Source organism: Rutidosis leptorrhynchoides, chromosome 1 (assembly GCF_046630445.1).
Source record: "Rutidosis leptorrhynchoides isolate AG116_Rl617_1_P2 chromosome 1, CSIRO_AGI_Rlap_v1, whole genome shotgun sequence".
Taxonomy (NCBI): domain Eukaryota; kingdom Viridiplantae; phylum Streptophyta; class Magnoliopsida; order Asterales; family Asteraceae; genus Rutidosis; species Rutidosis leptorrhynchoides.
Genome location: NC_092333.1, coordinates 417044609 through 417116697, shown reverse-complemented (window position 1 = coordinate 417116697; position 72089 = coordinate 417044609). Strand labels below are relative to the sequence as shown.

Below are 72089 nucleotides of genomic sequence, written 5' to 3'. Positions count from 1 at the left end.
CATATAAAGCTATCTTATTCGAAGGTTTAAACTTGTAATCACTAGAACATAGTTTAGTTAATTCTAAACTTGTTCGCAAACAAAATTTAATCCTTCTAACTTGACTTTTAAAATCAACTAAACACATGTTTTATATCTATATGATATGTTAACTTAATGATTTAAAACCTGGAAACACTATGAACACCATAAAATCGGATATACGCCGTCGTAGTAAAACCGGGGGCTGTTTTGGTTTAGATAATTAAAAACTATGATAAACTTTGATTTAAAATTTGTTCTTCTGGGAAAATGATTTTTCATATGAACATGAAACTATATCCAAAAATCTTGGTTAAACTCAAAGTGAAAGTATGTTTTTCAAAATGGTCATCAAGATGTCGTTCTTTCGACGGAAATGACTACCTCTTTAGTAATTGATATGTAACTTAAATTTCTGACTATAAACCTATACTTTTTTTGTTTGGATTCTTAAATTAGAGTTCAATATGAAACTATAGCAATTTTATTCACTCAAAACGGATTTAAAATGAAGAAGTTATGGGTAAAACAAGATTGTATATTTTTGATCTTTTTAGCTACGGGAAATGTTTAACAAATCTATACAAATCATATCCTAGCTAAATTATATTGTATTATACATGTATTCTAATATATTATGTAATCTTGGGATACCATAGACACGTATGCAAATGTTTTGACATATCATATCGACCCATGTATATATATTATTTGGAACAACCATAGACACTCTATATGCAGTAATGTTGGAGTTAGCTATACAGGGTTGAGGTTGATTCCAAAAATATATATACTTTAAGTTGTGATCTAGCCTGAGACGTGTATACACTGGGTCGTGGATTGATTCAAGATAATATATATCGATTTATTTCTGTACATCTAACTGTAGACAACTAGTTGTAGGTTACTAACGAGGACAGCTGACTTAATACACTCAAATCTTTAAAACATAATAAAAATGGTTGTAATTATATTTTGATCATACTTTGATATATATGTACATATTTGTATAGGTTCGTGAATCGATCCGTGGCCAAGTCTTATTTCCGAGGAAGGAAATATCTGTGAAAGTGAGTTATAGTCCCACTTTTAAAATCTAATATTTTTGGGATGAGAATACATGCAGGTTTTATAAATGATTTACAAAATAGACACAAGTACGTGAAACTACATTCTATGGTTGAATTATCGAAATCGAATATACCCCTTTTTATTAAGTCTGGTAATCTAAGAATTAGGGAACAGACACCCTAATTGACGCGAATCCTAAAGATAGATCTATTGGGCCTAACCAACCCCATCCAAAGTACCGGATGCCTTAGTACTTCAAAATTTATATCATATCCGAAGGGTGTCCCGGAATGATAGGGATATTCTTATATATGCATCTTGTTAATGTCGGTTACGAGGTGTTCACCATATGAATGATTTTTATCTCTATGTATGGGATGTGTATTGAAATATGAAATCTTGCGGTCTATTGTTACGATTTGATATATATAGGTTAAACCTATAACTCACCAATATTTTTGTTGACGTTTAAAGCATGTTTATTCTCAGGTGAATATTAAGAGCTTCCGCTGTTGCATACTAAAATAAGGACAAGATTTGGAGTCCATGTTTGTATGATATTGTGTAAAAACTGCATTCAAGAAACATATGTCGATGTAATATATTTCTATTGTAAACCATTATGTAATGGTCGTGTGTAAACAGTATATTTTAGATTATCATTATTTGATAATCTACGTAATGTTTTTAAAACCTTTATTGATAAAATAAAGGTTATGGTTGTTTTAAAAATGAATGCAGTCTTTGAAAAACATCTCATATAGAGGTCAAAACCTCGCAACGAAATCAATTAATATGGAACGTTTATAATCAATATGAACGAGACATTTCAGTTGGTATCCGAGCGTTGGTCTTAGAGAACCAGAAAAGTTGCATTAGTGTGTCTTATCGAGTTTGTTAGGATGCATTAGTGAGTCTGGACTTCTACCTTGTTTTCTTTAAAAATGATTGCTTAACATTTTTGTTGGAAACTATATATTATTAATATGTAAATATTAATCTCTTAACATGTTTGATATTGTGTGATAGATGTCTACCTCTAGCACAAATTCCATTGACTCACCTAATAGTAACGAAGAGTCGAATATATATTGGCAAGATTCACAAGTTCCCGAAGAACCGGAAGAAGAGGAAACGGAACCGGAAGAAGAGGAACCAGAAGAAGAGGAACCGGAAGACGAAGAGGTTCCGGAGGGGGGAATTGTAGGAACCATAGAAAACCGGTCAAATAAAAGAAAATCCTCAACCAATGGACCAAAGTTAATAATGGTCAATGGTGTTTCCGCTAAGGAAGCAAAATATTGGGAAAATTACCAATTTTCCGATGAATCGGATCCTGATGAGGATTCCGATGATGTTATAGAAATTACCCCGACCTAATTTAATGAGGCAAAAGAAAATAATAAGGGAAAAGGCATCAAAATAGAGAAATCTGATTCCGACCCCGATGAACTTTATATGTACCGTCAACACCCGTATTTTCAATATCGTGACAATAACCCGGGAACCTCTAAACCATCAGGTTTTTCTAAACCAATGTGGAAAACGATGACTCGTATTAGAGGAACATCATATATCCCTAGAAGATTAGGAAAAAGAACCAAGTCCGAAGAAGAAGAAACCAGTGATTCAGATTAGAGGGGTGTGAGCATGTTGTGTAATAAATGTAGTGTAGTGTGCTTGTACTTTTATGTTCTATGTAAAAATTGCTTGTATTGTTTGTTATTACGAATCTAATCCTTGTCTATTTTACAGTATAAAAACAAAATGGACGTTAAGGGTAGACAACCGAATATTTTAGAAGACCTACCAGAGGATATGATTGAGGAAATCTTGTCTAGAGTCGGTCAGAATTCATCAGCACATTTAGTTATGGCGAAATTAACTTGTCAAACATTTGAAAGACTTTCCAGAAATGCCTTAGTTTATAAAAGGCTTTCCTTTGATAGGTGGGGTATATCACATTGGGGAGACTTTAAGTTACGCCGTTTTTTCTTTAAATCGTTAAATGCGGGGAACCCAAATGCAATTTTACGCTACGGGTTAAGAACCTATTTTGACTCAACATATCCCAACATAGGATTTCGTGAATTAGAAAGAGCTTCTAACTTGCAACATAAAGAAGCATGTTATGCTTACGGGTTAGTGATGTTCGCTTCTTACCAAAGTGAGAAAAAGAACATCGGATTGCAGCTTTTAAATAAAACATTCCCACAAGTGACAGATTCAGTAGTTGGGGTGAGAAACAAGGTTTTTAGATTATTACGGGGCTGTTGGACATTACGAAACCCTCATCCTTTTGACGACATTAAAACATGCTGCCTAGCTAATGGTCATAACGGTTATTTTCCACAAGACCAAGGATGGGAAGTCATCTTAGTAAAACCAGAATGCATGACTTGTTTCTGGACTTATGAATTACGTGTCTTTATTTCCTTTGCTGAACAACTTGCGTATTAACTAGATTTATCTTCAAAACCGTCCTGTATCATAGTGTACTATATTTCATGTTATATGTAATATAGCGAAGTTGTAAGTTTGAAGAATATTTGTATGTGATATATTATTATAATCAGTTTTTCATATGGAATTATAGTAGTTGAATTGTATATTAGCACTAAGTATGAACTTAACGGGTAGGTAGTACCCGAATTTAAATTTATAAAATGCTAATATGAAGAAAAAGCTTTTATAAATGAGTTCATATTATGCTACGAGATACTATTGACTACTCTTAATATTCTGTATGATTAAATTGTTTCATTTGACTATTTTGAAGGAAATGGCACCGACTACTCGACACACCTTGAATATGAGCGAAGAGGAATTTCGTGCCTTTCTTGCTTCAAACATAGCCGCAGTACAGGCCGTGCTACATACCAACAATAACTCTGAATCTAGCAATACAGCTAACGGCGCAAGAAATCGTGTAGGATGCTCCTACAAGGAATTCACTGCCTGCAAACCTTCAGAATTTGATGGGACCGAAGGACCAATCAGATTGAAACGGTGGACCGAGAAAGTTGAATCGATGATTCCCATAAGTAAGTGTGCTGAAGGAGACAAAGTGAAGTACACTACGCATACCTTCACAGGTATTGCGTTAACATGGTGGAATACCTATCTAGAGCAAGTGGGACAAGATGCTGCTTACGAGCTACCGTGGTCAGCATTCAAGCACTTGATGAACGAGAAGTACCGTCCCAGAACCGAGGTCAATAAGCTCAAGTCAGAACTTAGAGGGTTACGAACACAGGGATTTGATATTACTTCGTACAAAAGACGATTCACAGAATTGTGCCTATTGTGTCCGAGAGCGTTCGAAGATGAGGAAGAGAAGATCGACGCATTTGTGAAAGGGTTACCGGAGAGAATCCAAGAAGATATAAGTTCACACGAGCCTGCCTCCATACAAAAGGCATGTAGAATGGCTCACAAACTAGTGAACCAGATTGAGGGAAGAATTAAAGAACAGGTGGCCAAAGAGGCCAACGTGAAGCTAGTCAAAAGAAAGTGGGAGGAAAACGGTGATAAGAGTCACCAATACAACAACAACTATCCCAACAATGGCAACATCAATCGCAACTACAACAAACGGCACAACAACAACAACAACTACAACAATCATCCCAACAACAATAACAACCGCAACATCAACAACAATCAGAAGCAGCTATGCCAAAGGTGTGAAAAGTATCACTCGGGGTTCTGCACCAAATTTTGCAACAAGTGTAAAAGAAATGGTCATAGCGCGGCGAAGTGTGAGGTCTACGGACCAGGGGTTAACAGAACAAAAGGAACAAATGGTGTCGGAACGAGTAATGGCGGAGCAAGTAGTATCGGAGCAAGTTATGCCAATGTAGTTTGTTATAAATGTGGAAAACCGGGCCACATTATTAGAAATTGCCCAAACCAGGAGAACACGAATGGACAAGGCCGCGGAAGAGTTTTCAATATTAATGTGACAGAAGCACAGGAAGACCCGGAACTTGTTACGGGTACGTTTTTTATTGACAATAAATCTGCTTACGTTTTATTTGATTCGGGTGCGGATAGAAGCTATATGAGTAGAGATTTTTGTGCAAAATTAAGTTGTCCATTGACACCGTTGGATAGTAAATTTTTACTCGAATTGGCAAACGGTAAATTAATTTCAGCAGATTATATATCCCGGAATCGAGAAATTAAACTGGGTAGCGAAATATTTAAGATTGATTTGAAACCAGTAGAGTTAGGGAGTTTTGATGTAATTGTTAGCATGGACTGGCTGAAGGAGATGAAAGCAGAGATCATATGTTACAAAAATGCAATTCGCATTGTACGAGAAGAAGGAGAACCCTTAATGGTGTACGGAGAAAAGGACAACACGAAGCTACATCTTATTAGTAATTTGAAGGCACAAAAACTAATAAGAAAAGGTTACTATGCTGTTCTAGCACACGTCGAGAAAGTACAAACTGAAGAAAAGAGCATCAATGATGTTCCCGTCGCAAAAGAATTTCCCGATGTATTTCCGAAAAAATTACCGGGACTACCTCCACATCGATCTGTTGAATTTCAAATAGATCTTGTACCAGGAGCTGCACCAATAGCTCGTGCTCCTTACAGACTCGCACCCAGCGAGATGAAAGAAATGCAAAGCCAACTGCAAGAACTATTAGAACGTGGTTTCATTCGACCAAGCACATCACCATGGGGAGCTCCTATTTTGTTTGTCAAGAAGAAGGATGGTACATTTAGGTTGTGTATTGACTACAGAGAGTTGAATAAACTTACCATCAAAAACCGTTATCCACTGCCGAGAATTGATGACTTATTTGATCAACTACAAGGCTCGTCGGTTTATTCGAAAATAAATTTATGTTCTGGATATCATCAAATACGAGTAAAGGAGGATGATATTCCAAAAACTGCTTTTAGGATGCCTTATGGTCATTACGAGTTTATGGTTATGCCGTTTGGATTGACTAACGCACCCGCTATGTTCATGGACCTTATGAACCGAGTGTGTGGGCCATATCTTGACAAGTTTGTCATTGTATTCATCAATGACATACTTATTTACTCAAAGAATGATCAAGAGCACGAAGAACATTTGAGAAAAGTGCTAGAAGTATTGAGGAAAGAAAAAGTGTACGCTAAGTTTTCAAAGTGTGCATTTTGGTTGGAAGAAGTTCAATTCCTCGGTTACATAGTGAACAAAGAAGGTATCCAGGTGGACCCGACAAAGATTGAAATCGTTGAAAAGTGGGAAACCCCAAAAACTCCGAAGCATATACGTCAATTTTTAGGATTGGCTGGTTACTACAGAAGATTCATCATAGATTTCTCCAAAATAGCAAAACCCTTGACTGCATTAACGCATAAAGGGAAGAAATTTGAATGGAAGGATGAACAAGAGAAGGCGTTTCAGTTATTGAAGAAAAAGCTAACTACGGCACCTATATTGTCATTGCCTGAAGGAAATGATGATTTTGTGATTTATTGTGACGCATCAAAGAAAGGTCTCGGTTGTGTATTAATGCAACGAACGAAGGTGATTGCTTATGCGTCTAGACAATTGAAGATTCATGAGCAAAATTATACAACTCACGATTTGGAATTGGGTGCTGTTGTTTTTGCATTAAAGACTTGGAGGCATTATTTATATGGAGTCAAAAGTATTATATATACCGACCACAAAAGTCTCCAACATATATTTAATCAGAAGCAACTGAATATGAGACAACGCAGGTGGATTAAACTGTTGAATAATTATGATTTTGAGATTCGATACCACCCGGGGAAGGCGAATGTGGTAGCCGACGCTTTGAGTAGAAAGGACAGAGAACCTATACAGGTAAAAGCTATGAATATAATTATTCGTACTAACCTTACTACTCAAATAAAGGAGGCGCAACAGGGGGTTGTAAAAGAAGGAAAGTTGAAGAATGAGATACCCAAAGGATCAGAGAAACATCTTAATATTCGGGAAGACGGAACCCGATATAGGGCTGATAGAATTTGGGTACCAAGGTTTGGAGATGTGAGAGAAATGGTACTTAAAGAAGCACATAAAACCAGATATTCAATACATCCCGGAGCGGGGAAGATGTATAAAGATATCAAGAAACACTTTTGGTGGCCGGGTATGAAAGCCGATATTGCTAAATATGTAGGAGAATGTTTGACATGTTCTAAGGTCAAAGCTGAACATCAGAAACCATCAGGTCTACTACAACAACCTGAAATCCCAGAATGGAAATGGGAAAACATTACCATGGATTTTATTACTAAATTGCCAAGGACTGCAAGTGGTTATGATAATATTTGGGTAATAGTTGATCGTCTCACCAAGTCAGCACACTTTCTGCCAATGAGAGAAGATGACAAAATAGAGAAGTTGGTGCAATTGTATTTGAAGGAGGTTGTCTCCAGATATGGAATACCCGTCTCTATTATCTCTGATAGGGATGGTAGATTTGTTTCAAGGTTCTGGCAGAAGTTGCAACAAGCATTGGGGACTCGTCTAGATATGAGTACTACCTATCATCCACAAACTTATAGGCAGAGCGAAAGGACAATACAAACGCTTAAAGACATGCTACGAGCATGTGTTATTGATTTTGGAAACAGTTGGGATCGATACCTATCGTTAGCAAAGATTTCCTACAACAACAGTTATCATTCTAGTATTGAGATGGCGCCGTTTGAGGCACTTTATGGTAGAAAGTGCAGGTCTCCGATTTGTTGGAATGAAGTGGGGGATAGACAGATTACGGGTCCGGAGATAATACAAGAAACTACCGAGAAAATCATCCAAATTCAACAACTATTGAAAACCGCCCAGAGTCGACAAAAGAGCTACGCAGACAGTAAAAGAAAAGATATAGAGTTTGAAATTGGAGAAATGGTCATGCTTAAGGTTTCACCTTGGAAAGGCGTTGTTCGATTTGGTAAACGGGGGAAACTAAATCCAAGGTACATTAGACCATTCAAGATTATAGATAGTGTCAGACCAGTAGCTTACCAACTAGAGCTACCTCAACAACTCGCGGCTGTACATAACACTTTCCACGTCTCGAATTTAAAGAAATGTTTTGCTAAAGAAGATCTCACTATTCCGTTGGACGAAATCCAAATCAATGAAAAACTTCAATTCATTGAAGAACCCATCGAAATAATGGATCGTGAGGTTAAGAGACTTAAGTAAAACAAGATACCGATTGTTAAGGTTCGATGGAATACTCGTAGAGGACCCGAGTTCACTTAGGAGCATGAAGATCAGATGAAAAAGAAATACCCGCTTCTATGTCCAGAAGATTCGTCAACACCTTCAACAGCTTAAAATTTCGAGACGAAATTTATTTAACGGGTAGGTACTGTAGTGACCCGAACTTTTCCATGTTTATATATATTAATTGAGATTGATATTTACATGACTAAATTTTTCCAACGTGTTAAGCAATCAAACTTGTTAAGACTTGATTAAATGAAATAAGTTTCATATAGACAATTGATCACCCAAGTTGACCGGTGATTCACGAACATTACAAATTTGTAAAAATTATATGTTGTGGTATATATAGACATATATATATGGTTGACATGAGATTATGATGATTAAGTATCTCACTAAGTGTATTAACAATGTGTGATATACATAAGAAATGAGATTACTAAGTTAAGAAACTAGAAATGATATATATAACGATTATCGTTATGATAACGTCTACTAAATACATATGTATCATATTAAGATATTGATACACTATATTTAACATGATAAAATGATATTTAAATATATCATTAAGTGTGTTAACAATGAACTACATATGTAAAAACAAGACTACTAACTCAAGAATTACGAAACGAGACTTATATGTAACGATTATCGTTGTAACGATATTTTAATGTATATATCATATTAAGAGATATTCATACATCATAATATCATGATAATATAATAATTTAACATCTCATTTGATATAATAAACATTGGGTTAACAACATTAATTGAGATCGTTAACTTAAAGGTTTCAAAACAACACTTACATGTAACGACTAACGAAGACTTAACGACTCCATTAGAATGTATATACATGTTGTGTTTTGTTATGTATTCTTACACTTTTGAAAGACTTCAAGACACATATCAAAGTACTTCTACTCAACAAAAATGCTTACAATTACATCCTCGTTCAGTTTCATCAACAATTCTACTCGTATACACCCGTATTCGTACTCGTACAATACATAGCTTTTAGATGTATGTAGTATTAGTATATACACTCCAATGATCAGCTCTTAGCAGCTCATGTGAGTTACCTAACACATGTAGGAACCATCATTTGGCAACTAGCATGAAATATCTCATAAAATTACAAAAATATTAGTAATCATTCATGACTTATTTACATGAAAACAAAATTACATATCCTTTATATCTAATCCATATACCAACGACAAAAAACACCTACAAACACTTTAATTCTTTAATTTTATTCATATAATTGATCTCTCTCAAGTTCCATCTTCAAGTTCTAAGTGTTCTTCATAAATTCCATAAGTATAGTTTCATAAAAATCAAGAATACTTCCAAGTTTGCAAGTCTACTTCCAAGCTTTCTAATCCATTCCAAGTAATCATCTAAGATCAAGGAACCTTTGTTATTTACAGTAGGTTATCTTTCTAATTCAAGGTAATATTCATATTCAAACTTTGATTCAATTCTACAACTATAACAATCTTATTTCGAGTGAAAATCTTACTTGAACTGTTTTCGTGTCATGATTCTGCTTCAAGAACTTTCAAGCCATCCAAGGATCCTTTGAAGCTAGATCCATTTTTCTCATTTCCAGTAGTTTTATCCAGACAACTTAAGGTAGTAATGATGTTCATAACATCATTCGATTCATACATATAAAGCTATCTTATTCGAAGGTTTAAACTTGTAATCACTAGAACATAGTTTAGTCAATTCTAAACTTGTTCGCAAACAAAAGTTAATCCTTCTAACTTGAATTTTAAAATTAACTAAACACATGTTCTATATCTATATGATATGCTAACTTAATGATTTAAAACCTGGAAACACGATGAACACCATAAAATCGGATATACGTCGTCGTAGTGAAGCAGGGGGCTGTTTTGGTTTGGATAATTAAAAACTATGATAAACTTTGATTTAAAAGTTGTTCTTCTGAGAAAATGATTTTTCATATGAACATGAAACTATATCCAAAAATCTTGGTTAAACTCAAAGTGAAAGTATGTTTTTCAAAATGGTCATCAAGATGTCGTTCTTTCGACGGAAATGACTACCTCTTTAGTAATTGATATGTAACTTAAATTTATGACTATAAACCTATTCTTTTTTGTTTGGATTCTTAAATTAGAGTTCAATATGAAACCATAGCAATTTAATTCACTCAAAACGGATTTAAAATGAAGAAGTTATGGGTAAAACAAGATTGGATATTTTTGATCTTTTTAGCTAAGGGAAATGTTTAACAAATCTATACAAATCATATCCTAGCTAACTTATATTGTATTATACATGTATTCTAATATATTATGTAATCTTGGGATACTATAGACACGTATGCAAATGTTTTGACATATCATATCGACCCATGTATATATATTATTTGGAACAACCATAGACACTCTATATGCAGTAATGTTGGAGTTAGCTATACAGGGTTGAGGTTGATTCCAAAAATATATATACTTTGAGTTTTGATCTAGCCTGAGACATGTATACACTGGGTCGTGGATTGATTCAAGATAATATATATCGATTTATTTCTGTACATCTAACTGTAGACAACTAGTTGTAGGTTACTAACGAGGACAACTGACTTAATACACTCAAATCTTTAAAACATAATAAAAATGGTTGTAATTATATTTTGATCATACTTTGATATATATGTACATATTTGTATAGATTCGTGAATCGATCCGTGGCCAAGTCTTATTTCCGAGGAAGGAAATATCTGTGAAAGTGAGTTATAGTCCCACTTTTAAAATCTAATATTTTTGGGATGAGAATAAATGCAGATTTTATAAATGATTTACAAAATAGACACAAGTACGTGAAACTACATTCTATGGTTGAATTATCGAAATCGAATATGCCCCTTTTTATTAAGTCTGGTAATCTAAGAATTAGGGAACAGACACCCTAATTGACGCGAATCCTAAAGATAGATCTATTGGGCCTAACAAACCCCATCCAAAGTACCGGATGCTTTAGTACTTCGAAATTTATATCATATCCGAAGGGTGTCCCGGAATGATGGGGATATTCTTATATATGCATCTTGTTAATGTCGGTTATCAGGTGTTCACCATATGAATGATTTTTATCTCTATGTATGGGATGTGTATTGAAATATGAAATCTTGTGGTCTATTGTTACGATTTGATATATAGGTTAAACCTATAACTCACCAATATTTTTGTTGACGTTTAAAGCATGTTTATTCTCAGGTGAATATTTAGAGCTTCCGTTGTTGCATACTAAAGTAAGGACAAGATTTGAAGTCCATGTTTGTATGATATTGTGTAAAAACTGCATTCAAGAAACATATGTCGATGTAATATATTTCTATTGTAAACCATTATGTAATGGTCGTGTGTAAACAGTATATTTTAGATTATCATTATTTGATAATCTACGTAATATTTTTAAAACCTTTATTGATAAAATAAAGGTTATGGTTGTTTTAAAAATGAATGCAGTGTTTGAAAAATGTCTCATATAGAGGTCAAAACCTCGCAACGAAATCAATTAATATGGAACGTTTATAATCAATATGAATGGGACATTTCATGTATCAATGGAGGTTCAATTAAATCCACCACCTCTAGAGCTCACCAAAAAAAAAATTAGAGACAACTTCTTTAATAATGGAGTAGAGAAAATGTGATGGTATGAAATATTCTTACACATGGTGTATATTTTTTTATATTGTTTTATTTTCATATTAGGATATAGGATATTTAATAAGGTTTTCTTTTTCAGGAGATGAGCGTAAATATAAAGCCAATAGGGCTAACAAGAAGTTGCTGTAAGTGACGGGGAAAAAAAGTTTTGCAATAATTCATGAAGAACTAAAGGTAATATCATGGGGAAATTATTTATACAGTATAGCTTTTGAATATACATTGTTAAAAGTTACCCCGTTTTTACTCATTGCAGGCGAGTTTGAGAAGAAAACCAACTATGGCGGATATGATTAAGAAGGGTTTTTCAGATGGAAGTAGTGAAGGTGAAGCTGCTCGTGCAATTGTAAGTAATTTTACAAACACAATATGTTGTATATGAAATAATCAAAAGTGAATCAAATATATCCTACACATGATATCAGTAGATGTATATTTATATGTTAATTAATCACTATAAACCACTTGTGATGTTTTTATTGCTTTTAAAGTAGACTTTTAGTGACTTTTACCTTTGTGATATGTTCCTGCGCTTCAGTCGGGTTATTTTATCTTTAAGCTAATTAGTTGTAGTTGACACTTCTAAGGGTAAGATAAAAAAGTGACAGAGATTTTGATAATCTTCTAACCAATTTATTTAAGGTGAATATTAATAGAGTCTTCAATTGATATTGACCACTTGTTTAAATATGCTGCATGACATATATTCATATACTTGTTTAAATATTATGTTTTTTATGCAGGAACAAATGAAAGAACTTACTGAGAAACTGGGTGATGGTGCAACTGATGCACCTGGACCAGATGATGTTTATGCCAAGATAATGGGTCAACATAAATATAGTTCTGCCAAAACATATGGACTCGGTGTTCGCGCCAAAGATTTGTGGGGTGCACCTGGTCAATCAGCTATTCGCAAAGAGAATGCTCAGCTGAAGTCCGAAAAAGCAGAACTTGTTGATGAAAATGTTAGGTTAAAAGCCCAGTTGGCAGAAAAGCAGAATGGTTCTGGTGTGCAGAATGATGGTTCGGTTGTTCATAATTCGGGTGTTCAACGTTTAAAGGTATGTTTCAATTTAATAGCTTACTGTTTTTCTACCCTTTTAGCGCTCATGAATGGTTTTTTTAAAACTAAATTTTAGGTGGGAGCCGAGGTTTTTATAAAAGGCATTGCAAACAATGAGAAGGTGGCAAGATGATGGTTGAGGAGCCTGGATCCAAGAACGGTTGTTTTGGGGATAGAAATTGGACCTGATTGGTGTGAGGTCGAGGTTCAAGTGGCCATAAATAAAGATGAAGCTTTGTTTAGGCCACATGATCATTTGGTGTGCATTCATGACGTCATTGGTACGTCTATTGCTTGGCCTACTGTGTTAATTGAGGTATGTCCTTGTTAAATTTGTAATAATTAAGATTAAGATTAATTTTTATAATGTACACCTTTACGTTTATACATGGATGGTATAATTGTAGGTGGTACGTGATGATTGATCAAGATGGATGGTGGCGGGTTGAAGACTTTGTGTGTTTGTTAATGTTGTCCGGTTTGATTATGAATGTTTGGACATGAATATTGTTTTATGAGTTTGTGTGTTTGAGACAATATGTTGATGTATGTGGTTGATGTTAAAATGTTCCTTTGGTGATGTTATAATGATTGAAACAATATTATTGTAATTGTAATGTGGTGATCAATATTATGTTTTATATTTGATATTTGTTTTGTAATTTAAAATTTTATAATTATTGTAATTGTAATGAATAATACATTGATGCATCAAAAGAAAACTGGATCCGAACCGGACCCAAAAAGCCCAAATAGCTAAAGCAGTCCCGAAAGGCCCAAATGACTGAATCAGGCCCGTAAGGCTCAAATAGCATTGCCGGGCACAAAAGGCCCAGTAAGCTTACAAGTGGCGACAGGCCCAATTAGCAAAATCAGACCTAAAAGGCCCAAATGTCTGAACTGGGATCGAAAGGCCCAATTACCATAATCTGGCCCAAAACTCGAAATGGACCCGAATATCCGAACCGGATATTCGAATCTCCTATGACTTGTTGGGACGCTTTTTTATGGTATTAAACTAACATCTACTTATATTAGGACCCCTTTCTGTGGTACTTAGGACTCTTTTTTTTATACTAAATTAACATCTAGTTATATTAGGACCCTTTTATGTGGTACTAAATTAACTTATTAGTACTAATGTAAGTTATATTCATATTAGGACTCTTTTTTCTTGGTACTAACCTACTATATTTTTATAATAGGACCCTTTTTGGGTACTTAAATAGTTTATAATTATCTTAGGACGCTTTTATTGGTACTAACATAGTTTATCTTTATATTAGAACAGTTTTTCGGGGTCCTAATATGCTCTAACAATACAAATTTAGGCGTCATATAGTGTTTTAAGGACCTTTTGAGCATCTCAAAATATTATAAAGTGTCCTAATATGTCACGTGATAGGACCCTTTCGATGTAGTTTATAAGACTAAAAAAAAGGTCCGATAAGCCTATATGGCTTTTAGGACACTTTTTATCTAATACGACCGCTCTTGTTGTGGCGTGCTGTTTGAGGGTCCTATCAGGCCAAAGGTCCTAAGAATGGGCTTTTTAGGACACTTATGGGGGTCCTATAAAGCTAGTTTCTTGTAGTGTGTCTAGAATAAACCGGATGGACTTGGTTGTTGGATTTTCCGAACAATCGCCAGTTTATTGGGACCAAAAGGATCATGCCTCTCCACAAAATGTGTACCTGGTCACTTGTCTTGAATAATAAATTGTGTATGAAATCCCCATCTTAATCACTAAATCACTTGAATAAGCTCCGTTTCAAATTCAACCGCTCAAGGAATGACCCTAGGTCATATTTGCCCTTGCTAACCCATAGGAAGTAATAATAGATTTAGGCTCAGCACATATAAATTAAATAACTAGCACTCTCTTGAGACCTGTTCTGTCGACCTCGTTACACGACAAACGTAACCGAATTTTTGAACGATATCATGGACAAATCATCCAAAGAGCCACCAAGAATGCCAAAGCCTTATTCCTTCTCAGCCAACGTGCTTCTCAAACTGCATCATCACCAGCCCATAGGGAAGTACTCCTTTCTTTTCACTCGTTTTAGCTCTAAATTCTATTCGTAAATAAACCGCATCCTAGCTTATCACTAAGTGTGGGATTCCAGCCCAAAGATACCAGACAATATTCCCAAACATTTACAAAAAACCCTAAGTGTGGGATACCACTGTGCGAACATTGGGGACAATGTTGGTCTAAGTGTGGGATGGCGGTATAAATTGCTTTTATGTCATATCAAAATAAGTCTGTTACATAGATTCTTTGTGTTTAAACCCAATTTCAAAATTTTTAAACAAAGAAAGCCTTTGTGAATAAGTACTTAGATTCTTTGTGTTTAATCCCAATTTCAAAAATTTTAAACAAAGAAAGCCTTTGTGAATAAGTACTTTCGAAAACCTAAAACGTTTGTAATAAAAAAAAATTAAGACTTATTTAAGTCAAAAATCTTGTTGGGATGAAGCAATACCCCGAAAGAGTATTGCATGACTAGGCATATTCAATCCATTATAGTTGTTGTGAGGTACCCATATAAGGACCTAAAAAGCATTCATTTTTTATGCTTCACTAGTTTCTAGTTGAGTGTACTGATGACTATGCTCAGAATCAGAAATTGCTCTTGACTTGCATTTTCGAGTAGCGAAACGTGATATAAGTATAACCAGAAGAGCTAGACATTTGTTAAAACCCTAGACCTTCCCTACAATATCATATGCCTTCATCACCATCACCCATTTACTTTCAACATTATCCACATCAATGCTATCCACCACCACCAAAACCCTATTTCACCCCTCTAATACACCAATAAAAGATCCTGAAAAATAAGATCACCTCTAAAAGAAGATTCTTGGAGATAATCACTTTCAAGCATCACGGAAAAAATCTTGCAAAAACCTACCAGCGGAAGATTCAAGAGATGATATCCAAAAAAATGTGTATATATATCTCTCTTTCGAGTTCTGAGAAAAGGAGTAGAACTTATAAAAGGCAAAAATGAAGTCCGCTGGAGGACAAAAAACTCAACTTAAAGGATGCTCCCTAAAGGAAAAAATCCAGAGGAATCCAAAGTGCTTCACATAAATATCAGCACTCCAATCTTCCGAAAAGCATTAAAGTCTTTAAAAAAGATTATCCTTCATTACCCCTTTTTCACCATGACAACTTTATCATATCCACCACTTCACAGACAAATACTCTTTTCACCACCAAATAACCATGATTCACCTTTCCAACCTTGAAAAATGACCTAGAAGCTATGATTATCATCGCCTTCACATTAGTAACAAGTATTTGAGTCTTAATCAAGCCTATGACGATAAGTGCGGCATGCCCACTGCTAGTTTTGCCTCTAAAATGGCTCATTTGTCATCCATTTTCCACATACTTCCCTTACTCACCCATAGAAAAAAGTAGTAGATTTAGGTCCCGCTATTATAAATTTAAAACCATGATGGCCCTTCTTATATCCTTGATTAACACTTAGCAACTTGACGACATCGCATTAAAATAAACCGTCCATTTTGATATCATACATGCAAATAAAAAAAAATAAAAAACAAAAAAAAAAATTATTCATCTGTAACTGTTCAAAGCAGTTGGAATATATAAATGTTCTAACACACCTTAAAATGAATTCAGTTGGAACATTTTGCTCTTCTAATCAAGTTTAGAAGTTACATGTTAGTACACTATACTGTTCTAACACACATTAAATATGCATATTAATGATTTCCTCAAATATTTACACAATACTATACTGTTCTAACACACATTAAATATTCATATTAAAGATTTCCTCAAATATTTACACAATTGGCGTGTTCTAATGCATGTAATCTCAACAATTATAAACCCTAGCTAACCATTAACACATTTGTAACTCGGGCATTCATAACAAAGAAGCATTAAATATACACAAAATCTAACAAACCCTAATGTGCTAATTTTTTTGATACATTAAACAATAATGAGAACCAAAAGTTTGTAGATTACCTCAATATCAGTCACACCATTGTTGCAAGTTTTGGGTCAAATTGAGAGTTTGAATTTAATCGTCAGTTGGAACACTTTTTGGGTCGATTAAGGTACCAACCGGGTCGTTTTGTGATGCGTTGGAGCGAGAATATGCTCGAGTACACCAACAAATGCATCAAAACCCTTAGCTAATGTGAAATCGAAGTATTTAGTATCAGAATCGAAGATTAGAAAAGCTTCCGTTCGACTGGAAGTGTGTTTGATTTTTTTGAAGTGTTCGAACACAGCGTAAGATGTTCAAACACAGTGTATTTCTTAGGACACGACATCTCTTTACATGTTCGAACATGATGTACTGTGTTCGAACGGTTTGACGTTCCAATGGGCAGTGTATTAGCTTAGGGCTACGTTTAAGTTTACTATAATTAGGTTTGTAAACTCTCTTTAATTAATTACAAAGTATAATTATTCTTTTTTTAATATCGACTTTCCTTGTTGCAATAATATTATTCATGGCAGGTCTGAGTTATAAAAAGATAATTGTATTATTTATGGTATGCTTAAACGTAGCCTTTGAGGCTACGTTTATCATTTTCCTTTGTGTTAATTACAAATCTTATTGTAAATGGTAAAAATAATTTTTACCTGAATTTCGCTAAAATGATATATTCCCGGAAAAAAGCATAAAGACTACACATTTACCGCAAGACTAATGATATTTTCACTTCAATTTCAGATAGATGCACTTAAATGTACTAATTTACCCTTAAATCCTTAAATGCTTCCTTACATAAATTTCTTATTGCTATCTATTGAAGGATATATCTAAAAACTAACTTGATATTGTAGTGGATATATAAGAAATAGAAGAGGAAATATCAATAATTAATTATTAATTATAAGTATGTAATAACAAGGTCAAACATTCATTCATTGCACTGCTATAGAATTACTAACCTTACACTTGATCATAATACTTAATTCCATGCCAACTTCAATTACTACATAGACAACTTGACAAAGTGAAAAATACCATAAAAACTTTGTTTGCCAAAGCTTTGCGTAGAACCATAATAACTTACTACTTGCTCACAAAAAGCCTCTAATTTAACTAAACCATAAACAAGATACCCAAAACCACAAACCCCAAACTACAAACCGATAACCCCAAATCTTTAATACCTCGAGAAACAACAACCCTAATATCATCCACCACGGGCCCACATAACGAGCTCCCGTCATCACTTCGAGTGTTGTAATACACACTATAAAACGCCACACGAGTCCTCTCAGCCTTAGCCGTAAAATTCACATTTGCAGTTTGAAATGTAGAATTAGAATCCGGTGTATAATGTACATTTTCGGCTTGATCACCTGCAAACGCCATGACTGCAAGCGGTTGTTTGCACATGTCTCCCGCATGACCTAAAGAAAACGACATTGTATAAGGCTTGTTTGGTTTTGTTGGAACCATTTGTGAGATTATGCCTTCTTTTCCTGATAGTAATTCGAGTGCCCGTTTTCCTCCTGGAACCGAGAAGTGGTATGAGTCGATGTAACGAACTGCACGGTTTGACTCGACTATCCAACCGGGTAACGATGATGTTTCTTCATCGAGGTTGGTTGGGAGTAAAACTCCTAGTGAAGCATTTCGAAACATCCATGGACCTTCTTCAAAGTCTCCATTCAATACTGCATTATCTGTAATGTTTTTTATTACAATTACACAGATTTAGTTAGAATCTAACAGACTAAAGTTATGGTGTTTTGGGATTAGAAGTGGCAATTTCGACCCATTAACTTCTAACTGAGTTTTGGTTATCGTTAACTACATATGGCAATTTGGTACCTTTTAACTTCAAAGTCTGCATTCAAAACTGTGTATGACCCATTAACTTCTAACCGGTCAATTTAAACTCACACTAAAAAATTCGATACCCAACCCGCCCAATTAACCATGATAAATTCGTACCTTTGGGTTTTGTCGGAACGAAAAGCTTTTTAATGGCAATGTCATCAATAATGGGGCCACAAGTGGGGTCATCTTCCATGCCAGGATTGGTAAAAACAACATGGGCGTCTTCTTGATCCGCTTGAAAAGCCCAGGCGTATGTATCCCATCCTTGAACACTATACAATGTTTGAAGATCAATAGTCTGCGTTGCAGGTGGGACCGACACATTCAATGACTCTAACTGTGCGCACGTGCGAGACGCACTGAATGTTATGGAGTAAATCTCGCCTTTTTCCAACTTCACATCTTGGCTGATCTGAGCATCGTTACCGAGCCTTACTGCGTGTCTACCTTCGGGTACAATAAGTATCATGCCGCCTTGTTTTTGGCCCGAGGTCACCAGCTCAACGGTACCGTTTAACTTCCAACTCGGGACTGCGTTGGGGCTGTCGCCGACCCCATCATCCGCAAAGCCTCCAGATGGCGCGGTCTCGAAATCACCATTGATTAATAAGCCTGCAAAGAGTCAATATAATCACATTAAGATGTATGAATAGTTACTATAGTTAATCAAAGTTGACAAGTGATTATAATGTGATTTTAATTTGTCAAATATTTTTTTTCTAGTAATTTTTTTTTTTTTAAAGCAAGTAGTCGACATCGAATACTCTCATTTGTCACGCACGCAAATTCTTTCAGGAGGAAACCCGAATCACATTGCAGGAACCAGATTCTTAAACCATCCCAAAGGACAGGCGAACCGGATTTGAATCCTGAATGGATCCGGGACAAAAACACTCTGGGAGGTCCATCTTTCAGTCAGATTGATTAATAGGATGGGCAGAGCGAGGCTTGAACCCATGACCTAAAATCGAAGCCTGACACACAAGATTTTATTTTGTAATTTAGATATAGAGAATAACGGTTCCGTATTTGAGTTGGTTTGGTGACTCCGTCGAAGTAGGATCATCGGGCATTGCTATGGTTTGGAGTTCGGGTGTTTTGATAGGTGTGTTTTAAGTGTCGAATCACAATAATACGTTAGCATTGGGCCTTTAAAAAAATACGTTAGCAATGGTTTCAAAGATGTTTCGATGGTTGTGCTAGCTTGTTTGGCTTTGTAGTGTATTTCTACAATGTATTTAAATTGTTTAGGGTTTAAATTAATTGTTTATAATCAAATAGACCGTAACGTCAATCACACTTTCCGCCTGAATTGCAGGACCTTTGCACCTTACATAGTTACATTGTTTGCTACTTCCTCCTGTTTGTTGTCATGGGCCGATCGTGTGTCATGGGTGGGCTTTTTTTTTGTTTTGGCCCATTTGTATGTTGTACAATTTCATTTGTTATAATATAATAATCTCTTTTTTGCTGTTAAAAAAATATATTATAATACTTTATATATATCTCTACCCTTTACAAACCATGTGGCTTTTTGCCACTTGTCACACACTCATTCACTCACCCTCTATCCTCCTATTTGTCAACATTTTATTGGCCACTTCCATCCAACCTGGCCCACATTCTCCATCTTACACGTGGAACAACAAAACCCTTCTTCAACACTCCCCATTTTGTTACGCTCTGCTCTCTCAAAACAAAAAAAATAGAGATCCCGTAGACTGGATTTCCGATTACCCTAAACCGCCGCCGGTTATCGTCAACGTTCACCCACCACCAGCGCCGCATCCCTTCAGATCGTTTACAATCTGGTACGTTTGATTTCATTATCGTCAATTTCATAGATTTCATGTTCTTTAAATGGTTCGAATTTACAATCCGCAACGTCATAATTTCATCGATTTCGGTTATTTTTCAAACTTTTCCAGGTTTGTTGGCCTACCGTCGTATTAAGATCCGAAATCCAATCAGTATTCCAATTCAGTTTTCAATCTTTTTGTTAATTTTTTGACGAATTTAGGGACGAATTATTCATGGATATTTGTTAATCAACCTATGAATAATATGAATAAAATTTTTATTAATTTCACAACGTACATACATATCAATCAAATTTTCATGTAATGAATTTGAATTAGGTTTAAAATCAATTTCTAATGATCCGTCATAATCAGTTCTTTTAAGTTTCAGTAACTTTTTATCAATTTTGAAACTTTAAAAGATGCAGGAGTTTTTTTTTTGTGAAATTTTGAAACTATATGTAACACCCCGTTTTTCCCCGTACATGATTTATAGGTGTATTGTGTATGTACGACAGGCGTATGAAGGGTTCGATACATGTTTGGGTGTTAAAGTCTTGTATGCGAGAAAATGTGTCAGGCCACGTTGGGTGTCGCGGCGCGACAAAGGGAGCCGCGGCGCGGCGTTTCAAATAAATCCAGATCAGAAAGCTTGTTAACAAAGTCACCAGTTCGAGGCAATCGTCGCGGCGCGACGAATTAGGCCGCGGCGCGGCGAATGGTGTGAACTGGCACCAGATTCTTGTAAATTTAAATGAAGTTCAAGGGCAATTTGGTCTTTTCGGGTTTGAGCCAGATTTGAGGATTTAACCTCATCCATTCATTTCATTTCTCATTTTAATTTCCCTTTTCTTTTCATTTTTCCTCTCAAACTCAAACACCCATTTGATTTCAAAAGGATTTTTGGAAAGGAAGGATCGGGAGTTGATCCTTGGCGTAGTTGACAAGTGTGTTCTCCTCGTTCTTAGCTACACGGTGATACTAGTGGTAAGCTCTAACTCCGAAATTCATTTTCGTGTTCATCATTCAAGTTTAGGGCTTTTGATTGTATGATTCATAGGTGAAACCCATTTAGTTGTTAATTGAAGGTTAACACCAAGATTCGGGTTTTTTTTGTTGTTAATGTCGGGTTTTGGGTTTGGTGTGCAAGTTCATGCTTGTAAGACTTGTAAATGGTGTATAATCACTAGTATTAGTGATTATTGAGGTTTTGGGGACATTTAGGGTTCTTGGAGTTGACTAATTTTGACTAGAGCCAAAATTAGGGTTTGGTGATGATTTTGACCCGATTGTTGATTTATTAAGGTTTATAAACTTAAAATGGATTAAGTTGAAGTATTAAACCGAGTTAAATGTGTTTTGGTGTCAAGACTTGTAAACGGAGAGATTTTGACTTAATGGGTCAAAATTAGGGTTTTGGTGTCAAAATGGGTGAGACATGTGTTTAACACTTGTGTTTGGGGTTTACTTGGCATATTAGGACCATTTTCACCCGTGTTAGTAATTATTGGTTAGTTTGGGCGCGGTTTGTACTTGGAATTACATTTGGGTCGAATTTGCACTAAGTGTCAAATTGGGTTGGTTTGTAAATCCAATCTAAGTGTGTTGTTGAATTTGTGATAATGGAATAGGTACTTTCCATTGACGAGTTGCGGATTACTTGGTTGCATTCATCAAGGCTTAAGGTGAGTGTTAATATCCTATATGCATATGTATGTGTAGGATGGGTGCGGGTCGGGTGAAGTGGTTCTCGGTTATAGAGCTCACTTCACATATAGGTGGATTGATGGACTTGTGTGTAGGTCCAATTGGCACGGTTGTGCGTTTTGGTTGACCATCTTTGACGAGGTGCACACCTTGCGTGTACTCTATCACATGGGCGTGTGATGTGGATTATATAACCCCAATGGCGAAGGGTTAATATTGTGAGTGGAATAATTATGCGTGTACGTATATAATGTATTTATTTGTGTAGTATGAATGTGGTATTGTCGCGGTGTTCAAGACACCACATTCTAAGTAACGAGTAGTAGTGTCACGGTGTTTAAGACACTACTCATTGTTTGATTGGCATGTGGTATTGTCGCGGTGGTTAAGACACCACATTGTCATGGGAGTGGAATTGTCGCGGTGTTCAAGACACCACTCATTATTTTGATTGACGTGCGGATTCGTCGCGGTGTTTAAGACGCCACATTGTCATGGGGGTGAATTAGTCGCGGTGTTTAAGACATCACCCGGGGGATTAGTGATTACGCGGTGTTTAAGTAACGCTAATGGATGTTACGAACTCCGACGGTCTCTTACGAGTATCGTTCCCTTGTACGATTGGTTAACCATGGTTATTGTGTTGTAAGCGTAAGCAAATTATGTTATTCGAGAGATATATACATATATATACATATATATTGTATACATATAATGTTGTATTGTCGTGTTGTAGCTAACCCTCCGGGTGTAGCTTATTGGCATTGTTCACATCGTTGTTGGCAAACTTATATTTTGTTGATGTATCTTTAGCTCATTGCTTAGTGATCTTACGGTATGCTTAGACTAGCTTGCCTTTATGTTTGGATGCTCCGGTATGCGGTATTTGCTATTTTGTGGCGTGTCCATTTTATGCATGTATATGTATGTAGTATATTCTCACTCACTAAGCGTTAGCTTACCCTCTCGTTGTTGATATTTTTATAGGTTCGCATGCTTGGCGGCTCGGGTAAGCTTGGGAATTAGAGATCTCGGCTAGGTTGCTTTAGAAGATCTTGCTTTTGGACTCGATTAGGATTTGGGTAGCGTAGTCCCAAATCACCATGCTCGGTTTTGTGTAAACGTAACTAGTCGGGTCATAATGATTATAACCGGTTTACGATTTAATTAATGAACCATAAGTTCGATGAACTTACTTTGATAACAAATACGTTTTGGAATATGTGTAACGGGACCTAAAGTATTATTTAACGCGTATTAAAAGGAAAAATTTTTATGGGCCGGTTTTAATACGGGTTGGGTTGTTTCACTATAAAAAAAAAAGTATTGAAATTTTGCGATGCTTTGATTAATTTCCAGTTTTTAATCGATTAGTATTTATATAGTCTTAGGTGTATCATTATGCACATAATGTGTTTGATTATATGCTCGTGTTAATTAATTATGTGATATGTGTCATTATCTGAATATGATTTGATTTCTGTTCGTGAATTTTAGGTACATAGCTTATTAATGAGCAGTTGATCAACCATGACCAAGAACATTTACATCTACACTAACTGATGGTTGATAATATGCAGGAGTTTTTTTTTTGTGAAAGCTGCTGATTGTTGTATTTTGATTTGTTACTTTTGATTCTGATTGTGCAGATAATGATATATGTTTATGCCTGGCAAATGGGTCGGGTTGCGTCGAGACCCAAATGGGTTTGGTTCGAAACTGGTCAAAATTTAAATGGGTCAAACGGGTTGGGTCAGGACCCGAGTTGGGTTGGGTCTGAGTGGGTCGAGACCCAACGGGTCGGGTCGAGAACCATTGTATTCAATAAAATTTAGTTTTCAATATTTTTTTATCATTCTTATTATTTTTTATTCTTATTATTTTATTATTTTTTTATTTTATTTTGAAAAATTACATCGTGCAACTAAAAGTGAAAATTTTGCAGCTCGGCCCGTTGGACCCATATATAAGACGCGTTGGACCCGCCTCTATTTGTTGGACTTGGTGAATATGAACCCAATCGACCAATTTCTTATTTTTTGTCTAAGACCCAATATGTTTTAAAAAAACTCATTGGACTAATTTTTAGGGATGAGAATCTCAAAAACTGGAAACTTTACAACTCGACCCGTTTAACCCATATCTAAGACCCATTAGACCCAAATTGATCACTTTGGGTTTGGTTTGCCAGGTATATATATGCTGTATTCACATAAAGTTCCAGGGTTATAGAATCCAAGAACAAAGTTAATGAGTCTTCACCTTCACAACTGATGGTTGATAATGATGGTGGTTGTTTATGTCCCGTAGCTTGCTATTCGAATAAAGACATTGTCAACTCGACTGATAAATCATGATGGCACGTCCACCTCAATAGATAACAACTTATGCAGAGTGGGTCGTTTATTGATTGAATATAAGTCATTTTTATGAGATGAAAGTTTACTTCCTGATGAAAGGTGGCTATCTAGACCCATTTACATCAATGGAGTCAACTCATCTATCTACGGATGTTGGACAATATCAGAGTTTGCCATTAGCTGCCTATATTATCTCTTATATGTTTGAAGGTATTTTTCAATTTATTACCCAGTTTATTGTTTTGTTAGGATTTCAATCATATATATTTTATTGCTTAGTAGTTGTGTATTTCGGTGACTTTACTCAATTTGAGTTTAGAGAATCAGAATGGTGCGCATATAGACAAGATTAAGTATATTCAAATCATAACAGCCAAATACACCTTATGTACTTGCAACAAAAAAGTTTAACTGCATTTGCTGGATTCTATTCTGTAAGGTATGCATTTGCTGGATTCTATTCTGTAAGGTAACATATTTTGTTGTTACTATTTTTTCATGTTTCAAATTTTTGATATTTGTTGTTTCTGATTTCTGTTTCGTGTGTTTCGCGGCGTGTTGTCTTTGTTGTTGCATATTCGTTTGTTATATCTATGGTTTATATTATTTGCTTTCAATCGGTAGTATTAGGTAACAGGATGTCGAGTAGGAATAGGAAATAAAACGTAAGATTACGGAGATGTATATGATTAAGACCTCTGGCTCACATTCGTTATATTTGTTGGAAAATATAGATGTTAGTTTAACAAGTTTAAGGTGAATTAGATATTGATGGGCAGATTTGGGTCTGTTTTGACCCATGAAGTAATGGGCGGATTTGATACATAATCCATTAGCATTAATGAGATGTTTGGGTAGGATTCATGACATTCATGTGAGAAAACTATAGAGCAACTTATAAGGCAATAATAAAATATGACCCTACAATATGGATGAGCCAACAAAAATATGGTTAAGAGTTGTCTTAATATGACCATATAATACAACTTACTTAGGGCATAAGACCCTACCATATTCTTCTTCAAAGTAGAACACCATTGCATAGTTAGTATACATAATAGGTCAAAAAATCCAGATGTCAGTCATTTCTTAATAAATTTATACACTCATTTATAAAATAAAATAAAAAAAATACACCATGTATTGACAAAGTTTGAATTGTATGTTTTCAAAGTTGGGTTGCTATCAAGTTATTGGGATCAACACTTCCTGATCACTTGCTGATTGAGACCTTCCATTCAGGTTTGTCATGTATGTTAGAAAATATAGATGTTAGTTCAACAAGTTTAAGGTGAATAAGATATATATGGGCTAATAATTTAGGTCTGTTTTGACCCTAAGTTGTTCGAGCTACTACTCAGCCACTTCAAAAGCCTTCCCTTAGATTCGACTATAATTATGTTGGGAAGCATAGCAATTTCATATCATGGTTAAATGTTCAAGTTCACTTTATAGTATGATTTCTTTTGTAATACACTGGTAAACATCTCTGAAACTAACACTTTTTCGTACATATTTAGATGACGAAACAACCACATCAGCGGGAAAAAAGGATTGAAGATATCAAATGGAAGCATATGCAGAAAATAGATCAATGCCAGCTATAACGCAGAAAACACAACTTTTTTGGCAACATATTATGTAGAAATTATATCTAAAAATATGTACACATCATGTGAATTTTCGGGTATATGAAGTACCGTCACTCGTGCCTGCTTGAATGAACAGAAAACCGAGACTGAAGGAGGATTATTGACAGCTGTGCAAACGTTAGCATCTACTACAATATGTGGAATCATACATTTTATTTTGGAGGTCAACCTTTGTTAATTTTTGTTGTTGTTGAACCTACTGTTCTAAAGACCAGAGTTATATCACAATCACTTTCTTGCATGGACTGGAAGGTGAGTTTTTTTTTTTTTTTTTTTTTTTTTATGTCATTTAGGTTAGGTATTATTGAAAGCATCTAACTTTAAAGTTTGATTTTCTTTGGGTAGGATTTTGAAATGTATCTACACGTAAGTGCAAACATTTACATTAAATAAATTGTTATTTTTTAATCATTATCAATGTAGATGTTAATGCGTTAATAAAGGCTGAAAATGTTTGGCGATATATGCAGGTAGTCAAGATTTTGAACTTATAGTATGTAAGTATAATATTTTTTCAATGGATATGAAATTTTTACATTTCGGTAGACTTGCAAGAGTAGCTTCTCAGTATGTATTGTTGGTTGGGTTAATCACTTAGACATTACAGTAGTAACTTCTCAGTATGTAATATGTGTAAGTTTTCAATTTTTTGATTTGGTGTAGTGACACAAGTACCGTACTTTTAGGTAGTCAAGATTTTGAACTTATAGTATGTAAGTATAATATTTTTTCAATGGATATGAAATTTTTACATTTCGGTAGACTTGCAAGAGTAGCTTCTCAGTATGTATTGTTGGTTGGGTTAATCACTTAGACATTACAGTAGTAACTTCTCAGTATGTAATATGTGTAAGTTTTCAATTTTTTGATTTGGTGTAGTGACACAAGTACCGTACTTTTTACTACTACGATGTTTCCAACAAATAAAAAATTATGCTTCGGTTTCAACTAATTTTGCGGACCAAAGAATTGTACTTATTTATATCTTATTTTAATACGTTCAAGACTGAACGATGAACCTACGAGTTTAGCGAAGGTTCTTTCTATCTTCATAAAACTTTTTATCAATTATTTCATCAACTTAATTGCGTATCTTGATTTCGAAACATTGTTTGTTTACATGTCAACTAATAGGTTGTATACTTACGATATTATGTTCCTTTTGTAACATTTTAGGTAACATTTTATACTAACTTGAAAATAGGGCCCACCGTGCAACGCACGGGCTATTAAAGGCTAGTATATAATACTTCGTATATCATAGGAGTAGATAATAGATACGGAGTATATTACAGTAATTATGTAAACTCCTTTTTCTGAAAGAAAAATACGGAATAAATTACTCCGTAATAGAGAATTTGGTCAAAGATGCGATGACAAACCAGATGGGCCTACAAATTTGCGCGGCAAAAATGAATCAACCCAACACAGTAAAAAAACTAAAAACAATCAGTTCACGCGTTTTCTACAACTCTATTGAAACTTGTTACTTTTTTAATGTAAAAAATTCTAACAAATACTCTCTTGGTCCCGATTTTATTTTCAAAGTTTAAGAAATTTCCTTATAATAATAATTTTTTATTTAATTTTTCAGTTTATACCTACTATAGTAGTACTTTTACTTATTATTTTCTCTTACATACCTACTATAAGAGTATTAATCAATTTTATTTTTTTATTCTTGTTTATTGATTAAAGTGGATAATTACATAAAAGCATTAGAAAAATAAAATATCAGACAATAAATATGAGACGGAAAGAGTAATTACAAATTCAAAACTAAGTTGATTATAAGTTTAATTAAAATGATATCTATCTTAAAGTTGCTTTTAATAAGAGTGGTTATACGTGAAGTATCGAAACAATAAATCTATTGAAATTATGTGTCAAAAAGTTGTACGATAAAATGTATTAATACTATGTAATTTTGGTGAATTTATCAATTTTAATTATGAATAAATCATTAGCTTTTAATATTTTTTTTTTTTAGAATAGTGAGAAATAGCTTTTCTTTTGGTCACCTTAAAATTGATGTTAGTAAGATTTGAACATGAGATTTTATGTTTATAATGACTCTTAAATTCTAAATTATAGTAGTCCTTCCATCTTAAATTATTGTAGCATTGACTTTTAAGTCTTTATTGTAGAACTTGACTTTATAGATATTTTATGTTATATAATAATATTTGATGAAAGTAATATTAATGAAAAACCATTTTAAAACAGATTTCATTCATATAGTTTTATCAAATATTATATAACACAAATCACAAATGAAAATATTTAAAATTCAAAAGTTAAAAAAAAAATAATAAAAATAAAAAACTTTAAAAGTTAAACAGGACCGTTATTACAGAGAGAGTAATATGGTTTAGAGTTAACTAGTGGAGGAGCCCTCGCTTCGCGTCGGGACTCCGTTTCGAATATAATTTGTTGTTTTTGGTTCGTAAAATTATTTCGTGTTTAACGGTTATGTCGGTCAAAACCTATCCCGAGTCGTGCGAAAATTTAAAGGCGGTTAAAAATTTAGGTGGATTTGTTAGGGAGTTTATGGAAAATAAAGAAGTTACGATTTGGCCCTTGAAGTTTAACTTTAGACCCCTATGAAGTTTACATTTTTTACCCTAAGAATTTACATTTGGCGCCCTAAAGTTTATAATGGTTGTCAATGTTTAGTGTAGCATCATTGTGGGTACAACCTTTTTGCACGACGTACAAACGATTAAAACATGGGGAAAAGCTATTCATATATATATATATAATGAGTTGCGTAGTTAATTTATAATAACGAAAAAAAGTTAAACAATAATAAAATGAAAAATTATGTGGTTGATTTAATAATAATAATAATAATAATAATAATAATAATAATAATAATAATAATAATAATAATAATAATAATAATAATAATAATAATAATAATAATAATAATAATAATAATAATAATAATAATAATAATAATAATAATAATAATAATAATAATAATAATAATAATAATAATAATAATAATAATAATAATAATAATAATAATAATAATAATAATAATAATAATAATAATAATAATAATAATAATAATAATAATAATAATAATAATAATAATAATAATAATAATAATAATAATAATAATAATAATAATAATAATAATAATAATAATAATAATAATAATAATAATAATAATAATAATAATAATAATAATAATAATAATAATAATAATAATAATAATAATAATAATAATAATAATAATAATAATAATAATAATAATAATAATAATAATAATAATAATAATGAATAGTTGTTAGTTAGTAAAAATTATGTGATCGATTTATAATGAATGAGAAGTTTAATAGTTAAATTATAAAATGCGAAAACTTTGTGATAAGTTTGTAAAAGCTATGAAGTTAAGTATTATAAAGGACGGGGTTGAATTATGAAAATATAAAAAGTTCGAGGTGAATTTGTGAAAATTGTTAAAAAGTTCGAGGTGAATTTGTGAAAATTGTGAGTGTTACTATTCACTTGGCCTTTGCCTAATAGATATATAGAGTTTAATGGTTTAATGGTTAAATTATAAAATGCGAAAACTTTGTGGTAAGTTTGTAAAAGCTATGAAGTTAAGTATTATAAAGGACGATGTTGAATTATGAAAATATAAAATGTTCGAGGTGAATTTGTGAAAATTGTGAGTGTTAATGTGGATGATGATGATGATGATGATGATGAATAGTTGTTAGTTAATAAAAATTATGTGGTCGATTTATAATGAATGAGAAGTTTAATGGTTAAATTATAAAATGCGAAAACTTTGTGGAAAGTTTGTAAAAGCTATGAAGTTAAGTATTATAAAGGATGGGCATGAATTATGAAAATATAAAAAGTTCGAGGTGAATTTGTGAAAATTGTGAGTGTTAATGTGGTTGATTCAACAGCAGCAGCAGCAGCAACAACAGCAACAGCAGCAGTAACAACAACAACAACAACAACAACAATAATAATAATAATGAATAGTTGTTAGTTAATAAAAATTATGTGGTCGATTTATAATGAATGAGAAGTTTAATGGTTAAATTATAAAATGCGAAAACTTTGTGGAAAGTTTGTAAAAGCTATGAAGTTAAGTATTATAAAGGATGGGGTTGAATTATGAAAATATAAAAAGTTCGAGGTGAATTTGTGGAAATTATGAGTGTTACTGGCCTTTGCCTAATAGATATATAGAGTTTAATGGTTTAATGGTTAAATTATAAAATGCGAAAACTTTGTGGTAAGTTTGTAAAAGCTATGAAGTTAAGTATTATAAAGGACGGGGTTGAATTATGAAAATATAAAAAGTTCGAGAAAATATAAAAAGTTCGAGGTGAATTTGTGAAAATTGTGAGTGTTACTATTCACTTGGCCTTTACCTAATATATATATAGAGTTTAATGGTTTAATGGTTAAATTATAAAATGCGAAAACTTTGTGATAAATTTGTAAAAGCTATGAAGTTAAGTATTATAAAGGACGGGGTTGAATTATGAAAATATAAAAAGTTCGAGGTGAATTTGTGAAAAGTGTGAGTGTTACTATGCACTTGGCCTTTGCCTTAGATGTATAGAGTAATGATAAGTTTACACACTACATATTCGTGCTTTTGAATTTGTATTAATATCTTGGTTCACCCATAATTCATTGCATACCCTTTTTAAAAAAGTGTTCATTAAATTTGAATATACGTAGTACATTATCTTGTTCTATAAAAGTCGAAACCTGAGAAGTAAGGGCTAATTTACGATTTTGGGGTGCCACAATACTTGATACGGAATATAATTTTCTCATGTGAGCTCATGTCCAAATTAACTTTTTCACAATTAACCAAACAGAAGACAACAAGAAACCAAATTGAGATGTGGGACAACGGTAAATGGTCGACAAATGCACAAGGACTATGTTTAACTTTATTATGATAATATCTTTTGTAACATGAAATTGTCAATTTAGTATAATTATATATCAAATTCATCATGTGAACTTGTAACAAATAACTGAAAAGAACATCACATAGAATGTAATAATCAGAGTTACATGTCATCATAACTAACAAAGATTTTTACAAGAGTTTTATTTCAATCGTTAGTATCATCATAAGAATTTTTCTAATTGATAGATAAGATAATAACTCTACAATAAAAATGTGTTAAAAGATCGAGAAAATATAATAGGTCTGAATTTTTTTTTTTTTTTTGGGTAATAGATTACACCCGATGAATATTTATTAAAAATAATAAAGATTGAAAAAATAGGTCTGAATTTGATGTCGCTAGGGATGGCGCCCGCGGGTAACGGGCGCGGATCTTATATACCCGCGACCCGCCCAAAGGGTTGTTTTTTTCTCGTTGAGACCCGTTACCCGCCCACGGGTAAAAATATTTCGCCCATGTCCGTGACCCGCGGATACCCGCGGGTCATAAAAATGTACAACTTAGTAAAAAAAGTTGATTTAATTATAAACCATATATGTAGAAGCTACATGTAAAATGACATAAAAAATAATTTTTTACTTATATGTAATATTATATGTCTAATATGTCTAATAATTATTATATTATAACTAAAATCACTTTTAAATTTAATATTTATATGTATTAACTCGCGGGTAAATTAAAAAAAGTGCACGGATTTGCGGATCGGGTTTACCCATGACGGGTAGTATATACCCACGACCCGCCTGCGACCCGTCAGCGGGTATAATTTTTTACCCGTACCCATGCCCGCGGGTAAGAATTTATGATGTTACCCGCCCGTCGTGGATCGGATACCCGCGAGTCACGGCTTTTTTCTCGCCCGTTGCCATCCCTAGATGTCGCTATGTCACAATGGGTGAAAATGAATTTATTAAATTATTTGATAATAACTCAGAAAATTAAATTCAAATTTAATATCATGTCATAACAATCATGAGCTAGCTTTAGTCTTTTAAGTTTTAACTACATTAATGAACCATTTTTCTCAAATAGAAATTAGGCTGTTTGTTACGCACAGAATCTACAGGCGTGGTTGTTGTTAGCTAAGACAATAGATAACGGGATGGTGGTTGTTAGCTAAGACAATAGATAACGGGAGTAAGGTGTACTTTTGAGGGCAAGTCAATGATTGGACCATAGTAGGGAAAGGAGTGAGTTGTAATGGGGGCTTTTGTAAGAAGTTTGACGGTGATGTGGTACAAGTTGAATGGTATTTGAATTGTAAATAATTAAAAGTGGATAGAGAAGATACTCATAACCAATAGCATGCTGCCATGTCACAAGCCGCCCCTTTCCTCTCTCCGTGATCCGCCGACCAACGCCTGAAGACAAACGCCCACAGACGCTCCATTCCGGGCGTCTGTGGGGGCATTTGTGGGGGCGTTTGTCTTGACACCTCATGAGCATTTAGGGGAATGCAGCCCCGTTATCTATGGTCTAATAAGCGTGTTCAATTTTAGTGTTTGTTATTTTTATGTTCTTTCTTGTTGTTGTCGTGTGTTGGTTTCAGCGGGGTTCGAGTTTAGTTAGCTTTATGTTTGAATAGTTTACTCTTGTCGAGCCTTGTCTGCATTACTTTTTTCTATTTCGTTTTTCATTTTCTCTTTGTAAGAAAAAGTTTGTTATAAAGTTCTCGTCTTTTTGCCAAAAAAAAAAAAACCAATAAGTTTTTAAAGTTGTTGGTAAAAACCAACACCAATCCTATGCTACCATTGGGAATGCATTTCGAATCACGAAGTCTATGTTTGGTTTACTATTAGATATAGTATTAGTATTTGTGAATTGATTTATTAATTAATTTAGTGTATATGTATATGTCATTGTTGAGAGTAAAATGTAATGTGGTAGACCATATATAACAGCTTATCAGTTTGAGGAGTTATATGAGGTGTAACCAATATGGCAAAACTGACGAAAACTGACTGGAACCTAACAGAGCCTCAATTGGACTTCTGACGCAAAAAAAAAAATTTGTCAGTTCTCTTTTCAACCAATCACTGATTTTTCTAATTTAGTATGTATATATATATATATATGTGTGACACACACACACACACACATATTATATTTGACACAAAAACTAACACAACGTTAAAAAAATGTCAGAAACTGACATTGTCGTGCAGTCATTTTTTGTCAAAAGGTGCACTAAGTGCCTGTGACGACGTTACAGTCACCATTAGAAATGGTCTTAGTGATGAAAAGGAAATGATGATGTAGCTCTAGTATAACGCTTATGTGTCGTGTGTTAATATGAGAAAATGTGTCATGGTTGTGAAAGATATTATAAAAAATATAAATATAAATTGATGAGTATTAAATGAATTACTACTGTACTACATATAAAAGTACTTTTTGCATTTCTTCAGTAATGGAAATTATTCCGAGTGAAGTCCGGTAAAAAAAGTCTAGTTCTTCGTGGATATTTGTTTTGTGCAGTCCAGAGCATGGATGTGGGTTTTGGCTGAGATGTAGCCATCATGGTTTACTCAATTTTCTGTATATGTTGTAAATTTATATAATGGAGTACATATTTTGGCTTTTAAAAAATAAAAATACTCCATAAATATATTGTACTTTCAATATATACAATAACCGTTTTTGTGTAAAAATTACTAATTTATGTAAAACTGTCTGACTTTATTGATTTTTTTACTTCATAAACGCTGGTAAACTACCGTAGTTCGTTAATAATGGAATAAAACACATCAATTCAAAGGGTTTTATGACTGAATAGTGTTTAATAAACTCAAAAGTTTTTAAAAAATACCTAGAAATCACATTAAATTAAAATTAAATACCCATAATATATACGGAGTAATAATAAAGTATTTATATCTATATTTATATACTCCGTATTTAACTTGAATTCAATTTTTATTAAGTAGAAAGTGAGACTTAATTTTATACTCCGTAGTTGTTAACTTGGGTAAATCACCCAAAAACATCAATTTTAAACATAGAAACATATTTGAAGCAGTACTTCATTATTCAATTTTCAATACATAAAAAAACAAATATCCCTTGAAATCCTAAATTTTTAAAAAATAAAAAGGTCTAAAAATGCATTATAAACGGGATGCATTATGATTTGTACAGTACAGTACAACTAAGCGTGCAAAATTACCAGATTTTCCGGGAGCTATAATTAATCATTTACTGACAAAATTATCTAACACGAACACTCTTATTTACTTAAAAATTGTGTAAATAAAATCAACAACACACATTTTAATCACTTTGATCTCACATAAAATAAAACAGATCTCAAGTACGATTTGTTAAAAATCGTAATATTCAATTTAAAAAAAAGATAGAAATGCAGTAAACATACCGTCATCTGCAGCATAAACAGCAACAAAACGAGAAACGAGAAGCCAAATTAGTGGAAATAACTTAGTTGCTGCTGAAATTGAATTCATTATTTTTGAATGTGATTAAAATCAGAAAAGAAAATGAAAAAGAATTAACTTTTTCTTTCTGAAAAAATAGAAGGATGAGAGTGGTAGAGTAGATGAGGATGAGTGTGAGCTTTTATACCAAGATTCGTTGCATTTTGTTGCTGTTCGTTCGTTATTTTATTACAAAGTACTCCGTATTATTTTTCTTTTAATTTAATGATGACAGTAGAATATATATATTTTTTTAGCAGAAAGTAAATTCCTTTCCCTTTTTTTTACTTTGTTTATTTAATGTAAAAAATTGGTACAGGGAAAGTGTTGGCACGGTCTTTTTGTTCCCACAGACGTCCAATCAGATTAAAGAATCTTACAAATTACTCCAATAACAAAATATAATCTCATTTAAGTGAAATATAAAAGGTAAGATGCAGATAATAATTTTTCCAATAATGAAAATCTATTTATGCACTCATAATGAAACAGCTCAAGAGTAAAGAAAATCGCAATATTTTATGAGTAGAGAGATTGCTTCTGAATGAGCATCCTGCCAATAAATATGTTAAAAAAAAGTAAAATAAAGTGTAAGACGTCATGACAATTGTAGAATTAAATTTTTATTAGTTTTAAATTTGACTGAAGTTCAATTTAGGCTATAAGCAACAGTCAAGTCGTCAATAAATCTACTTTTGTTGTTTACTCGATTAATATAGCTAAAATCTTCCAAATTACTCCTTAACGATAATTATATTTTCTTACGGAGTAATATGAAGTACTTAATAGTAATAGTATTATGCTCACTAGAAAAAAATTACGTCGATAGTACATGTGGTTGGTTCTGTTTTTCCTCACAGCACCTATAGTCTTTTTTTTTATTATTATTTTTTATTTTTATTTTTTATTTTTGCTTCATTAGTACCTCAGTTTTGTATCACTTTCGTTGTTAGTACCCAGTTAAACAGCTGTCAATACTAAACCGTTAAAGTCTATCATGTGTCATGCATGTGAGAGCATTTTGGTCTGTTCCAATTTATTGTTACATATTAAAAATTCGACTAGTATACCACATACCATTCCAGATACAATCCCCAATTCGATATAAACCCTAAATTTTCTATATCCCCAATTCATCACAATGGTTGATTGTTTTGTGGAAGGTCAACTATAATTCGTTGTTCTTAAACCGATCATAATCCTAAGCATCGCTATTATGGTTGCCCAACAAAGGTATTCACTTATTTTTATTTTGTTCAGTGATGATAAACCCTAATTTGTTCGTTATAAATCCTAGTTTTTTTATAATTGATTGGTAATAATTAAATGTCTTTTTCTTTTTGTTTTCAGTGGTCCAATTGTCCGTTTATTGCTTGGTATGATCCACCCATGTGTTCTCGTTCACTTGTTTTTTTTAACATCAAAATTTTATTAATAATCAACCCATCTAGCAAGCAGCTAGATGGTCCAAAAACGGGACCATTACACGGGCTTTACAACCAATGGTTCCAAGATAAATTACATTTGCTTCTACTAGAAAATCACAAAAAAAGACAAACTACAAAAAGAATCAAACAAGTAAACCTTCTTCATAGTGTCATCCGAAAAAACAACAATGTTTCTGAACCTCCAAAGAATCCAAAGCAAGGCCGCAACAATCGAGTACATCTTATTCTTCGAAGCTTCATTCGTCGTCCAACAATCAAACCACTCTGAGAACTCGGACCATGATTTGAAACTCGGCATTTGAACATTCAACCAAATCCTGCATTTACGCCAAATATCCACCGCGAGGTCACACTCAAAAAAATGTGATCAACACTTTCTGTCCCCCACGAATAACCCACGCAGCCCGTATCCTTAATAGCTACCCCGCGACGTTCAAGATTAACACGGGATGGAAGTCTATTTAGCGCCACACGCCAAATAAAAAATTAACATTTCGGGGCATACATTTAATCCAACGTGAAACAATTTAATGTGTTGGAAGCATCCTATCATCCAAAAATAGTCTCGTAGCACTAACCGTATATTCTATATCATTATCAAGGGACGATTGCAAAGCGTTACACGAATCCGACACAGAAATTTCACCAATACTCGACATCATGTCCGCAAGATTACTCATGTCCAGCGACCCCATGTTTCGTTTCCATGACCATTTCCACCCTTCAGAACCAAGTCGATCCACAAGTGTACAATTTTCATCCGAATCCAAATAAAATAATCTCCCAAACTTTTCTCGTAACGTGCCACTACCAAGCCAATTATCCTTCCAAAATAAGATAGATTGCCCATTTCCGACTTTAGCTCTAAGGACGTTAGTCGGTAAAAGGCCTTTACTTTTAAATTTATTAAACGAGTTAACAATGTTATACCACACACCTTTACAAGGGATAGTAGAACCGTCCAAACCCTCTTTTACACCATATAAAGCTTGTAACACCGAAACTCAAATAGAATTAGGCAAGTTAATAAATCTCCAAATCCATTTACATAAAAGGCCGTAATTGCAAGAACGTAGGCTACCAACATCCAAACCTCCTTTATCATGCGAACTAAGAACTTGTTCCCAAGATACCCAATGCATTCTTTTGTCAATTTCGGTACTTCCCAAAAAATCCGACGCGTAAACTTTCCAAATTATCTAACATCATTTCCGGGCATTTAAACCTTGATAAGTAATAGACTCATAAAATTTCCAAAACCGCCTTTATTAGTGTTAGCCTACCACCAATCGATAAAAGTTTTGCATTCCAACCCGACAATTTTTTTTGAAATAGGTATTCTAACGATTTCCAAGTTACAATCATATTCATATTAACACCAATAGGCAATCCCAAATAAGTAAATGGAAAACCTTTCGAACATCTCATTTCTTGAACACACGAATCAATTTGCAACTCATCCACCCCGAGGCCAAAAAGGTGTGATTTAGACACATCAATTTTTAGCCCCGACATGTTATGAAACTCATTAAGAGTCGACAAAGTATTTTCTAAGCTTACTCTATTCCATTCCGACAAAATGATAGCGTCATTCGCGTAAAAAAAGGTGTGAAATGTTAACATTTGAATTGCCAACTTTCACCCCATGAACCCAAAACCACTTCTACCTTTGCAATTAATAAAATATGTAAACCTTCCATGACAATTAGGAATAAAAACGGACTAATCGGGTCTTCTTGACGAAGTCCTCGATGTAACCAAAATTCACCGGTTGGGCTCCCGTTAACTAAGACCGGTGATTTCGAATTATACAAACACATTTTTATCCAATTCCGCCATCTAGACTCAAATCCCAACGTAGCAAACATATGGTCTAGAAAATCCAAATTGACTGCATCCTACGCCTTTTCAAAATCAACTTTAAAAATCATAAGCCGCTTTTTTTAACTTTATACCAATTCACCAATTCACTAACAATAAGAGGACAATAAAGGATTTGTCTTCCTCTAATAAAATCCGATTGTTCAGGCAAAATAACTTTATCAACAACCCCCACTAATCGATTGGCTAGAATTTTAGAAATGATTTTGTATTGAACCCCAATCAAAGAAATAGGTCTATAATCTTTTATGCACATCGTGTTAGTCACTTTCGGAATAAGAGTAATAAAAGTGGAGCACACACCTTTAGGCATTTGATTTTCTGCAAAAGCACTTTTAATCGAGGCAATTAAGTCACCCTTGATTGACTCCCAAAACTTTTAATAAACAAAAACGTGTATCCATCCGGACCCGGTGATTTATCATACCGCATTCCCATACCGTGATTCGAATTTCCTCTTCGATTACATCTTGTTGTAATAGGACGTTATCATCTACAGACAATTGCACCGAAGCTATTAACATGGCCTTCACACTGTACGAGTAAGCCGCAAATTTATTAGCATAAAACTGTCTGAATGCGTTTTTTGATTATCACCGGATCCGTCACCCAAACACCATTTAGCGAGATACCATGGACTGATTGTTTACTTCTTTTATGTTTTAACATTCCAATAAAATATTTCGAGTACTCATCCCCTTTAACATTCCATTTAATTTTAGATTTTTGAATTATGTCTTTCTCCTCAATCTTTTTAATACTTAACACCTCGTTCAACAACTCTAATCTCTCCTTTCGATCTTCCTCAGACACTGAGTTATCATCAATCTTTTTCTCAGTATCACTGATTTTATCATTAGCAACTTTGGAACGAGATTTCAACTCAACTCTTTTCGCCTTGATCCAAACTTTAATTGCATCTTTTAAAACCTTAAGTTTATCATTGAAAGCCCAAGTATTCTAGAGTAGATTTCACAAGCTCCTCAAAACCACCCATACCAATCTATGAATGAAAAAACTTAAACGGTAGAGGACCAAAATCCAATTTTTTGTCATGAAGCAAAATAGGAAAATGGTCCGAATGCACCTGATTAAGAACTTCCAATTTGTAATCCGCACTGTTGATTAATGCGTTCGATGACACCAAAAATCGGTCAATTCTACTCATTTTCGACGCCACTTTATTCATCCAAGTGAACCTTCTACCACATAAAGGAACACCGGTATTATCAATAAATGCGTTGAACACCCTTGCCTCGTTTCTATTAAATACGGAGCCAAATCTCTCATCTTCCTCTCTAACTTAATTCATATCACCAAATAACACATATTCCCCGGCATTGTTAGTAATGAATGAATATAATCTATCCCACAAACTAGCTTTGGCATTCGAATTATGTGGACCATATACATTAACCATATAATAGTCATCATCTGAACCCACCCATCTTCCTTTTACTATAACATAATTTTCGTCACTCCACACCCGATCGTTAGCAAAAAAATTAGGATCTCATATGGAAATAATCCCCCCGACATACCTCTCAATAGCGAACAAGCAAAATTAAATGAATAGTTTTCCCACATCGACTTGATCCAAAATAACTCCAATCTTTCCATTTTTGATTCTTGCACCCCTAAAAATTGAATATTATTTGCATAGCACCTCTTTAATCCACACCCTTTTCTTCCTCTTCTTACATCCCCTTATATTCATCGATAATTGCTTCATTGATTAACCAAGCTCATTCACTTGTTGTTATACCAGGCTTGTTGAGGACCAAGAATACTCTTGAAGCCGAAGTCATAATGCTGAAAGCTGAGGTCAAAATGATGAAGATTAGAGATACGAAGATGAAGTATCTAGTTTTTGTGTTGTTGGTTGTTTTTATCATGTATGTAGTTTTAGTTGGTTAGATAGTTGATGTAAATCTTTTGATTGTCTTTTGGTAAATGTCTGATGAAACAATTATGGTCATTGTATGAATCAGTTATGGTCTTTTGTGTATGAATTGATGATCTTGTGGCTTTCAAGAATTCCATTAGTTATGGTCATTGTATAAATTTGTGTATGAATTGATGATCTTTTGGCTTTCATGAATTGAAAAGGTTATGGTTAGTTTTTTCATTGTGTATTCAACATAATTGCATCAAGTTTCTAATGTATGTATTGACTTGTGACATCTATGGTATTGACTGAATTGCATCAAGTTTCTAATGTATGTATTGACTTGTTTACATTGTGTATGTATTGACTTGTGACATTTATGGTATTGAATAAAAATGTATTGAGCTAGGAGTGGCAATATATACCCAAATGTGACTAGTTTGATCCAAAATGGCCTGTTTAACCTCAAAGTGGCAATTTAGACCTAAAAGTGACTAGTTTGACTCAAAATTGGCTGTTTGAACTAACTGTACATGGTGGTTTGTTTTACCCATTCATGGTGGTCTGTTTGACCCAAGATCCATTACTGCAAGCTAAAATCAATCACCTACTTAATCTAAAATGACCAGTTTCACCTAAAATGTCCAGTTTTACCTAAAATGGCATGTCTGACCTAAAATGGCCAGTTTGACCCATTCATGGTGTTTTGTTTGACCCAAAATGACCTGCTTGACCTAAAATGACCAGTTTCACCTAAAATGGCCACTTTGACGTAAAATGGCTAGTCTGACCTAAAATGGCCAGTTTGACCCATTCATGGTGGTTTGCTTGACCCAAAATGACCTGCTTGACCTGTTTATCCAATTTATTATTAATTTATTTTATTTTTTAATGCACAAGTGACAAAACATCCAAGTTGGTTAAACATAATCCATTACTGGAACCTAACATCAATTAAATTCAATAAAACATAACATCTATTAAAATCATTCACCATAATCCATTAAACCCTTACAATACATAAATTTAACATCTTAATATTGCATAACTTGATATTAAAGTTTCAAAAACATAAGTTCAAACATTAAATTAAAACATTAAAAATTACACTTTTGTCTTCTTACTGCCACCAGTTTTTCCAGGTTGTTTAGCTTGTCTTTTTGGTCCACTGCTTTTACCAACACTACCTTAATTAGTACAGCTTCTTTGATTATGACCTAATCGACCACATTTTCCACACAGAGTTGTTTTCCCTTGCCTGGACAACTTACCACCTGAGTTCATGGTTGCAGCTTCATCCATACCCTTTCTCGTGTTCTTTTTTGGTCTTCCAGTAGTTGCCACAATTAAAGGTGGAACAAGTGTACTTGTAACATTTGATTTAAACCACAGTTCCATAGAACTTAAAGGACAGATTTTGAAACTGTAATTGTTCCTCCATGTTTCTAACTAATGTACACGATGAACCCAACTTTCAAGGTGACCAACACGTGTACTAAATGCACCCATGTAGTACAATGCAGCCACTATATGTTTACATGGCATTGCAGTGAGCTCCCACTTTCTACAAGAACATACTCTTGCATTCATATCTACTACACGTTGATCATTGTGTGGACCACTTACTTGGTATAAATGATCACCATTCCACATCATAGTGTATTTTTTAGCCTCTTTCTTGATACCATCAAAGAACTTTGTTGCTCCAGGGGTTAAAGGACCATCAGACTTAGATCTCTTTATTGACTGTCATTATCCTTTTCATCAAGTACTCCCTAATGTGAAATGTCTCATTCATATCGATTATAAACGTTTCATATTAATTGGTTTCGTTGCGAGGTTTTGACCTCTATATGAGACGTTTTTCAAAGACTGCATTCGATTTTTAAAACAAACCATAACCTTTACTTTATCGATAAAGGTTTAAGATACATAGAGTAGATTACCAAATAATGATAATCTAAAGTACAACGTTTACATACGACCATTACATAATGGGTTACGATAATATATTACAACAATTTATTTTTCGAATGCAGTTTTTCTTTAAACATTATCATATAAGCATGCTGACTCTAAATCTTGTCCTTAATTTAGCATGCAACAGCGGAAGCTCTTAATAATCACCTGAGAATAAACATGCTTTAAATGTCAACAAAAATGTTGGTGAGTTATAGGTTTAGCCTATATGTATATCAATTTGTAATAATAGACCATAAGATTTCACTTTTCATAAACATCCATCTCATATCAGGCATTTCGCAAACTACATAGAGATAAAAATCATTCATATGGTGAACACCTGGTAACCGACCTTAACAAGATGCATATAGAATATCCTCATCATTCCGGGACTCCCTTTGAACATGATAAATTCGAAGTACTAAAGCATCCGGTACTTTGAATAGGGCTTGTTGGGTCCAATAGATCTATCTTTAGGATTCGCGTCAATTAGGGTGTCTGTTCCCTAATTCTTAGATTACCAAACTAAAAAGGGGCATATTCAGTTTAATAATTCAACCATAGAATGTAGTTTCACGTACTTGTGTCTATTTTGTAAAACATTTATAAAACTGCATGTATTCTCATCCTAAAAATATTAGATTTTAAAAGTGGGACTATAACTCACTTTCACAGATTTTTACTTCGTCGGAAATAAGACTTGGCCATGGGTCGATTCACGAAACTATAACAAATACATACATACATATCAAAGTATGATCGAAATATATTCACAACATATTTTATTACATTTTAACGATTTAAATTTGGTTAAGTTAACAGTCCAACGTTAGTAGTCCACAATTAGTTGTCCACAGTTAGTAGTACAGAAATAAATCAATATATATTATCTCGAATCAATCCACGACCCAGTGTATACAAGTCTCAGACTCAATCACAACTCAAGGTATATATATTATTTTAGAATTAACCTCAACCCTGTATAGCTAACTCGAGCATTACCGCATATAGAGTGTCTATGGTTATTCCAAATAATATATATAGATGACGTTGATATGATATGCCAAAACATTGTATACGTGTCTATGGTCTATAAATATTACATAATATATGTTAGAATACATGTATAATACATTATAAGTTAGTTAAGTTATGGTTAGTATAGATTTGTTATAAAATTTTCGTAGCTAAAACTAACAAATTTATCCAATTTTGTTTTACCCATAATTTATTCGTTATAAATCTGTTTTGAGTGAATCAAGTAGCCATGGTTTCATAATGAACTGAAATTTATGAAACTAAACAGAAAAATTAAAAGTTTATAGTTAGAAATAGAGGTTACAAGTCGTTTTTGAAAGAGGTAGTCATTTCCGTCGAAAGAACGACATCTTGATAACCATTTTGAAAAACATACTTCCACTTTGAGTTTAACCATGATTTTTGGATATAGTATCATGTTCATATAAAATATAATTTTTCCAGAAAACAAACTTCAAATTCAAGGATTAAGATAGTTTTTATTTTTCCAACCCAAAACAGCCCCCGGTTTTACTACAACGGCGTATGTCCGGTTTTACGGTGTTCTTCGTGTTTCCAGGTTGTAAATCATTAAGTTAGCATATCATATAGATATAGAACATGTGTTTAGTTGATTTTAAAAGTTAAGTTAGAATGATTAACTTTGTTTTCGAACAAGTTTAGAATTCACTAAACTATGTTCTAGTGATTACGAGTTATATTCTTCGAATAAGATAGTTTTATAAATATGAATCGAATGATGTTATGAACATCATCACTACCTCAAGTATAGTAGGTAAACCTACTAGAAATAACAAGAAATGATCTAGAGCTTCAAAGGATCTTGGATGGCTTGAAAGTTCTTGAAGTAGAATCATGACACAAAAACAAATTCAAGTAAGATTTCTACTTGAATTAAGATAGTTATAGTTATAGAAATCGAATCAAAGTTTGAATATGAATATTACCTTGAATAAGAAAGATAACCTACTATAAATAACAAAGGTTTCTCGATCTTAGATGATTACTTGGAATGGATTTGAAAGCTTGGAAGTAAACTAGTAAACTTGAAAGTGTTATTGAAGTGTTCTTGAGTAATTGTTTTGTAGGTTGATCAAAGGTTGGATTTATGAGCTAGATTGAAGTAGATTTTGATGAAAATGATGAAGAAAACTTATAACATCATCATGGAACAATAGAGAGATCAAATGGATGAAAGAAAATTGAAAAATGCAAGTGTATGTGATGGGTAAAAAAACGTGAACTAGCATGTCATTATATGCTCCATTTAGTTTGTAATTTTGTAAGATATTTCATGCTAGTTGCCAAATGGTTGGTTCCACATGTTTGTTGACTAAATGAGGGCTGCTAAGAGGTGATCATTGAAGTGTATATACCAATAGTATATACATATAGGAGCTGTGTATTGTACGAGTATGAATACGGGTGCATACGAGTAGAATTGTTAATGAAAATGAATGAGAATGCAATTGTAAGCATTTATGTTAAGTAGAAGTACTTTGATATGTGTTATGAAGTCTTTCAAAAGTGTAATGATACATCCTAATATACTACATGTATATACATTTTAACTGAGTCGTTAAGTCATCGTTAATCGTTACATGTAAGTGTTGTTTCGGAACCTTTAAGTTAATGATCTCGTTAAATGTAATTAATTCCATTGTTATTATATTTAATGAGATGTTAAATTGTTACATTATCATGATAACATGATGTCTTAATATGATATATAAGTATTAAGACGTTATTACAACGATAATCGTTACGTATAGATATCGTTTTGAATTTCTTAAGTTAGTAGTCTTGTTTTATGTATAAAGTTCATTGTTAATATACATAATGAGATACTTAATTATCATTTCATCATGTTAAACATATATATATGTTCATAGATATATAGTATCATGTCATATACAAGTTATAACGTTCGTGAATCACCGGACAAACTGGGTGGTCAAACATTAACACAAAATTCGTTTCACTTAATCAAGTCTTAACAAGTTTGATTTCTTAAAATGTTGGAAATATTTATTCATGTAAATATTAATCTCGTATAATATATAATCATGGAAAAGTGTGGGTCACTACATAATGTACTCTAATGCAATGGTGATAGGCTTATCTCTTGTGTAATAACCCGCATTTTTTCGTTAATTTATTTTAAAACCGTCTTTTTTTTAAATAATATCTTTCGTTATCTAAATTCGTATCTTCCGTTAATTAGCGTTTTTAATATTCCCGTTATTTAATTATAACATCTCTCGTTTACTCTAGCGTTTTAAAATAATTCGTTCGGTTAATTCACGCACCCACTTTTAAACTCGAGGGACTAATATTGTCAAGTGGGCAAACTAGTGACTAGGTCAACTAGTCAACCCACTCTTCCCCACCATTCATTCATCTCCCACTCCCACCTCCCTTTTTCTCTCTAGTTCAAGAAACCTCATTTCCACCAAAATCATTCAATCATCATCAAAATTCAATCTAGCAAGTTAACATCAAAACAAACTACATATTTGTTATCCTTGCATCATCCTCTTCAATTTGGTACCAATTTCATAGCTTGGGGTAAGCTTTTCAAAATCTCTAATTTTCATAAATTAGACCTCTAAACTTAAAAGTGTGTTAGTTAGTGTCTATGGCTCGAGTCTAACATGAATATGTGATTTATTTGCTCGATCTTGTTATTTTGCATAAACTAGCATGAACTTGAAAAAGGGTTTGTTTTATCTTGATTTTTGGGTGATTTAATGTTGTTAAATGTTAAAGCTCATGTATTAAAAGTGTTACTAGCATCATTAGCTTCGTTTTGTGAGACGACCCGTCCCAATCCATAAGGACAAATACAATAACATATGGATACATTGCGAGGTATTTGACCTCTAAATGATACATTTTACAAACATTGCATTCGTTTTTGAAAGACAACATTTCATTACATCAAAAGTTGACAGGCATGCATACCATTTCATAATAAATCCAAACTATCAATGACTTATTATCAATCTTGATGAACTCAATGACTCGAATGCAACGTCTTTTGAAATATGCCATGAATGACTCCAAGTATTATCTTTAAAATGAGCAAATGCATAGCGAAAGATTTCTTTAATATCTGAGAATAAACATGCTTTAAAGTATCAACCAAAAGGTTGGTGAGTTCATTAGTTTATCATAAATAATCATTTCCAATTATATAATAGACCACAAGATACTCATAGTTAGAAAACAATCTGTGCAGGTCTACTCCTGCTATAAAATCATTCATATGTAGAACACCAGAACCTTTCAAACAACTCACCAACGGTAGCTAATGCGTGCGTGCAATGCAAAATCATCTCACCGTGGAAGTTAATACAATATAATTTTTACAACGGAAGCTAATGCGTGCGTGCAATGCAAAATCATCTCTCCGAGGGTAGCTAAAACGGGAGCTAATGCGTACGTGCAATGACAAAATCATCTCTCCGTTACTAACTACAAAGTCGAATACAATACAATACAATACATCGGGAGCTAATGCGTTCGTACAATGCAAAATCATCTCGCTGATGGTAGCTAAAATGGGAGCTAATGCGTGCATGTAATGACAAAATCATCTCACCGTTATTAACTACTAAATCGAACCATTTCGGGAGCTAATACGTGCGTGCAATGACAAAATCATCTCGCCGATGGTCGATAACACAATCTTTATAGAAATCGAACCTCTGAATCCAAATAATTCTATCATAGAATGTAGTTTTTGAATATTTGTGTCTATTTCGTCAAACGTTTATAAAAGCAGTTCATGTATTCTCAGTTCAAAAATATATCTCAAAGCATTTAGTAAAACAGTTATAAAAACAGCGCATGTATTCTCAGTTCCAAAAATGTAAAGAGTAAAAGGGAGCAAATGAAACTCACTACACAATATTCTGTAGTAAAAATATTCATACGACGATACTGAACAATGCAGGTTTGACCTCGGATTCACGAACCTATATCAATTGTATATTTAATAATACATGTAATCGTAACCGAGCAAGTTTATATATATTGTTATTAATAATACACTTGTTATATTTTATGTTATTCTTATATAGATAGTTTGATATATTTAATCTATCTATATAACTACAAATTTGAATACAATACAATACAATACAATATAATACAATACAATACAATACAATACAATACAATACATCGGGAGCTAATGCGTTCGTGCAATGCAAAATCATCTCGCTGATGGTAGCTAAAACGGGAGCTAATGCGTGCGTGTAATGACAAAATCATCTCACCGTTATTAACTACTAAATCGAACCATTTCGGGAGCTAATACGTGCGTGCAATGACAAAATCATCTCGCCGATGGTCGATAATACAATCTTTATAGAAATCAAACCTCTGAATCCAAATAATTCTATCATAGAATGTAGTTTTTGAATATTTGTGTCTATTTCGTTAAATGTTTATAAAAGCAGTTCATGTATTCTCAGTTCAAAAATATATCTCAAAGCATTTAGTAAAACAGTTATAAAAACAGCGCATGTATTCTCAGTTCCAAAAATGTAAAGAGTAAAAGGGAGCAAATGAAACTCACTACACAATATTTTGTAGTAAAAATATTCATACGGCGATACTGAACAATGCAGGTTTGACCTCGGATTCACGAACCTATATCAATTGTATATTTAATAATACATGTAATCGTAACCGAGCAAGTTTATATATATTGTTATTAATAATACACTTGCTATATTTGATGTTATTCTTATATAGATAGTTTGATATATTTAATCTATCTATATATCTTAATAATACACTTGTTATATCATTCTTTAATATGTTAATAATAAAATCTATATTAGGGTTTATATAAGATAACAATATATATTTATGTATTAATTGGTACATTTTATATATATATATATATATATATATATATATATATATATATATATAGTTTAGTTAATATCATTTTTATAATAAAAATATAGTGATATGTAATATTAATATTATTGCAGTGTATCTTTATATAAAAATATTTACTTGTAAAAATACTAAAAATGATAAGAGTGATAGTCATAATATTGATAGTAATATTATTAATAATAATATTAATTTTAATAATGATAATCTTAATAAAGATATTAACTTTAATAATAATATTAATTTTAGTAAGAATAATAGTTTTAATAAAAGTGACATATTCCCTTAATAATATAATGATAATAATAATAATAATAATAATAATAGCAATGTTAATAATAATAATCAGATTTATCATAAACTTCATATTTAGTTTCTAAACCTATATCTATAGTTCCTATAATTTAAAATTATATCCATATTCATAATTTTTGCCATATCAACTTTTATTATAAATTTTATAATATAAATGTTATTAATATATTCATAATCCTGTTAATAATAATAACAATACTAATAATGATAATGTTAGTAATGATAATACTAATAGTTTTTAAATAATAATACTAGTACTTATGGTAACACTAATAATAATGATAATAATCTTATTAATCACATTACTACGAATTATTATACTAAAATTAATATTAATAATAATAATAATAATAATAATAATATTTATGATACTTATAACTATGATACTACTAATAATAATTTTAATGCTAATAATAACAATAATAATAATAACAATAACAATGATAATAATAATAATAATAATAATAATAATAATAATAATAATAATAATAATAATAATAATAATAATAATAATAATAATAATAATAATAATAATAATGAAACCTATAATAATAAGGGCTACCTTAATTGAAATGAGTTCCAAAAAAAACAATCCATGCCGGGACTCGAACCCGTGACCACCCGCTCATAACAAACACACTTAACCCACTGATCAGTCCAGCTTTTCTGATTTAATCTAGACCCATTTATATTTAACCACTATTTCTGTTTCACCCTTTTTCTTCTTCTTCTCAAAACACAGATCGACCCAAGTTCAATTCTATCAATCGACGTATATCCTATTAAATTCTAAGATTTATAACTAATACATAAATGATCAGAAGTGTTGAATTTAATTAAAACATAAAGTAATTAAAGCAATAAAATTTAGAACATATATGAAAAAAAAACAATTACGTTTTGAACTTAAAATCGATTTCGAAAATTTTGAATGTTTTAGATCATAGTTTCTACATGAACATGGTTTCAAATTGAATCTAAAAACTTTCTGTAATCCCAATTTATCTTGAAACTAAAACACGATCATGAATTTCTTCAAGAACAAATTATTTGACTTTTATTATTTTTAACTTTGACCTCAAAATTCACATTCGATATAAAGAATTGATTCGTGAAATTTTGCAGATAGTGTTGTTACAAAATTCCTTACAACACTACATTTTTAGTTTTTGAAAACTGTTTTGAAATCGAGCTTTTTAATTAAATGAGTAAGAACAGAGGACGGCGGTGTTCAAGCCTTTTTTTTTTTTACAAAAATGTAATCAATTAAAACAGTTGAAAGTGATTATTGATATTGAGGATGTGTAGTTGATCGAATGTAGTAATGACACTGAGTAAATCATTTGTTTTATAGCCAGAGATTGATCGACAAGATTTATTAATCGAATAATCAAAAATGGCGAAATAAAATAAAATAATAAAAAGAAGAGAGGAACTACTAACAGAATTTGGAGTTATTTCTGTGTTTGGATTCGTTTACGTACATATTCAGAGACAAAAAGCAAATTTAAAGAAAGTTGATTGTGATCCCTAACAGCATTTGTAATCTTCCTGATTAATTTTCATTTTAATTTATTATTAATTATTAATAATTATATTATAAATAATAATTATAATAATTATAATAATTATATTAATAAGTAACAATGATAATAAAAATACAGAAAATGATAATAATAATAATAATAATAATATTAATGATAATAATAATACTAATTATATTAATATTGATAATAATAATAATAATATTTATTTATCAAATTTCATATCTATATAATTATATTAATACACTAGTATTGATATTATTATCAAAAGTAATGACATTATTATTATAACATCTATTTTTTTAATATATTAGTATTACATACTATAGGTTATTAAATAATGAGTATTAAATTTTATATATAACAACTAATAATAATGAAGATATAATAAGTTACATGTTTCTATAATAATATTAATAATACTGATGTTGATTTTTGCAAAAGTAATAATAATATAATGACAAATATATTTTTAACTTGTAATTTCATCTAATATTCTAATCTTACATGTTATTAATTATGTAGTATTTACTAATCATATAATATATGTTATATAATAACACATACTTAAATTTTATACATTTTAATATATATCAATGTACATACAATCAATAATTATGGATGGAAATCATATATACATATATATTTAGATTTATTTTAATAATAACATTATTATCTTGTATTTTATTTTACTTATTTGATTCTAAAATTTTCAAATATATATTTAATATTTCTTATTATTATATATACTTTCATATATATATATATATATATATATATATATATATATATATATATATATATATATATATATATATATATATATATATATATATATATATATACATATTTGTTTTCACACAATCATTCATGAATCTTCGGGAATAGTATGAGGTTAAATGCATTCATGAAAATACTTCAAACATCTTGAGACTCGGTTTAATAAACTTTGCTTATCGTGTCGAAACCATATAAAGATTAAGTTTAAATTTGGTCGAAATTTTCCGGGTCCTCACAGTACCTACCCGTTAAAGAAATTTCGTCCTGAAATTTGATTGGGATAGTCATGGCTGACAATAAGTATGTTTTCATGACGCCTACGAGCTGATAATTAGAGTTTTATCATCAGCGAGTAATTTGGATAAAACAATTCAATTACGCGAAGAGTATAAGTGAAGTTATCACATAAGAGTGAAATGAGTAAGTGTAGATTCATCATATCTTTTGACGTAGATAGGATTGATTTCCAGAGTTCAAGGGATTTGGAGAAAATCTTCGTAATAAGATTTGATTCATCAATAATCAAGGAAATTAAGATCCGCTTTAAATGCGATCATCTGTTTTGATTGCTCTGTCGGATATTTTACTATAAATCTACCCCCTTCGTTTCCTTACAATTCACACCTTCTATTCTTCATCCTTTAATTCATACTTTAAAGCATTCGTCAATATGCTCCATCCGGTTCTAATCCTTGATATACTCCTAACTTTTATATCCGTCATTCTTCTTTTTCATCTGCCACCTTAAGAATCTATTCATTTCTACTATACTCTTAGTTTTATAGTATTTTTAATCCTCCCTTGTCTTTATATTGTTATATGCATCGATATATACGGTTTATAATCTCTGGGTGGTTGTTGGGTTTTATATCTTCTCTTATATTTCGATGTCTCTGTTTCTGTCTTTCTGTAATCATTGACATCCATAGTTAATACTCTCTCCAATTTACTGTGATTTATACTCCCATTGATATTTTGAAGCTTCATGCTTTTGTTTTATCTTCCCGACTTTAAATCAAGCGAATAATGATCCAGAATACGTAGGTATGAGTTTTGGAATGAACATAATTAATATTCTAAGAAAGAAATTATAATGGCAAAATCTTGATTTGTCAAATTACCAGAATATTCGGAAAAATAGAACTATCAAGAAGACATGTTCTTAATGTGTTTAGAGATGAGGTAGAATGTAAGAGTCGTGTAACATGGCACATGATGATGATGATGTGGTCTGTGAATCATCTTGCTTCATTTAGAAACTCAGCATGACTTACTGTAATATAATCACGTTGATCAAGTGTCATTATATTATACTAACTCATGCTTAAGTTCCCAACACTACTTCAAAAATATTCATATTTTAAACTCAAAGGTTTTCAGAATATAGAAACTAAACAGTTTCCTTTATGATGTAATACAGATAGCTTGAAGAGATAATTGATTTCAGATAAGGATAGTTGTGAAAATATCTTCAGAAATATCGAGGATATTTATAATGAAAGATATGATAATATCTTAGAATATCTAATATCAGAGGATGATGAAGAATATCGTGTGATGACCCGGGAATTTCCGACCAAATTTAAACATAATCTTATATGATTCGACTCGATAAGCAAAGTCTATTAAACCGAGTCTCATTATGTTTGAACTATTTCATGATAATATTTGACCTTTAACTATTTCCGACGATTCACGAACCTTTAATTGTAACTAAGAATGTAAATATAAATAATTATATATAAAACTAATTATATTAGTATTAATGAACTATTAAGTAATTTTGTTATTATAAAAGATAACATTTAATAACTAAAGATTTTCATTTTGAATATATATAGTATATTGTATATAAATGATTCAAACATATTTTACCAACGTTATCAAAATATTAAATGTACAATGTTATACTTTGTAGTTAATTGTTTAATATACATAATTAATCATCTACTCAACATTTAAAACATGATTTTATATATATGGTAGTATACATATATACATAAATATAACTATATATATATGATTTTATACATAATTATTATATTATGTATATGTAGAAATTTATAATATATCTATGATGAAATAATGTACTATTTTAATAAATATATATAATACTTACATATATAAAACATTTATATTTTTCATAATTACATACATAAGTATAATATAATTAGTATGTAAATAAATATTATAATATATTTATATTAAAATGCATAAATATATAATATTCAGTATATGTTACAATACATATTACATAATTATTAAATATTACATAATAATAGATGATATTAATAAATTAAATTTAAATACAAATATAGTTGTTGTAGTAATGTTATTTGTATCGTCAAATATCAATATTTGTATTCATAATATCACTTTATATCATATAAAGATGAAATTGGATGTATAAATTAGATTATTATTACTAATATTATTATTATCGATAAAATATTAATATTATCATAATTAGTATGGTATTATTAGTATGGTATTATTATTATTATTATTATTATTATTATTATTATTATTATTATTATTATTATCATTTTTACAATTATTATTATCATTAATATTATATTTATCATTATTATTAATTTTATTAATATTATTAGATATTAATAGTATTGTTATTATATATTATTATTATTAATTAAAAAAAATAGTAGGGATCTATATTATACGCTTGACCTCTGTATCCTTTATCTCTATTATTATTATTATTATTTTTGTTTCTTTCCTGCTCCAAACTCGTGAACCTGTGTTGACATTTTCTCCATTTTTTATCAACCGATCTCTATTATTACAAAATGATTATGTATAATTGCAAATCAAATAAAAAGGAAATCCAATGGGATTAAAGAGCACAGCGATATTTTTTTTTTCTTCTTCTCTGCACGCTCCAATTTTTTTTTTTTCTCTTAATTCAATTTCGAATAAAGTTTCAAAATCTAAAAATGCAGAAAGGTTAGAAATCTTTCTTTGAATCTATCTGCAAAATCTCAACTCTCAAATCTTTATATCGATCTTGAATTTTGAAGTCAAAGTTTAGTTTAAAAAAAGTCAACAATTGTTCTTGAGACAAATTCGCGTTCGTGTATATGTTTCTGATCAAATTGACGATTCCAGTAGTTTTTATACATGTTTAGAAAACTATTTCGTGTTATAAACATTATCTATAATGTTATCTATTACGAAATCAATTTTTTTTGTTTTGTTCCAAGAACCGACGCTGCAGTAGGCCTTTAGTGTTTTTTTTTTTTTTATTTTAGAACCCAAATTATTTTTTTTCTGTAATGTTTTGAAGCTTTAAAAGGAACCCTGATTTTTTTTTTTTTTTTTTTGGGTTATTGATGTTTTGTTGAATCCGTGAGACTTGTGGAGAAGAAGAGGAATAGAAGAAAAACAGTTTATATATAAAATTTAAATTCGATATTAGTACAGAGAATCAGAATTGGTGGGATGGTCGAGAGTGTTTGCGTGTGAGCATGTGGTCACGAGATCGAGTCCAGAGGACGGTAGTTTCTTTTTTTTTTTTTTGAAACTCTTTTCATGTGAGGTAGTTTTCTTTTCTAATTTTATTATTGTTATTATATATTAATTATTATTAGTATTATTATTATTATTGTGATTGTTTTGATTGTTATTGTTATTGTTATTATTAGTATCATACTTGTTATCATATTTGAAAGTATTATAGACATTACTATTATTATTATGATAGGTATTAATAATATTATTATTAGTAATAAACTTATCATTTTAGTATTTTATCATCATTAGGATTATGATTATCATTATTATTATTATGAAGGAAATAAAAATATATTATTATCATCAATATTAGAATTTGTACCGGTTTATAAATAATAGTATCATCAGTACATTTACAATTAATAATATCATATTTATCAGTATCATCATTAATATTTACTAGTATTATTATGATTATCATTTATCATTTTATAAATATTAGAACCCTTATTATTAACATAAGTATGGTATTAGTATTAATATTATTTTAGAGTTATTATTATTAGTATCATTAACAGTTATCATTTTCATTTTTTTTGCTATTAGTATTATCATTATTAATAAAATTATTATTATTATTAGTAAATCATTATTATCTAAATTATTATTTTAACAAATAAATCTTTTGTACACTATATATATACTTATGGTATATACTAGGATTGTATTAATAATTCACATAACAAACTAATAAAATTTCATAAATACAATACTAACCACAAATATATGTATATAAATATATTAATGTCACTATTTATATAAACGTAAATCATTATAGATATATATACATAAAATCGATATATATATATATAAAATATAACTTAAAATATAATATAAGTATACGTTTTAAAATAAAGGTTAGAATAAATTCTACAAAACTATAATATATAAATAATACATATTAATAAATGAAATTTTGTAACTTACATTATACGTATTAATATATACACAATTGATATAGGTTCGTGAATCCGAGGCCAACCCTGCATTGTTCAATGACGTCATATGTATTTTTACTACAAAATACAGTATCGTGAGTTTCATTTGCCTTTTTACCCTTTATATTTTTGGGCTGAGAATACATGCGCAACTTTTATAACTGTTTTACGAAATTGATACAAGTACGTGAAACTACATTCTATGGTTGGATTATCGAAGTCGAATATGCCCCTTTTTATTAAGTCTGGTAATCTAAGAATTAGGGAACAGACACCCTAATTGACGCGAATCCTAAAGATAGATCTATCGGGCCCAACAAGCCCCATCCAAAGTACCGGATGTTTTAGTACTTCGAAATTTATATCATGTCCGAAGGAGGATCCCGGAATGATGGGGATATTCTTATATATGAATATTGTTAATGTCGGTTACCAGGTGTTCAATCCATATGAATGATATTTTTGTCTCTATGCATGGGACGTATGTTTATGAGAAATGGAAATCTGAAATCTTGTGGTCTATTAAAATGATGGAAACGATTGTTTAAGTTAAACTAATGAACTCACCAACCTTTTGGTTGACACTTTAAAGCATGTTTATTCTCAGGTACGAAAGAAATCTTCCGCTGTGTATTTGCTCATTTTATAGATATTACTTGGAGTCATTCATGGCATATTTCAAAAGACGTTGCATTCGAGTCGTCGAGTTCATCAAGATTATTATCAAGTCAATTATAGTTGGATATATTATGAAATGGTATGCATGCCTGTCAACTTTCGATGTAATGAAAGTTTGTCTTTTCAAAAACGAATGCAATGTTTGTAAAATGTATCATATAGAGGTCAAGTATCTCGCGATGTAATCAACTGTTGTGAATCGTTTATAATCGATATGGACTTCGTCCGGATGGATTAGGACGGGTCTTCACAGTTGGTATCAGAGCGGTGGTCTTAGCGAACCAGGTCTTGCATTAGTGAGTCTAACTGATAGTCGTTAGAATGCATTAATGAGTCTGGACTTCGACCGTGTTTGCATGTCAAATGTTTTGCTTATCATTTAGTGTCGAAAAATTATTTGCTTACCATCCTTAAAGTCTAAGACACGTCTTACTGCCTTTATTGCATAGACAGTGTATAGTTAAATTCATATCTTAGCGTATCTGTTATTGTTACCTTTGCCTGACAGCTTCCGTAGATTCCTCCGTAGCTTATGGGATTTTAGTATTATATATGCATATGTAAATTATGTATTGTAGGGTACTAATCTACATCCTATAATCTATTTCTTATCGAAAATCCTTCATCTGATCGTACGAGATGAATCCCTCAACCAGTTCGAGTCCATCTGATTTCGATAGCTATTTCGATAGTTATTCCGACAGCTATTTCGATATGGATTTCCACTCGAGCTCCGAAAGCAGAGTAACCGGAATGAATCGATCAATTAGCCATCATCTATTCTGAATGAATTGGAGATGGGTTCGTAGTCGACTTAATCAATGGAAACGCGAAGAAGGCGATCATTTCCACTGACCAAATTCACCTCTTGACAATGGACCTAAAACGTTTACCGGCGAACCTGTTCGAGACACCATTTTCTCTCTCATTTCCAAAGTATCTCATCACGATCATATACTATCTCAGATTCTAAACCTCATTCATCCGCTCGTCCGAACCGACAATCATCCCGGTGTAATAGAAGAAGTTAACGAACTTCGCGCATAAGTTGTAGTCTTGGAAAATATGGTGCAAAACGTACCAGCTTCATCCAAATCACCGGCACCAACGGTACCACCAACAACCCAAATTTCAATATCACATGCCTCAACATCTCAATCTATACCTCGAGTATAATCATCATTCTACATGACATTCTACATCAGTTATCTTCGTTCGACATGGTGATTATGTAATCTCTAATGTTTTAGAGATTATTTATTCTAGTTCCAACTGAAAACTAAATGAGTTTAATATCATGTTAACTCATTAAATTCATGATTACATCTGAAGAAAATATATATGTATATATGTTTTCATAAAGATTGTAATTAAAAATTCTTTTGTACAAACTGTTAATAATAAAAATATTTTAACGGGTAGGTAATACCCGAGGAATATTTAAATTTCACATTAATAAGTTACACTGTATATTCTTCGAATCTGATTCAACAGTTATTCACTATCCTATTTACAACCACCGGGATACTTATCCGTTCACCAAAGAATAACTATTTTCATTCAAATTCAATTTCATATTTGAATTTTGACCTATCAGAATCCAACAAGTGGCATAATGAAGAAATAATGGACACAATAAAAATTGATTAGAAACAGACTAATTAACAATATTAAATTTTATTAAGAAACCACGCTAACAAAATCCTAGCTAACTGTTCCTAGCTAACTGTTAATTCCATATTACATTTTATTTATCGCAATTTATTTATCGCAATTTATTTTATCGCAATTTATATTCTCGCAATTTTATTTATTGTCATTTAATTTCTGTTATTTACTTTACGCACTTTATTTATCGTCATTTAATTTCTGTTATTTATTTTACGCACTTTAAATATCGGGACACGTATACAAGGTTTTGACATATCATATCGACACATCTATATATATTATTTGGAATCACCATAGACACTCTATATGCAGTAATGATCGAGTTCTCTATACAGGGTTGAGGTTGATTCTATAATAATATATATACTTTGAGTTGTGATCGAGTCTGAGACATGTACACGGGTCACGATACGTATTAATTAATTCAAATATTATATATTAAACTATATATGAATGATTGCACTGTCAACTGTGGACTATCGACTGTGGACTAATAACATTGGACAATTAAAATGAATTAAAATATTGAATATAACATATGAAACTAAACAATTCTTCAAGTTTGCCACTTGATTTCGTCTTAAACCTCATTTGTATCTTCACGATTACATTCTGCGTTCAAACCTTTCATGATTCTTGAAAACACCTCAATCGATAGGATGAATCAACCGCACTTCATCTACGGAAGGAAAGATTTATGCATATAGTTATGCACCTGAGAAACTCTCGGCAATTGAGTAAAAGTTCAACACGTAGCCGCGTCAGATCCTTTGGCATTTATTAACAAAAACAACTTTGCGATCCCTTTTCAAAATTAGCCAATTTTGTCACAACTCCAACAAGTCAACTTCGACTTTTCGTACGAAACAACCTTATTATAACGTTTATATATACGCGTGCTCTTTTATTGTTACCAGGTAACCTTTCATATTCCATCATATTACCATCAGCGTTTAATCATCTAAAAACACAATTCTCCTGAAACCACCTCGGATTAATAACCGATGATTCAGATATCATAGCATTAAATGCAGAGGAAACAGAAAAATGGTAGATGGTCTAAACGGACAAAAGTTTGATGATAAAGAAAGGAGTGTTAGGAACGCTCGATAGAAAATTGGGTATTGAAAAACAGATTGAGTTACCCATGAAGGAGACCAAGGACAAATACAAGGACCAAATCCTATATTCAAAGGATTCAGGTAATTCTGGATCCGTTGAAATCTTTAGAGAATATCTTGCTCCGAAGTCATGTTAAAATCTTGCGGAAAATCTTTCTCCATCAACCGTCGAACTTAGAAATTCCAAAATATCATCATCAATATCTTTGATATTTCTGAGGATATTTTCATAAATATTCTCGTCCGAAATTATATACCTCTTCGTGCTTCCTGTGTATCAATATATTGGAAACATTCAATAGAAAATATAGTACCGAAAAGCAGATTATGCGAAACTATGAAGAAAGCCGTGGATAAATCACAAAGAATAAGTTTGACTTCAAAGAATCCAAATAATTCAATGTCTGCTAAAGTCTATAGTGAATAACTTGCTCCTTACTCTAAACCCTTGCAGACAATAGTTTCTATCATCCTCTGATCTTAGATATTCTGAGATATTATCGTACCTTTCATTATAAATATCCTCCATATTTCTGGAGATATTTTTATAACTATTCTTATCTGAAATCATTAATCTTTTCGTGCTATCAGTATTACATCATATAGAAACTGTTAGTTTCTATATTCTGTAAATTTTCAAGCTTAAAATATGAATGTTATTGTAGTAATGATGGGAACTGATGCATGAGTTAGTATAATATAATGACACTTGATCAACGTGATTATATTACAGTAAGTCATGCTGAGTTTCTAAATGAAACGTGATGATTCACAGATCATAACGTCATCATGTGCCATGTTACATAACTCTTTCATCCTACTTAACTCCGTAACAAATCAAGAAAATGTATTCTTGATGGTTCTATCTTCCGTGATGTTGATAAATTTGAAAATCAAATCGTGCTATCACGTTCCTTCATGCTTAGAACATTATAATCATTCGAAACTCTATATCTATAAATTTTGGACCATTATTCGCTTGACTTGAAGTCGGGAAGAGAAAACAAAAGCATAGAGCTTTGAAATATAAGGGAGAATATAAAGTCCGATAACAACACATAAATTACAAACCGTGTATATCAATGTTTATCGCAACATAAAGACACGGGAGAATTAAAAACATTATAATCCCGAGGGCGAAGTAGAAGAAAGCAGATTCCTCTGGTGGAAGTTGGAAAAGGAGAATGATTGTTGCGATAGTAAGGATGAGGACAAGGATCAGAACTGGATTAATCATTTTCAGAATCTTTTGGATGTATGAACTAAGAAAGAAAGTATAAGAATGGTGAGAATAATGGAAAGGAAGAGCTTAATTTATACTGGAAATATCAGACGTAGTAATCGGGGCAGATCACCGTATTTAATTAAAGAGATCTTAATTTCCATAAATCCCGAAGAATCAGATTTTATAGATCTTCAAGATTTTCTTTAAATCCCTTAAATTCCGGAATTCAACCAAGGCAATGTCAAAAGTTAAGACGCGCCTTATTTTCTAAATTCAAACCTGACTACGTCAAAAGTTAAAAACAAATCTTTGTTTCTCATTTCATCCTTTTGTGAATAGCTTCATTCGCACTCTTCGAATAATTGAATTATTTTTATCCATATTACTCAATGATGATAAAACTCAAGTTATCAACTCATATTCGTCAGGAAAACATATTTATTGTTAGCTATGACGACCTCACTCAAATTTCGGGACGAAATTTCTTTAACGGGTAGGTACTGTGATGACCCGGGAATTTCCGACCAAATTTAAACATAATCTTATATGATTCGACTCGATAAGCAAAGTCTATTAAACCGAGTCTCATTATGTTTGAACTATTTCATGATAACATTTGACCTTTAACTATTTCCGACGATTCACGAACCTTTAATTGTAACTAAGAATGTAAATATAAATAATTATATATAAAACTAATTATATTAGTATTAATGAACTATTAAGTAATTTTGTTATTATAAAAGATAACATTTAATAACTAAAGATTTTCATTTTGAATATATATAGTATATTGTATATAAATGATTCAAACATATTTTACCAACGTTATCAAAATATTAAATGTACAATGTTATACTTTGTAGTTAATTGTTTAATATACATAATTAATCATCTACTCAACATTTAAAACATGATTTTATATATATGGTAGTATACATATATACATAAATATAACTATATATATATGATTTTATACATAATTATTATATTATGTATATGTAGAAATTTATAATATCTCTATGATGAAATAATGTACTATTTTAATAAATATATATAATACTTACATATATAAAACATTTATATTTTTCATAATTACATACATAAGTATAATATAATTAGTATGTAAATAAATATTATAATATATTTATATTAAAATGCATAAATATATAATATTCAGTATATGTTACAATACATATTACATAATTATTAAATATTACATAATAATAGATGATATTAATAAATTAAATTTAAATACAAATATAGTTGTTGTAGTAATGTTATTTGTATCGTCAAATATCAATATTTGTATTCATAATATCACTTTATATCATATAAAGATGAAATTGGATGTATAAATTAGATTATTATTACTAATATTATTATTATCGATAAAATATTAATATTATCATAATTAGTATGGTATTATTATTATTATTATTATTATTATTATTATTATTATTATTATCATTTTTACAATTATTATTATCATTAATATTATATTTATCATTATTATTAATTTTATTAATATTATTAGATATTAATAGTATTGTTATTATATATTATTTTTATTAATTAAAAAAAACAGTAGGGATCTATATTATACGCTTGACCTCTGTATCCTTTATCTCTATTATTATTATTATTATTTTTGTTTCTTTCCTGCTCCAAACTCGTGAACCTGTGTTGACATTTTCTCCATTTTTTATCAACCGATCTCTATTATTACAAAATGATTATGTATAATTGCAAATCAAATAAAAAGGAAATCCAATGGGATTAAAGAGCACAACGATATTTTTTTTTTCTTCTTCTCTGCACGCTCCAATTTTTTTTTTTTCTCTTAATTCAATTTCGAATAAAGTTTCAAAATCTAAAAATGCAGAAAGGTTAGAAATCTTTCTTTGAATCTATCTGCAAAATCTCAACTCTCAAATCTTTATATCGATCTTGAATTTTGAAGTCAAAGTTTAGTTTAAAAAAAGTCAACAATTGTTCTTGAGACAAATTCGCGTTCGTGTATATGTTTCTGATCAAATTGACGATTCCAATAGTTTTTATACATGTTTAGAAAACTATTTCGTGTTATAAACATTATCTATAATGTTATCTATTACGAAATCAATTTTTTTTGTTTTGTTCCAAGAACCGACGCTGCAGTAGGCCTTTAGTGTTTTTTTTTTTTTATTTTAGAACCCAAATTATTTTTTTTCTGTAATGTTTTGAAGCTTTAAAAGGAACCCTGATTTTTTTTTTTTTTTTTTTTTTGGTTATTGATGTTTTGTTGAATCCGTGAGACTTGTGGAGAAGAAGAGGAATAGAAGAAAAACAGTTTATATATAAAATTTAAATTCGATATTAGTACAGAGAATCAGAATTGGTGGGATGGTCGAGAGTGTTTGCGTGTGAGCATGTGGTCACGAGATCGAGTCCAGAGGACGGTAGTTTTTTTTTTTTTTTTGAAACTCTTTTCATGTGAGGTAGTTTTCTTTTCTAATTTTATTATTGTTATTATATATTAATTATTATTAGTATTATTATTATTATTGTGATTGTTTTGATTGTTATTGTTATTGTTATTATTAGTATCATACTTGTTATCATATTTGAAAGTATTATAGACATTACTATTATTATTATGATAGGTATTAATAATATTATTATTATTAGTAATAAACTTATCATTTTAGTATTTTATCATCATTAGGATTATGATTATCATTATTATTATTATGAAGGAAATAGAAATATATTATTATCATCAATATTAGAATTTGTACCGGTTTATAAATAATAGTATCATCAGTACATTTACAATTAATAATATCATATTTATCAGTATCATCATTAATATTTACTAGTATTATTATGATTATCATTTATCATTTTATAAATATTAGAACCCTTATTATTAACATAAGTATGGTATTAGTATTAATATTATTTTAGAGTTATTATTATTAGTATCATTAACAGTTATCATTTTCATTTTTTTTGCTATTAGTATTATCATTATTAATAAAATTATTATTATTATTAGTAAATCATTATTATCTAAATTATTATTTTAACAAATAAATCTTTTGTACACTATATATATACTTATGGTATATACTAGGATTGTATTAATAATTCACATAACAAACTAATAAAATTTCATAAATACAATACTAACCACAAATATATGTATATAAATATATTAATGTCACTATTTATATAAACGTAAATCATTATAGATATATATACATAAAATCGATATATATATATATAAAATATAACTTAAAATATAATATAAGTATACGTTTTAAAATAAAGGTTAGAATAAATTCTACAAAACTATAATATATAAATAATACATATTAATAAATGAAATTTTGTAACTTACATTATACGTATTAATATATACACAATTGATATAGGTTCGTGAATCCGAGGCCAACCCTGCATTGTTCAATGACGTCATATGTATTTTTACTACAAAATACAGTATCGTGAGTTTCATTTGCCTTTTTACCCTTTATATTTTTGGGCTGAGAATACATGCGCAACTTTTATAACTGTTTTACGAAATTGATACAAGTACGTGAAACTACATTCTATGGTTGGATTATCGAAGTCGAATATGCCCCTTTTTATTAAGTCTGGTAATCTAAGAATTAGGGAACAGACACCCTAATTGACGCGAATCCTAAAGATAGATCTATCGGGCCCAACAAGCCCCATCCAAAGTACCGGATGTTTTAGTACTTCGAACTTTATATCATGTCCGAAGGAGGATCCCGGAATGATGGGGATATTCTTATATATGAATATTGTTAATGTCGGTTACCAGGTGTTCAATCCATATGAATGATATTTTTGTCTCTATGCATGGGACGTATGTTTATGAGAAATGGAAATCTGAAATCTTGTGGTCTATTAAAATGATGGAAACGATTGTTTAAGTTAAACTAATGAACTCACCAACCTTTTGGTTGACACTTTAAAGCATGTTTATTCTCAGGTACGAAAGAAATCTTCCGCTGTGTATTTGCTCATTTTATAGATATTACTTGGAGTCATTCATGGCATATTTCAAAAGACGTTGCATTCGAGTCGTCGAGTTCATCAAGATTATTATCAAGTCAATTATAGTTGGATATATTATGAAATGGTATGCATGCCTGTCAACTTTCGATGTAATGAAAGTTTGTCTTTTCAAAAACGAATGCAATGTTTGTAAAATGTATCATATAGAGGTCAAGTATCTCGCGATGTAATCAACTGTTGTGAATCGTTTATAATCGATATGGACTTCGTCCGGATGGATTAGGACGGGTCTTCACATATCGTCCGCAAGGGTTTGGAGTAGAGAGCAAGGTATTCGCTAAAGACTTCAACAGGCACTGAATCATTTGGATTCTTTGAAGGCAGGTTTAATCTTTGTGATTTGTCCATAGCCTCCTTCATGATTTGCTCAATGCGTTTTCCAGTTTCAACTTTTCCGAGCTTTGTAAACATACTATTCTTTATTATCAAACTTACGATGGTTAAGGTCGTTTACGGTTGTCTACAGTTTCTGCTACTTCATTCAGCTTTTTCAAAGTTTAGTGTATTGATTCATAGACTGGGTGCTTTTCAGAATTTCAGAATTTCAGAAGGAAGATCATAATTCTAAGAGATAAATGTTATATGTATACATATATCTGTTAATGTAGAAACGTTGCGAGATTCGAAATAATGATTGATGATTTTCGATAGTTGGTATGGCAATTATTGTTACAAGATGCGGATGAGCACATAATAGGGTTTCGATAAAGATAATGATTTTTCGGAAAGTCAAAGATCAATAAAGTTGCTGGTGAGTTTACTGTTAATGTAGTGGGATATAAACGGTTCCCAGGTAACAATGATGAAAGGCAACTTGTATATCAAATTTATAGTAGAGTTTATTCGAATGAAAATTCGAAATTGATTTGCTGAAGCTGTGAAAAAATTGGCTACTTTGGAAAGGGATTGTAAAGTTATTTCTGGTAATAACAACGCCAAAAGAGCTAGCACAGATATGTGTTAAACGTTTACTCAGGTTCTGAGTGTTTTCAGGTGCATAACTATATGCATTAATCTTTTCTTCCGTAGATGAAGTGCGATTGGTTCATCCTCTCGATTGAGGTGTTTTCAAGAATCATGAAAGGTTTGAACGCAGATTGTAATAGTCAAGATACAAATGAGGTTTAAGATGAAATCAAGTGGCAAACTTGAAGAATTGTTTAGTTTCATATGTTATAATCAGTATTTTAATTCATTTTAATTGTCCAATGTTGGTAGTCCACAGTTAGTAGTCCACAATTAGTATTTCAACAATTAATATATAATATATTCGAATTAATTAATACATGTCGTGACCCATTGTATACATGTCTCAGACTCGATCACAACTCAAAGTATATATATTATTTGAGAATCAACCTCAATCCTGTATAGCTAACTCGAGCATTACTGCATATAGAGTGTCTATGGTTATTCCAAATAATATATATAGATGCGTCGATATGATATGTCAAAACCTTGTATACGTGTCCCGATTTATACGATGATATTTAAAGTGCGTAAAATAAATAACAGAAATTAAATGACGATAAATAAAATTGCGAGAATAAAAATTACGATATATAAAGTGTAATAAGTTAGCTAGGAACAGTTAGCTAGGATTTTATTAGCGTGGATTCTTAACAAAATTTCTCATAGTTAATTGGTTTGTTTCTAACAAATTTTATTTTTGTCCAATATTTTCTTCATTATGCCACTTGTTGGATTATGATAAGTCAAAATCCAAATATGAAATTGAATGAAAATGGTTATTCTGTGGTGAACGGATTCGTATATCTGTGGATGTAAGTAGGATAGTTAGTGACTGTTGAATCAGATTCGAAAAAGGTACAGTGTAACTTATTAATGTGAAATCTAAATATTCCTCGGGTATTACCTACCCGTTAAAATATTTTCACCATTAACAGTTTGTACAAAAGAATTTTTAATTACAACTTTTATGAAAACATATATACATATATATTTTCTTCAGATGTAATCATGGATTTAATGAGTTAATATGATATTAATCTCATTTGCTTTTCGGTTTGAGCTGCAATAAATAATCTCTAAGACTTTAGAAATTACATAATCGTCATGTCGAACGAAGATAAATTAGGTAGAACGATACGTAGATCGATGATTATGCTCGAGATACATAGTGAGATGTTGAGGCGTGTGATATTGAAACTTGGATTGTTGGTGGTACTGGTAATGATATTGGTGGTACTTTTGGTGCTCGTGATGTTGCTAAAGCTGGTATATTTTGCACCATATTTTCCAAGGCTACAACTTGGGCGCGAAGCTCGTTGACTTCTGTTATTACTCCGGGATGATTGTCAGTAGGAACGAGCGAATGAATAAGGTTTAGAATCTGAGTTATGATATAGTCGTGGCGAGATACTCTGGAAATGAGAGAGAAAATGGTGTTTCGAATAGGTTCGCTGGTAACTGCTTCAGGTTCTTCGCCAAGAGTGCAGGTTGGTGTGTGGAAAGGGGCGCCTTCTTCTCGTCTCCATCGGTTAAGTCGACTACGAACCTATTCCCAATTCATTCAGAATTGAAGATGACTAGTTGGTTGATCCATTCCGGTCACACTGCTTTCGGAGTTCGAGTGAAAATCCATATCGAAATGGTTGTCGGAATATAAGGAATTTGAACTAGTTGCGAGTTCCATCTTGTATGGTTAGATAAAGGATTTTCGATATGAAATAGATTATAGGATGTAGATTTGTAAGACCCGATTATTTATTTTACAGAAGTGTATTAGAGTGCATGAAGTGTGGGGAAAATTGTGTTAGTAAACCGAAGACAGAACCTGTTCAGCCCTTCGTGCGCGCCGCGCAGGGGTGATGGTGCGCGCCGCGCACTGTCCCTGCGACAGAACCCCAATTTTTCTATGTTGAGTTTAATGAAGGGCATTATGGTCTTTTCACTTGAGGGTCGGTTTTAGGCCACAAAGGCAGATTGGTGGACTCTTTCAAGTCCACAATCTTATCTTCATCTCTTCCACACACTCTCAAACCCTAGAGTGAGAAATAGAGCTTAGAGAGAGAAAGCTTCATTTGGGGAAGAAGGAGCTTGAATCAAACGAAGTTGCAAGTGTTAAAGTTGTTCACCTTGTTCACGGCTACGTTGTGGTGGTATTGGTAAGCTCTAACTCCGAGGTTTCATAGTTTGATTTAGTGTTCATAATTGGGGTTTTGAAATGGGTGTTCTTGAAATAAACCCATTAGTTGTTAATTGGATGTTTGAGCTAGTAAATGGTGTTAATAACCATTGTTGGTTGGTTTGGGTTTGTTAATTAAGATGATTAGTTGTTAATCATGTTTGGTTGTTGGAATCACTAGTTAATTAAGATTATAAGTGATTAGAAGTGTAAACTTGCAAATGGGTATTGACTTGAGTTTGGGTCAAAATGGATTTTTGTGTCCTAATGATGCAAGTAAGTGTTTTGATGTTGAACCTTGAGCATAAGGGGGTGTTTGAACATAATCATTAGTTAATTTTGATTATGGGTGTTTTGGGCGAGTTTTGACTTAGTCAAAGTGATGCATGTGCAAATGGGTCGATATTGCACTTATGGTGTTTTGTGTATAAGCTAGTGTATTTAGCTTATTCGGTTGTAAATTACTTAGGTGATTTGCATCGGACGATTAGGAGCTCAAGCGGAAGTTGCCTTACTTGAAATCAAGGTGAGTGGAATATTTATACATGTATGTATGTGGTTTATTTACTCGTACGCGATGTGGGCCTTTGGCGCCACATCGTGAGTGTTGGGCGTTATGTCACAAGTTGTTGGCTTATTTGGTATTCGGGTGAAGAGAACTACGGATCAGTAGTATCTCGCTAGGTGTCTCACGAGTCGGTGACACCTCTTGGAGGTTTACAAGTCGGTGACCTCATATGTATTGACGGGTGGTGCACTAGTCGGTGACACCCCATAGTGTTCACAAGTCGGTGACACTTGGTGGTACTTCACAAGTCGGTGATGCCACATGGCATTCACGAGGCGGTGACCCATAAGTAATAGTGGTGATTCACAAGTCGGTGACACCTTATGATGAGTCACAAGTCGGTGACATTTCTTAGTGATCACAAGTCGGTGACACTAGGTGGGGCTTCACAAGTCGGTGATGCTACATAGTGATTCACAAGTCGGTGACACCATATGACGAGTCACAAGTCGGTGACATGGTACGAGTGAGACTCGATGATCTTGGTCGGCTACAAGTCGGTAGTAGTAAGCGATGAACGGTTAGCGTGTTTATGCCCTTATATATTTAGTATATTATCGTGTTGAATTATATACTAACGTTGTTGCTAGTCGTGTGTTTGTTGATGCTAACTCGTTTGTTCGTTGTATGTAATGGGTTTGTAGGTGGATGCGTGTAGGTAAATTACATATGTATATGTATAAGTATTGCATTCACTAAGCATTAGCTTACCCTCTCGTTGTTTACCATTTTATAGGTTCCGGCGTGGATAAGGGTAAGGGCATTCGTTCGGACTAGAGATCCCGCTTGATGCTAGGGGACGCTTTTGGCTTTAGTAGCTCTTGGAGTTTGACCGATAGTTGGGTAGTTTAATCCCAAACGCCATGCTCATTGTGTAGTTTGGAACTTAAACTTTTTGGTGGTCGAATCTCTAAACTTGTATTAAACTTGTATTTTGGGTCGTGTGGGCCCTGCTTGTAAAACATCGTTTTATGTTTGATTCGTGTTAGTTTTACATATATAAGTTTGCCGTGAAAAGTGTTCGGTCTAAATATGTCGGTAAGTGGTCCATCTTTTTACGAGTTAAAAACAGTTTGATCAGAGCCTGGAACGCCTTGTGCGCGCCGCGCACTTTCAGACGAGCGCGCCGCGCACCACACCTGAGCAGCAGTTTAAACTTTTTTTTGGGACTCTTTTTGGTCAGTTATCGGAGGCGGGTTGTTACAAGTGGTATCAGAGCATGGTCTAAGGGATTTAGGTGACTTGAGATAGGCGCCTAGACTTAGACTTTTGTATGTGCTATTATGCGGGACTTGTAGGATTGCGGGTCGGTTCGGAATTTAGTTAGTGCCTTAGAGAATGGGTGAACTAACTATGTATTGATTATGTTGTTATTAATCGTGTTGTTTGCGTTGAATATCTAGCGAGATAGTTGTTGTATTCATGAGCTTGGCATGGCGTGTGAGCGTAATAATGCTTCGCGACCATTATTACGGTTGCAAGCCAAGTCATGCAAGTGATGTACAACAAGTGTTGAACTAGATGGGATGTACGAACTGTGGCATATTATATGTTTGTGAACGATTGATCGTGGTGGTGTGTGTAAGTTATTCATGTTGTGTTCCTAACCGAGTTCATTTCTTAGAATGACTACAAGGAGCAAACAAGCCAACGAAGATCAAGACGAAGACGTTGAGTTCACGGATAAGGTTGAGGCCATCTTTAAACGTTAAAAAGCGGAGTTTCTCGAGGATGTTAGAAAAGTTTTTCGGGAATCGGTTGATGGGCAATTAACCGATCTAATTGATGAAAGGGTGAAGGTCGCAATCGAGGAAGCGCTTGATGCTAGAAATATTTATCCCCGAGGCGAAGGGAGTGAAGGAAATGGGAGGCGGGACTTCCATTACAAAAACTTCAAGGATGCACAACCTCCTCTGTTTAATGGGGTAAGGGATCCATTGAAGAATACATGTTGGGTTTCAGACATCGAGGGGGCTTTCCATACTAGTGAATGTCCTCCCGAGAAGAAAACGAGGTACGGTTCTAGTATGTTACGTGAAGAAGCCAAGTTGTGGTGGGATGACAAGATTCAATTGTATGGCGAGGAACAATGTATGAGCTTGTCATGGGTTGAGTTCAAAAAGGAGTTCTTTGATGAATACCGAACTTCTTCCGACCTTGATAGAATCCGGGACGAGTTACACAATTTGCGACAAGGTTCGATGGACTTGGTTACTCTCAAGTCTACCTTCTTGGCAAAGACTCATTTTTGTCCGGAGTATGTTGGTGACAATCACAAGTTGATGAAAGATTTCTACCGTACCATGAATGACGAGTTGAAAGGTAAGATTAGTCGAGGAATGGCTAAGTCTTTTGAAGAGTTGTTTGAGTTGGCGCGGGGTTTCGAACCGGAGGTGTCAAAGCCAAATGTGTCCGATGTTAGTAAACGGAAGTTCGAAGCGGCGACGTTTTCGAACAAGAAGAGTAAAAGCGCTACTGATGTGAAGCGAGGTGTATATAAAATAGTATTATTTTTAGTGCGAAAATACTATTAAATACGATACAATTTTACACAAGATATTTATTTATTTATAGAATGGATATACTTAAACCTTGCTACAACACTTATAGGCAGTGTACCTAATCGTTCAGTAGTGTAGTTTTTAGTAAGTCCGGTTCGTTCCACAGGGAAATCTTTAAACAAAGCTCAACGCTATATTAGTTTACTTTTATAAAAATACAAACATATATATAAGTAATATTATTATTATAAAGGGGGGTTTTTACCGTTTAATGACCGGTTTGTCGATTTTAAGACTTTAGTCGCAGTTAAAACCTAATGTAAAATATAAAATAAATACAAGACTTAAATTAAAGCGTAAAGTAAATAACGATAATGAAATTGCAAATAATAAAAATGCGATAAAATAAAATTGCGATAATTAAAAAGTACGATAATTAAAAGTGCGATTAAATAACAAATAATAAAAGTGCGATAATTAGAAGTGCAATTAAATATAAAATAAAGGAAATTAAATATGAAATAAAAGAATTATGCTTATTTAAACTTCCGTAATCATGATGTTTGACGTGTTGATTTTAATTACATGCCCATGGGTTAATTGTCCTTTGTCCTGGATTATTCAATATGTCCGTCTGGTTTTTGTCCATAACAGTCCATCAGTCATAAATATAAATTGCAAGTGTCCTTGTCAAATTATTATTATACCCGAAGTTAAATATTCCAACTAATTGGGGATTCGAATTGTAACAAGGTTTTAATACTTTGTTTAATGAATACACCAGGTTATCGACTGCGTGTAAACCAAGGTTTTACTACTTTGTTAACAATTACACTAATTACCCTTGAATGTAATTTCACCCCTGTTTTAATTATTCTAGTGGCTATTAATCCATTCCCGTGTCCGGTTAAATGAACGATTATTCGTACATATAAATACCCCGCCCATCGTGTCCGATCGAGTGTATATGGTAATTTATAGGGACGCCCAATTGTAATTCTTTATATTAACATTAACAAACTTTCATTTAGTTAAACAAATATAAAGCCCATTAATAGCCCATAGTCTAATTTCCACAAGTGTCGTTCTTTTATCCAAACCCCAATTATGGTACAAAGCCCAATTACCCAATTTTAGTAATTAGCCCAACATCATGATTACTTCGTTTTAAATAAGCATAATAATAACTTAGCTACGAGACATTAATGTAAAAAGGTTGAACATAACTTACAATGATTAAAAATAGCGTAGCGTTACACGGACAGAATTTCGACTTACACCCTTACAACATTCGCTAACATACCCTTATTATTAGAATTAAAATTAAAATATAAATTATAAATATAAATATAAATTTTACGTATGAAGAGAAAGAAAAAGATGATCAAATTTGATCAGAATTCGGTTGGCTTTATAGCCAGAGTTGAAAATTGGGGCTCCGCGACTCGCGGCAAAATGCCCTTAAAACTCCGCGAGTCGCGGAGATGTATTTACAGCTCACACCCTTGGAGTTTCTTGCTGCCGACGGTTTTTAATATATATATATATATATATAATTAATATAATTAATTATATATTATATTATATTTATATACATAGTTAACTTGTAATTTTTAGTCCGTTGCGTCGAGCGTTAAGAGTTGACTCTAGTCCCGGTTCCGGATTTTCGAACGTCCTTGCGTACAATTTTATATTTTGTACTTTGCGTTTTGAATCTTGTACTTTTGTAATTTCGAGACGTTTCTTATCAATAATTGGAACCTTTTTGATTGTCTTTTGTTCTTTTGAGCTTTTTGGTCGTTTGCGTCTTCAATTCGTCGAATCTGTCTTTTGTCTTCACCTTTTATTATTTAAACGAATATCACTTGTAAATAGAACAATTGCAACTAAAAGCTTGTCTTTCTTGAGGAATAATGCTATGAAATATATGTTCGTTTTTAGCATTATCAAATATTCCCACACTTGAGCGTTGCTTGTCCTCAAGCAATATCGTC

The 72089-nt window shown here is 32.1% G+C and overlaps 1 protein-coding gene across 1 annotated transcript; it reads right to left on the bottom strand.

The window, feature by feature from the left end:
* Positions 1-18117: 18117 nt before the first annotated feature.
* On the bottom strand, positions 18118-34987 carry LOC139872019 (protein BIIDXI). The gene is made up of 3 exons (XM_071859809.1): positions 34798-34987; positions 19060-19557; positions 18118-18788 (listed from the first exon to the last, which is right to left on the bottom strand). Exons 1-3 carry the CDS (start codon positions 34883-34885, stop codon positions 18199-18201), a joined length of 1176 nt encoding a protein of 391 aa, XP_071715910.1. The 5' UTR covers positions 34886-34987; the 3' UTR covers positions 18118-18198.
* Between the last annotated feature and the right edge of the window lie 37102 nt (positions 34988-72089).

Bases quoted from the DNA above. Each gene is read 5' to 3' on its own strand.
- LOC139872019 (XM_071859809.1), bottom strand. From the start codon at position 34,885: ATGAATTCAATTTCAGCAGCAACTAAGTTATTTCCACTAATTTGGCTT. The intron at 19,558-34,797 runs GTATGTTTACTG...GACTCTTTGCAG, and splicing joins TGTTTATGCTGCAGATGACG to GCTTATTAATCAATGGTGAT. The intron at 18,789-19,059 runs GTACGAATTTAT...AAAACATTACAG, and splicing joins CGTTCCGACAAAACCCAAAG to ATAATGCAGTATTGAATGGA.